Source organism: Myotis myotis, unplaced genomic scaffold (assembly GCF_014108235.1).
Source record: "Myotis myotis isolate mMyoMyo1 unplaced genomic scaffold, mMyoMyo1.p scaffold_m19_p_3, whole genome shotgun sequence".
NCBI lineage: Eukaryota > Metazoa > Chordata > Mammalia > Chiroptera > Vespertilionidae > Myotis > Myotis myotis.
Genome location: NW_023416335.1, coordinates 158,980,194 through 159,052,282, shown reverse-complemented (window position 1 = coordinate 159,052,282; position 72,089 = coordinate 158,980,194). Strand labels below are relative to the sequence as shown.

General features: G+C 38.4%; 2 protein-coding genes and 1 pseudogene across 2 annotated transcripts; 2 read left to right on the top strand and 1 right to left on the bottom strand.

Moving 5' to 3' along the window:
* Nucleotides 1-416: 416 nt before the first annotated feature.
* Nucleotides 417-4,553, bottom strand: LOC118650652 (annotated as a pseudogene).
* Nucleotides 4,554-30,539: 25,986 nt separating this feature from the next.
* LOC118650651 (olfactory receptor 6C2-like) lies at nucleotides 30,540-31,523 on the top strand. The gene has a single exon (XM_036298991.1). It carries the CDS (start codon nucleotides 30,540-30,542, stop codon nucleotides 31,521-31,523), a length of 984 nt encoding a protein of 327 aa, XP_036154884.1.
* A 17,957-nt stretch (nucleotides 31,524-49,480) lies between these two features.
* LOC118650650 (olfactory receptor 6C2-like) lies at nucleotides 49,481-50,416 on the top strand (the record flags this gene model as incomplete). Its single annotated transcript, XM_036298990.1, has 1 exon — nucleotides 49,481-50,416. A coding segment is annotated over exon 1 (936 nt), but the record flags the coding sequence as incomplete, so codon positions are not given.
* Nucleotides 50,417-72,089: the final 21,673 nt, after the last annotated feature.

Here is a 72,089-nt window from a genome sequence, read left to right as displayed (position 1 = left end):
ATCTCTATTCATATTATATAGGACTGACTGAAATGACATCATGATTGAGCAAAAAAAGGGAATAAGACGAGTAACACTCAAACTCAAGAGAGGAACTAAGGCAGTGGAAGAACTCAGAACATGTGAAATTCCTTAAATAAAAGTTTATTAACTTTAAATAGTTGTGCCTATGTTACAAATAATAAAAGCCCTTTATACTTTTTGTAGAAAAAAAATAAAAAGGGGCACACCCAGTGCCGGGCCTGCCCATTCTGTGCCTCCGCACCTCCTACCAGTCTCAAAGTGCTTTCTTCTTTACCTCTCTAGATGTGGTACTTTCACTCAGCCAGCTTTCCCGTGGTTCTGGATGATAGTTATTCTGTATTTTAATTGTAATTTTGAAGTGGTTGTGGGAGGCAGCAAGTACAGGCGTTTACCTATGCCGCCATTTTGGTTCTCTCCTTACCACAGAAATTTGTATTTATGTGTACTAGACTTGTGCTAGCCTCCGGTAATGTAATTACTGTAATCCTACATAATAAAAGGGTAATATGCAAATTGACTGAACGGCAGAACGACCGTTCCCTATGATGCACACTGACCACCAGAAGGCAGATGCTCAATGCAGGAGCTGCCCCCTGGTGGTCAGTGCGCTCCCACAGGGGGAGCACCACTCAGCCAGAAACCAGGCTCAGGGCTGGCGAGCGCAGCAGCGGTGGTGAAAGCCTTTCCCAGCCTTAAGAATGTCTGACTGCTCCTGGTGGGAGCAGGCCTAAAGCGTCATTTGGACACCCCTGAGGGCTCCTGGACTGCAAGAGGGCACAGGCCAGGCTGAGGGACCCTCCTCCAAGTGCACAAATTTCATGCACCAGGCCTCTAGTAGTAATATAAGTTATTTTATACTTTTACATCTCTTTTTTTCTCATTCTTTCCTCCATATAAAGCCCATATACTGTGCCCTGAAGAAACATAGGTTTCAACAGGGTGCCAAAAATTTCTGAAGTAATATGAATGTATTACATGGATTGAAGCATTCATAATGTTAAAACCTTCAAGTACTATTGTATTTAATGGGATAAACTGAACAAGAGGTAAAAAACAAACCTTATCTCTTTAACTTGCCCCTAACACTGACATCATTCTTTGGCACAGCCAGAGAAAGAAATAATGATTTGCAATTTCTGAGCCCATGTTTTTGGTTATTTTCAAACTATCTGCATTGAATTATCTGCTGCCAACTGATCACATATGACTTTCTTAGTTGTTCTCTGAGTGCCGGGGAAACAGGATACCATTTCCCAGCATCCTTTTCCCTGTGTGGTTCAAATGTACAGTTTATCAATGAGAGGACTTTGTGCAAAATTTGAAAATGGAAAAACAGCAGAGGCTGGCTTTTTTTATTTATTTTTATTGTTGACACTATTACAAATGTCCTCATCCGCCCCCCCCTTTGCCCACCTCCACCCAGCCCCTGCCACCCCACCCCTCTCACCATGACCACACTGTTGTCTATGGGTTATGCATATATGTTCTTTGGCTTATCCTTTTATCTTCTTTCATCCATTCCTCCTGTCCACTCCCCTTCTGATAGCTGTCAAGCTGTTCCATGTACCCATGCCTCTATTTCTATTGTGTTCATCAATTTATTTTGTTCATTAGGATTCCACATATAAATGAGATCATATGGTATTTGTCTGTTTCTGATTTACATATTTCACTTAGCATAATAATCTCCAGAGCTGTTTTGTAGTCAGACTGGTGAGCAGACAGGAGATCCATAGTGGTTTTATAGCATTTGAGAACTACCTACCTTACTGTTGAGAATGTTGATAGATGCTTCCTCAGAAATTACTGCCATTTCCCAGCATCTTTCATGAACCAATCTCCAAAGGACTCCAACCTGAGATATATGCTATTGGTTTCCTCAATATTCTATCCGGTGTTCAAACATGATTCCCCTAGCTCAGTGGTCGGCAAACTGCAGCTCATGTGCCACATGCGGCTCTTTGACCCCTTGAGTGTGGCTCTTCCACAAAATACTGACTTCTGCGCATGGGCCACGAAGTTTCAATCGCACTGTAGGTGCGCGCCCGCACGTGGTATTTTATGGAAGAGCCACATTCAAGGGGCCAAAGAGCCGCATGTGGCTCTCAAGCCACAGTTTGCGGACCACTGCCTAGCTCTTCAAAAGCAGGTTGAGTTTTGAGGTCTTTTGCAATGGACACAGATAATAGTGTGGTGTAGGCATGGGGAGGGGGTGGGTACAGAGAGAAAGGGGTCAATTGGGAGGAAAGAGAGGGACATCTGTAACACTTTTAACAGAGTTAAATTTAAATTTTTTTTCAAAAAAAAATAATAGGAGTTAATTTGGAACACAGATGGGCTTCTAAAATAAGCAACAAAAGGGTCATGGTATTCCTCCACATGTATCCTTCTTTTTCTCCTCTGGGGACATTCCCGGTCATCCAACTTCCTTAGAGAATGGAAAGTGAAGAGTAGAGTTAACAAGACATGAAGAAGCACTCCCTTTTATCTATTTCCCTTTAGCAGACAGCTTATTTCAAAGGACATTGTGGGATGATAATAGTTTTCAGTGATTGGAATTTCAGAATATGGTTTATCCTGATTTTCACACTGGCCAATCTCAGGGAGAGATTCCTCAGAGAATAAAACCACCAAGGTGTAAGACTAGGGTAGAGAATGCAAGGTATGACTCAAGGACACCAGAGATTCTACTAAATCACATCAGCAAAAAGAAATGAACTAAGGATGCATGCAATAGTATGGGTACACCTCAAAAACATTATGCTTCTTAAATTTGATTAAACTGATAGAAACAAAATGGGTCAGGCATTTTTAATTTGAAAATAGTTTAAAATATATAGAAAGATTCCCAACCCCATATGTAAATAAATTATACCTAAATTTCTTTCATGGCTATCCTTTGTAGGCCTAATACTGCAATACAATATAAGCAATTTTAATCAAAGCCTGGAGTTCAATTATTTCTACACCAAACAATAACTAATAATGTTACAAACACGATATACTCAATCACTGTAACTCTCCTTTTCACATTTTATATCTCTGATTAAAGAACTTTTGGAATTTTTTATTTCCTTATTCAACCTTCAAGTTTCAGCATAAATAACTTTTTGAAAGGTTACCATGATCCTTAAAATTATTTAATTTTTCTCTCTTTTTCATTACAATAGCAATTATTGCATGTTATAATTATCAAATTTTGAGTTTTCTCTCACAATTTAGCTGAGAAAATACCTAAAAGCAATGCTTAGCAATTAGCACACACATGTTGAAATAATTAACCACATATATCTTGCAAGGTTTAGTTTTTGAAGGCATTCAGTACATGAAAGTATCATTTATGGGGAGATATATTTCTAATCAAAGATGGAATTTAATATTCTGAATTGGAGAAGGCAGTTTACCACTAAAGAGTAAAAAGATCTATTCAGAAAGAACAGAGAGAAGTACAGAGACCAGGAAGACTTAGTAAGCCTAATATGATATAAATCATTGAGGGGAGAAATGGCATAGCTATGAATGAATGAACTGAACATTGTTTTCAATTTTCCCATTCATGTTTCGACAACATATTACTTACACCCCAATTTTGTCTCATTGTTTTCAAAATAACAAAACCTTTGAAGCGTATCCTTGAGAGCTTCTTTCACCTGCTGGTTCCTCAAAGTGTAAATGAAGGGGTTTAGTAAGGGAGCAACAGAGGTATTGAGCACAGCTACGCCTTTAGTTAAAGACACCCGTTCCCTTGCTGAAGGTTTCATGTACGTAAAGATGCAACTCCCATAAGTAATAGAGACAACAACCATGTGTGAGGAACAGGTGGAAAAGGCCTTTTTTCGCTGTTAAACAGAAGGGAATTTTAGAATGGTTTTGATGATGTACACGTAGGAGAGGACCACTAACAACAAAGTGATGACAAGTGTCACCACAGCTAAGACAAAGGCCATCAACTCTATGAAATGCGTATCTGTACAAGAGATCTGCAGTAAGGGAGAAGTGTCACAGAGGAAGTGATCAATCGTTTTGGAGGCACAGAAATCCAGCTTGAGTCCCAAGACCAAAGGGGGAAATATGATTAGGAATCCTGATATCCAAGAGCTGAGTACAAGCTGACAGCACACTTTGCTGTTCATAATGATGGGGTAGTGCAGCGGTTTGCAGATGGCAACATAGCGGTCATAGGACATGGCAGCCAGAAGGAAAAATTCTGTAACTCCTAATGAAATGAAAAAGAACAATTGAGTTACACAACCACTGTAGGAAATTGTTTTGTCTCCACTCAGAATGCTTATTAAGAATCGTGGAATGCAGACGGTTGTGAATGAAATCTCTAAGAAGGAGAAATTTCTGAGGAAGAAATACATTGGAGTCTTGAGACGGGGATCCAGCATGGTGAGGAGGATGATAATTAAGTTCCCCGTCAGGCTCAAGATGTAGTTGAAAAATAAAAACAGGAAAATCACAATTTGCAACAGAGGGTCACCTGTCAGTCCAAGCAAAATGAACTCTATTTCTGTTGACTTGTTCATTTCTTTTTTGTTTTCCTATCAAAGCTAGAAAAAAAATTTAAAGCACAAGTGAGAAAATAGGTTTCTTTATTCTCAGCCATAGAATGTTTCACATTCAGAAACTTGTCAATGTGTAAATATTTTCACAAATCTACTTTGAATTCATCAAAATGAATATGTCCTCTAAAGTCAGTCATATTTATAAAAATGCTGAGTATTTTCCTTTGACAAGATTGAAATAAGTCTGACTGTGGTTTATCAGTCATTAAAACTTTATCCCCACAATTTAACATTGATCTATATCATCTTCCAAAGACTTTACCCTAATAGACTATTTAAATAGTTTAGATATTCTATTTTCTGAAATTAGCAAATATTTTAAGTAATTTTATTCCTTTTACTCATCACTAAGTTCCATTTTATATGTCCTTTCTTTTATTTTTTGTAGCATTTCCTTTACATTTTTTTTTAACTCCATCTGCTTGCCTATTCATACATTTTATCAGTGGCCTTTAGATTCAATACTTAGAAAATTCCCAGTAAATCAGTAACAATTATTCAAATCTGGATGACTTGGGAAATAAACAGAAAAACTGAAATAAGTCTTCTTATATTTTAATCTATTTTTACTTTATTCAATTATAATAGTTTTATATTACCTTCTTTATGGTTGTGCATATTACATTAAGAAGCTGTAGCTTTGCTTGCATATAAAATGATCTTAAGCACAGTCACAGTTCTTGTCACTGACTAGTGTTATAACCATATCCCATAGTTACTGATTACAATTTGTTTTCTGTTAATTATATTATTTGTAGTAGAGCAAGACTGTTTGTCTTAGCCAATTTTCAGAATTGCCAGATGATATTCAAAATTCTTTCTTCTTCCCCCATGTTTTAAAAATATAAACTATAATAGAAAAAAATCAAATGTCACATAAGTACTTTTATTTCTTATCAACTAAGTTTATTCAAATATATTCCTCTACTTTTCTAGATAACCTGATATTATTTTATTCATACATATTCTTTTTAAAGTTACTAAATCCCTAGAATCTTTGTGTTAAACATATCTGAATTCTTGCCACCAGTTTTAATCTGTTTATTGTTTGTGAATAATGTTAGTCCTTGCATTTCCACATAAATATTTCCATTTGATTGTTCCTTAAGTTTTTCTATTAATCACTTTTTTCATTAAAATATAAGTCTACATTTCTTATTCATTGTCTGTGGAATTTTATGACATGGTAGGCAAACTATAAGTAGTAAAGACATTATTTCATCATTTTCTAGTTTTAATAATCTTCTGAGTTTTGTTAAACACACCAATTGTTTTTAAATTTGAACTAGGTGTAAATATTTTGTAGATTTCCTCAAAAAGTGAAAAATAGCTCCTTCTAATTTATCTAATGCAGTTAAAGTTCATAGGGTTAGATAAATAAAATGAATTAGTCATTTATCTATGAAAATAGATGTTACATATATATATATGTGTGTGTGTGTGTGTGTTCATAGCAAAATTTTATAGAAGTTTTTATTTCTTCATCAAAAAGAATGGATCAATAAGACAATTTAAAGACAAGTTCAATTATCTTGTACTTCCAAAATATTTTCCTAAGTTCTGATTTTAAAAAAGACATATTAAAATTTGACTTACCTTACACACGGCACATTGGGATTTCCTTTTTTGTTATGATATATAGTAGAATACATAAACTAACTAAATTAAGAGTGATGATAATAATTTCAGGACTTCATTCAATTATTAAAAGGATATTTTACAAAAATCAATGTTTTCTTCAGAAGGATTCAAATAAAAAGTAAAATGTGTTTTCTTTCTTTTTCAAAATATTTTCCATTATTCACTTAAGTTCACACTCACAGCATATCTCATTATTCAGATACTAAAGAACATGGATGTATCTCTACCATCCCTTCCAGTTTGGTTAAATTTTCACTAAGTTCTTCTTAGTCTTTAACTGGAAGTGTTATGTCACAGGTGATTAAAATCTAAGAAGAAATATGTTTAAGTACAGAAATTTAACATATCCCATGATTCAAACTAAATTTTATCTTTTGGCTCAATAAGGACCCAAGGGAACCAATAGCAAACAATATTCCCCTAAAGACATATTCAGAAAGTACAATTTATGTGCCAATAAAGGAAATTCCACTCAGCTGTTTCTTTTTTTAATCTAGTAAATATGAAACAAAAATATGAATTGTTTCATAGTCTAAAGACAATATAGGAAAACCTTCTGGTCTTTAGTAAGAAAGATTTTTTCACTATTACTAAAATAATAATAGTAGTAGTAGTAGTAGTAATAATAATAATAATAATAGGCCCAATATTAGATTTTAATGTTGCAGAGAAATTCAATTTAAATAAGAGTTTTAACTGTATATTACTAAAATATTTCTGAGGTTTCTCTTTTAATTTTAAGACAGTGTTTTTGTTAGAGTTGTTGCTTAGAAATATGGGAAAAGCAAACCTATGATGGCACATTAATTTTATGGCATGAGGACCTATTCAGGAGAATTAAAATATCTGAAACTTTTGCCCTAAGCAGTTTGGCTCGGTGGATAGAGCATCGGCTTGCAGACTGAAGGGTCCCAGGTTCGACTCCAGTTGGGGACATGTGCCTTGGTTGCGGGCACATCCCCAGTGGTGGGTGTGCAGGAGGCAGCTGATCGATGTTTCTCTCTCATCGATGTTTCTGGCTCTCTATCTCTCTCCCTTCCTCTCTGTAAAAAAAAATCAATAAAATATATTTAAAATATCTGATACTTTTGAACTGTATTGATATAAAAGATTCTGCTAAAGTTAAGTGGATAGGTTACATATATTATATGCAAATTATTATGAAACAAATTCCCTGATAACTTTATCATGATCCAAATAAAAGTTGTGAAAAGGAAGTTTTAAAAGACTTGCTATTGGTATTTAAACATGAAGAAAATTTCTTTTTTTAAATATTCTTAAATTATAAATTTTAAAAAATTTAAGTATAGTTAATATTCAACATTATGTTAGCTATATTAATTTTAGGTGTACAATATAGTGATTTGATATGTTTATACTTTACAATGTGATTGCCCCACTAATTCTAGTTATCATCTGTCAGTGTGCAAACTTATGTCAATATTAAGAAAATTTCTTAAGAAAGCTTCAAGTCAACTATCAGAATTCACAGAGTTGAATGGCAGCCCAAACATTGCTCTTATACAACAAACACAACATCAGATAAATGTCTATAGAAACCTACAGTTTTTCAACTGATTTAAATCTTGTTTAAAAATCAGTTACTCCTAGAAGTGGGATCACTGGGTCAAATGGGAGTTCAGAAATACCAGTCAGAAAGAATATATGCACCCCGATGTTCATAGGAGCACAATTTACTATAGCTAAGATTTGGAAACAGCCCATCAGCAGATTAGTGGATTAAAAAAGCTGTAATACATTTACACAATGGAATGTTATGCAGCTGTAAAAAAGAAAGAACTCCTACCATTTGCAACAGCATGGAGGGACCTGGACAGTATTGTGATAAGCAAAATAAGCCAGTCAGAGAAAGAGAAGTATCACATAATCTCTCTCATATGTGAAATCTAATGAACAAAATAAACTGATGAACAAAATAGATCCAGAGACATAGAAGCATGAAACAGACTGATGAATCTCAGATGGAAGGTGAGGGTGGGGGTGTTGGAAGAGCAATTAACCAAAAACTTTTATGTATATACTAGTATGCATAATCCATGGTCAGAGACAACAGTGTGGTGAAGGCCAGAGCGGAGAGGTATGGGGGGTGAGAGGGCCAGGTGGATAGAGTCAATAGGATAAAAAAGGGGACATATGTAATACTTTCAACAATAAAGATAAATTTAAAAATTGAATGGGGAAACATATTTTGGTATATTCATATATTAGAAAACTACTCAGCTACATACAAAATGGAATAAACTGTTAGAACAAATAAAATAGAAAATTTCAAAAACATTACACTGAGCAAAATATTTGAACACAAAATAGTACATGCTGTATTCCATACATTTATAATTCTACAACAGGAAAATCAAATATATAGTGACAGAAAGCAGGTCAGTAATTGAAGGAGATCAGAGAAGGAATGTTTTGAGATAACAAAGATATTATATACCTAGTGGGGGTGTTGATTACTTGGATGGATATTTTCAAATTTTCTCAAACTTTACTCTTAAAATTGATGCATTTTATTATGTATAAATTATACTCCAATAATTTTTATTTAAAAAGCAAAGAGAATAAGCAAAATAACTTCAGGTACGTCACATAAAGGAATACATTCGCTAACACAGAGTCTAAGTAAGGAATTCTCACACACTGCACAGAAGAGTGTAATTGGTACATCCACTTTGTAAAATATACCATATAACTAACAATTAAAATTTTAGGTATAGATTCTAGCCAGGTACCTCAGTTGGTTGGAGTGTTGTTATGATATTCCAAATTTGTGGGTTCAATCCCGGGTTAGGGTACATACAAGAATCAACCAATGAATGCATAAATAAGTGGAAAAACAAATTGATGTTCTCTCTCTCTCTCTCTCTCTCTCTCTTTCATAAATAAAGTTTTTTTTTTCATTTAGGTATGTTATCACCAGCAATGTCTGCATGTGTAAACAAAAATCATGAATAAGATAGTCTTATCTGTACTATTGAAAATAAGCAGGAGCGGGCAACTTTAATGTACATTAAGAGTAATACAAATAAACTGGCATATAGTTACACTGAGATGTTGTACAATATTGAAAATAAAAAAGCTGCTGCTATATGTCATAAGTTTTTGGGTGTCACAAACAAAGGAAAATATTGTACAAAAGAAGATTTATGCAAATATATAGTGTATTAATTCCTTCACATGAAGTTCAGACACAAGCCAGAGTCTTGTATCTATGCTAATAAAAGGGTAATATGCTAATTTGATGGGTCGACCTGCCATCTTCTGGACATCTGACTTCCTTCCAGACAAAGCCATGGTGGCGGGGGTCGAGGCAGAGGCAGTTAGGGTAAGTTCAGGCTGGCAGGAAATTAGGGGCAATCATGCTGGCAGGGGAGGGCAGTTGCAGACAACCAGGCTGGCAGGGGAGGGCAGTTGCAGACAACCAGGCTGGCAGGGGAGGGCAGTAGGGGGCGAACAGGCTGGTAGGCAGGTGAGTGGTTAGGAACCAGTGGTCCTGGATTGTGAGAAGGATGTCTGACTGTGGGTTCAGGCCTAAACCGGCAGTCGGACATCCCCTGAGTGGTCCTGGATTGGAGAGCATGCAGGCCAGGCTGAGGGACACTCCCCTCCCACCCCCATGCATGAATTTTATGCACCGGGCCTCTAGTATAATAATAAAAGTTAGAACAGTGGCTACTTTTCATTGAATCTTGACTGACAGAGTAAGAGGGAGTTGTCTTAATTGCTGGTAATATTCTATGCCTTGTTCTGTGTAGTGGTTATACGGTTGTATATATTAGTAAAGGTTAATTAATAGGTAGAATTTAATTTGTGCCCTTATTGTAAACGTCTTATACAGCAATATATTATTAAAAGTGAAACAGAAATTTCCAAACACAAAATATAAGTGCATTCATCATCACTATACCTACAAAAGAAGACATAATAAAGTGTTCTTTATAACTAAGAAACATAATGACATGTATTCTTATTTTTCAGCTATTGTTGGAATTCAATCTTATTTTAGTTTCAAATGTACAGCATAGTGGTTAGACATGTATATAATGTATGAATAGATCCTCCCAATAAGTCTAGTACCCACCTGGCCCCATGCATAGGTATTACAATATTATTAACTATTTTCACTGTGCTGTACTTTCCATCCCTGTGACTACTTTGTAACTACCAATTGTACTTATTCGACTTCCTTCACCTTTTTCACCTAACTCCCAACCCCTCTTCCCTCTGGCAACCATCATTTTGTTCTCTGTCTTTATGAGTCTGTTTCTGTATTTTGTTCTTTATACTCTATATATAAGTAAAGTATTGCTATTTGTGTTTCTCTGTCTGACTTATTTTACTTAAAATAATAGCCTATAAGTCCATCCAGCTTGTCACAAATGGTAAAATTTCATTCTTTTTATGGCTGAGTAAAATTCCATTATACATATACATTTTTCATCCAATTGTCTTGGTGGGCACTTTGGCTGTTTTCATGTAATGGCTCTTATAAATAACAAATGCATATATCTTTCCAAATTAGCATTTTGGATAAATGCCCAGAAATGCAATTGCTGGGTCCTAGAGTAGTCATATTTTTTATGGAGCATCCACAATGTTTTCCCAAGTGGCTGCATCAGTTTGAAAACCTACAAACAATGCACTAGAGTTCTCTTTTCTCTTACCCTCTTCCTGCTTTAGTTTTGCCCTATCCTTTATTTTTACCTCCTGTTAAAAATTGATCTTACTTATATATCTAAATTCCTCTCCCCTGCTCTAAGTCCATACACAATTCTCTCTTCTCTTTCTTCACTATCCAAATTTTTTCTCTCTTCCTTTTCTTTTCTTTTTTTGTTTTTCATTTTATTTTGTTTTGTTTTGCCTTTTTCTTTCTCTCTGTCTTGTTGTTGTGTGTTTCTTTGATTGTTGATTAGTTTCATTTTTGTTTGTTTGTTTCTCTTTTTTTCTTCTGTTTTTCCTCAACTAGCTTGTTCTCTTCTTCTACTAATAGCTTAACTAATTCCAATCACCAACTCAGGCATATCTACTCTCTATTCTCCTGTTCCAATAGTTAACAAATACATAGATAGATATATTAAAGAAGGGGAATATATATATATACATATATATATATATCCTTTTCTATATATATTTTATAGAAAATAATATATATATTATATATATATTCTTTTCGATATATATTTTATTTCCTTTTTTATATTTTCTGTTTTTTACTTTTCATCTTATACACTAATTCTCTTTCTACCTCCTCTATACTGAAGTGAGGCTATTTCTCCATTCATTCAATTCCTTGACCATACCTTCTGGAAATAAGCACTCCCTCCTCAGATTCATCTGGGTGTTTGTTGTTTGCATTTTTTTGATAAGTTGTTTTTTTGTAGTTTGTATTCATCTCTGGGTGTTTGTTGTTTGCACTTTTTGGATTAGTTGTTGTTTTATTGGCATCTTCTCCCCATATACATATATTTCCGCTATTCTTTTTTATTCTCTTTCTTTTCTCTCTTACATTTTTTTCCTTTTCCCAATACAATTTTTCCACTCTTTTCTTTTTATCCCCTAATTCTCTTTTCTTTGGTGGCACAACCTTGGGTGTTGTGCCTTGTTGTGTTGTATTTTGTGCCTTTAAGTCAATGCAGGAGAGAAAGAGCTATATAACCAGACACCATGAGAGGAGGGATCATGGGTAGACAAAGAAACATCCTGCATACAAAAGAAAGAAGGGACAGACATCATCCAAACCACAGGAAGGCTGGCTGAGTGGAAATTCTACAACTAGGAGGAAAGAGAATATCATACCCACACTCAGAGGAGGCGCAGTGCTGAAGTGAAATACTCAGGTACGGAGTGCACGCGGAGCAGGCTGGCGGCGGAGGGCGCGGTTGGTGCTTTCAATCCGGAGGGAGTCTCAGATTCTGAGCTCCAGATCCGGGCGAGTCTCTAGGGACCCAGACTCTAACGGGAGAAGCGGGACTGTCTGGCTTCGGTCAGAACTCGAAGGCAGCTTTCTCTCCGAGGTTTGCAGCGGTTGCTGGGACTCTGTGAGGCAGAGCCCCTAGGGACGGAACTGAGAGCAGCCATAACTGCTCTCTCTGGCCCACCCTGTTGATCCCGAGCCCAAGCGACCCACCCGCCCCTCCCAAGCCCTGCGCAGAGCCATTTGCCAGATAGCCTCAGGCAAGGGCTAGATTAGCACCTCCCTAGAGGACAGAAGTTCTCTCACTGCAGACACAGCTGATTCTCACAGCCAGCTGGCCTGGAGTTCAAATGCCCCTAGTAGTAACTACAACAATCAAGGCTTAACTACAGGAGGACTGCACACAAAGACCACTAGGGGGTGCACCAAGAAAGCATAAAAAATGCGGAGACAAAGAAACAGGACAAAACTGTCAATGGAGGATATTCAGTTCAGAACCACACTTTTAAGGTCTCTCAAGAACTGTCTAGAAGCCTCTGATAAACTTAATGAGATCCTCAACAAATCTAATGAGACCCTCGATGTAATGATAAAGAACCAACTAGAAATTAAACATACACGGACTGAAATAACGAATATTATACAGACTCCCAACAGCAGACCAGAGGACCGCAAGAATCAAGGCAAAGATTTGAAATGAGAAGAAGCTAAAAACACCCAACCGGAAAAGCAAAATGAAAAAAGAATCCGAAAATACGAAGATAGTGTAAGGAGCCTCTGGAACAGCTTCAAGCGTACCAACATCAGAATTATAGGGGTGCCAGAAGATGAGAGAGAGCAAGATATTGAAAACCTATTTGAAGAAATAATGACAGAAAACTTCCCCTACCTGGTGAAAGAAATAGACTTACAAGTCCAGGAAGCGCAGAGAACCCCAAACAAAAGGAATCCAAAGAGGATCACACCAAGACACATCATAATTAAAATGCCAGGAGCAAAAGACAAAGAGAGACTCTTAAGAGCAGCAAGAGAAAGAAACTCAGTTACCTACAAGGGAATACCCATACGACTGTCAGCTGATTTCTCAACAGAAATTTTGCAGGCCAGAAGGGAATGGCAAGAAATATTCAAAGTGATGAATACCAAGAACCTACAACCAAGATTACTTTATCCAGCAAAGCTATCATTCAGAACTGAAGGTCAGATAAAGAGCTTCACAGATAAGGAAAAGCTAAAGGAGTTCATCACCACCAAACCAGTATTATATGAAATGCTGAAAGGTATCCTTTAAGAAGAGGAAGAAGAAGAAAAAGGTAAAGATACAAATTATGAACAACAAACATGCATCTATCAACAAGTGAATCTAAGAATCAAGTGAATAAATAATCTGGTGATCATAATAGAATCAGGGACATAGAAAGGGAATGGACTGACTATTCTGGGGTGGGGGGGGGAAAGGGGTGTGGGAGATGCGGGAAGAGACTGGACAAAAATCGTGCACCTATGGATGAGGACAGTGGGTGGGGAGTGAGGGCGGATGGTGGGGCGCGAACTGGGAGGAGGGGAGTAATGGGGGGAAAAAAGAGGAACAAATGTAATAATCTGAACAATAAAGATTTAATTAAGAAGAAGAAAACACACACAAAAAAAGAAAGACAGAAAGAAAGAAAGAAAGAAAGAAAGAAAGAAAGAAAGAAAGAAAGAAAGAAAGAAAGAAGGCATCACCAGAAAAGGAACTAAAAGAAATGGAGGCAATCAATATGTTAGAGAAAGAATTCAGAGCAATGGTCATAAGGTTGCTGAAAAGGATGGAAGAGAAATTCAACAATACGTGTAAGCACCAAGAGGAGATGAAGAAGAACCAAGAAGAAAGGAAAAATGACATCACTGCAAGAAAGAACATAATAGAAAACATCAACAGTAGACTAGAAGAAGCAGAGGATTGCATCAGTGAGCTAGAAGACAAGGTAGGAAAAAATAGTCAAGCAGAGCAGCATCTAGAAAAAAACATAAAAAACAGGAGAGCCTAAGGCAGTGGTTTTCAACCTTCCTAATGCCGCGACCCTTTAATACAGTTCCTCATGGTGTGGTGACCCCCAACCATAAAATTATTTTCGATGCTACTTCATAACTGTAATGTTGCTACTGTTATGAATCATAATGTAAGTATCTGATATGCAGGATGTATTTAGGCGACCCCTGTGAAAGGGTCGTTCAACCCCCAAAGGGGTCGTGACCCACAGGTTGAGAACCGCTGGCCTAAGGGCACTTTGGGACAACATGATACGAAACAAAATCTGCATAATAGAGGTACCTGAAGGAGAGCAAACTGAGCAAGGAAAAGAAACCTGTTTGAAGAAATAATGACAGAAAACTTCCCTAATATAGGGAAGAAAAATCTCACACAAGTCCAAGAAGCTAACAGAGTCCCAAACATGAACACCAAAAGACCAACCCAAGACACATTATAATTCAATTGGCAAATACCAACGACAAAGTAAAAATCTTAAAGGCTGTCAGAGAGAGACAGAAAGTTACCTACAAAGGATCACCCATCAGACTCTCGACTGATTTCTCCACAGAAACACATCAGGCCAGAAGAGAATATAATGAAATATACAAAGTCATGCAAAGCAAGGGTCTGAATCCAAGAATACTGTACCCAGCAAGGCTATCATTCAAAATTGAGGGTGAAATCAGCAAGTTCACAGATAAAAAATTACTAAGGAAGTTTATGATCACCAAACCAGCAATGCAAGAAATGCTAACGGGTCTGCTGTAAAAAGAAGAAATATGAAGGAAAGGAGGACAATCAGCATAAAGAATAAAAACGGAGACAAACATGTACCTATCAATACTCACTTTAAATTTAAATGGATTAAGTGCTCCAATCAAAAGACATAGGACAGCTGAGTGGATAAGAAAACATGACCCATATATCTGCTGTCTATAGGAAACCCACCTCAGAACAAAGGACTCACACAGACTGATGGTGAAGGGATAGAAAAACATTTTCCAGATGAATGGAAATAAAAAATAAGCTGGGGTAGCAATACTTATATATGACAAATTAGACCTCAAAGTGAAGGCCATAAGAAGAGATAAGGAAGGCCACATCATAATACTAAAGGGAGCAATCCAAAAAGAAGATATAACTCTGGTAAACATATATGCATCCAATACAGGAGCAGCTAAATAAATAAGAAACTTCTGGCCAGAACTGGTTTGGCTCAGTGGATAGAGCATCAGCCTGTGGACAGAAGGGTCCTGGGTTCGATTCCGGTCAAGGGCATGTACCTGGGTTGTGGGCACATCCCCAGTAGGAGATGTGCAGGAGGCAGCTGATCGATGTTTCTCTCTCATCGATGTTTCTAACTCTCTATCTCTCTCCCTTCCTCTCTGTAAAAAATCAATAAAATATATTTTTTAAAAAAAAGAAAGAAAGAAAGAAACTTCTGGAGGATATCAAAGGAGATATTGACAGCAATACAGTCATAGTAGGGGACTTTAATACCCCACTAACACCACTTGAAAAATCCTCTAAACAAAAAAAATCAACAAAGAAACATCAATCCTAAATCACTCATTAGAACAGATGGAATTAATTGACATCTTCTGAACAATTCACTCCAAATCCACAGAATATGCATTGCTCTCAAGTGCACATGGGTCATTTTCAATGATAGACCACATATTGGGACACAGGCAAAGTCTCTTCAAATTCAACAAGATATAAATCATATCAAGCATCTTCTCAGATTACAATGGCATAAAACTAGAAATCAGCTACAATAAAAACTATTAAAAAAATCAAAAACCTGGAGGCAAAATAGCATGCAATTAAACAATGACTGGAGTACCAAGGAGATCAAAGAAGAAATAAAAAGCATCATGGCAACAAACGACAATGAAAACACAACTATCCATGATCCATGGGACACAGTGAAAGCAGTCTTGAGAGGGACGTTCACAGCTCTACAGGCCTACCTCAAAAAACAGGAAACAATGGTAACAAATTATCTACCCCTACAACTCCAAGAGTTTGAAAGAGAGCAACAAGAAAAGCCCAGCATAAACAGAAGAAAGGAAATAATAAAGATCATAGCAGAGATAAACGACATAAAGATTAAAAAAATAATACAAAATAAAACCAAGAGCTGGTTCTTTGAAGGGATAAATAAGATTGATGAACCTCTAGCCAGGCTCACCAAGAAGCAAAGAGAGAGGACCCAAATAAACAAAATCAGAAATGAAAAAGGTGAATAACAACCAATCACACTGAAATACAAACGATTATGAAAAAATACTATGAACAACTCTATTCCAACAAAATGGACAACCTAGATGAAATGGAAATATTCTCAGAAAAATACAAGCTCCCAAAACTCAATCAAGAATAAACAAAAAACCTGATTAGGCTGATAACTACCAAAGATATTGAAACAGTAATCAAAAATCTTCCAGCAAACAAAAGCCCTGGTCCAGACAGCTTTACAGGGGAGTTCTACCATGCATTAAAAGAACTAAAACCTATCCTCCTCAGACTATACCATAAATTCAAGGAGAAGGCACACTTCCAAGCTCTTTCTATGAAGCCAGCATTACCCTAATTCCGAAACCAGATAAAGACACCACAAAAAAGGGAACTACAGGCCAAAATTCTTGATGAACATAGATGCTAAAATCCTCTACAAAATTCTAGCAAATATGATTTTGCCACACATTAGAAATATCATACACCATGACCATGTGGGATTTATTCCGGGGATGCAAGGATGGTACAATATCCGCAAATCAATAAATGTGATACACTACATAAACAAACTGAGACAAAAATCACATAATCATACCAATCGATGCAGAAAAAGCATTTGACAAAATCCAACACCCTTTCTTGATTAAAAACTCTCAACAAAGTGGGAATAGAGGGGTCATACCTCAACATAATAAAAGTCCTATATGACAAACCTACAGCCAACATCATACTCAATGGGCAAAAACTAAATTCATTTCTCCTAAGAACAGGAACAAGACAGGGATGCCCACTTTCACCACTCCCGTTTTACATAGTACTGGAAGTGCTGGACATAGCAATCTGACAAGAAGAAGAAATAAAAGGCATCCAAATTGGAAAAGAAGTAAAGCTGTCCTTATTCGCAGATGACATGATACTATACATAGAAAACCCCAAAGACTCCATCAAAAAACTACTAGACGTAATAAATGAATTTGGAAATACAGCAGGATACAAAATTAACACCCAAAAATACGGCTTTTTTACATACCAATAATGAACTCACAGAAAGAGAAATGGCAAAATAAATCCCATTTGCCATTGCACCAAAAAAAATTAAGTTACCTAAGAATAAGCTTAACTAAGGATGTAAAAGACCTGTACTCAGAAAACTACAGGACATTGAAAAAAAGAGATAGAAGACATAAACAAATGGAAGAATATACCGTGTTCATGGATTGGTAGAATCAACATCATTAAAATGTCCATACTACCCAAAGCAATCTACAGATATTCCATGTAATCCATACTAAAATACCAACAGCATATTACATAGATCTAGAACAAACTCTCCAAAAATTCATCTGGAATAAAAAGAGAAACTGAATAGCTGCAGCTATCCTGAGAAAGAATAATAAAGTTGGAGGGATCACAATACTGGATATCAAGCTATATTACCAAGCTACTGTTCTCAAAACTGCATGGTACTGTCACAAAAAGAGACATATAGACCACTAGAACAGAACAGAGAACCCAGAAATCAACCCAAACCATTATGCTCAATTAATATTTGACAAATCAGGCAAGAGCATATAATGGAGTCAAGACAGTCTCTTCAATAAATGGTGCTGGTAAATTTGGTCAGATACATGCAAAAAAAAATGAAACTAGATCACCAACTTACACCATACACAAACACAAACTCAAAATGGATAGAGGACTTGAATGTAAGATGGGAAACCATAAGAATTCTACAAGACTCCATAGGCAGCAAAATAGCAGACATATGTCATAGCAATATCTTTATAGACACAGCTCCTAGGGCAATAAAGACTAAGGGGAAAATAAACAAATGAGACTACATCAAAATTAAAAGCTTCTGCACAGCAAAAGAAACCATCAACAAAACAACAAGAAAACCCACTGCATGAAAGAACATATTTGCCAATGATATTTCTGATAAGGGTTTAATCTCCAAAATTTACAGAGAACTCATACAACTTAACAAAAGGAAGATAAATGATCCAATCAAAAATGGGCAAAGGAACTAAATAGACACTTATTGAAAGAGGACATACAGAAGGCCCAGAGACATAGGAAAACGTGCTCAAAGTCAAATCAAAGATGCAAATCAAAAGAATAATGAGATATCATCTCATGCCTGTCAGAATGGCTATCATCAAAAAATCAACAAACGCCAAGTGCTGGCGAAGATGTGGAGAAAAAGGAACCCTCATGCACTGCAGGTGGAAATGCAGACTGGTGCAGCCGCTGTGGAGAACAGTATGGAGTTTCCTCAAAAAGTTGAGAATGGAACTCCCATTTGACCCAGTGATCCCACTTCTAGGACTATAACCCAAGAAACCAGAAACACCAATCAGAAAGTATATATGCACTCCTATGTTCATAGCAGCACAATTTACAGTAGCTAAGTTTTGGAAACAACTTAAGTGCCCATCAGCAGATGAATGGATTAAAAAAACTGTGGTACATCTACACAATGGAATACTATGCCGTTATATAAAAGAAGGAACTTTTACCATTTGCAAAAGCAAGGATGGAACAGGAGAGAATTATGCTAAGTGAAATAAGCCAGTCAGAGAAAGATAAATATCACATGATCTCACTCATATGTGGGGTATAATGATCAACATAATTTAATGGACAAGAATAGATCCAGAGACAAATGGTAGAGGAAGGGGTTTAGAGAGCAACTAAAGGACTTGTATGCATGCATATTAGAATAACCAATGGACACAGACACTGGGGCTGTTGGGGCTTGCCTGGGGTGGGAATGAGGAGGTGGGGTCAATTGGGGAAAAAGGAGACTTTAGACAATAAAAAAGGAGAAATTTCAACAAGTTAAAAATACATGATTCATACAGTTATTCAATTAACACATGCAAAATATTTTATTCAAGTAATTTGACATTAACCAGTAAAATGGTACCACTCAAAGAAGATTTTGAGGAATAACATTATATAATTAGAAGACTGCTGTTCAGTATCTGATAGATATTGAACTGGCTAATATCCAATAGTGCCATTAAACTGTGACCTTTAGGATATGTTTTCTACTGAACACAAATCTACAGCCACAGTTTTACAATTTCACTTCACAGTGGCTGGAATTTAGGCAAAAGTACATAGCCAAGTCAAATGCCTGTGCATTTTCCTGCATAATTAAATAATTATTGGATGGCCCATCAAATCATGACATGGTAACGATAGTCATTCTGATTTATTTCTAAAATTTGGAGGACTTTTATCAATAATTTATTTGTGCAATCTCCTGGCCACTCACCTACTATCCTGCTCCTGGAGTGGAAAGCAGGCTTACCTGACAGTTGGATTTTGAACTAGTAGTAGTAGTAGTAGTACTAACTATACTATAATAAAACTGGTAATTCTTTTTACCTGAAACTATATAATTTTATTAACCAATGTCACCCCAATAAATCTGATAAAGAATGAATTGAAAAATAGAAAAACATTAAGATTGCCTAAATGTTGTCAAATACTTAAGTCTCTCAAATCATAATATTCTATTTTTTTTCAGTAGAGATCGAGCTTTAATTTGTACATTTTATTTTTGATTTTGATTTTTAAATTTAAATTCTTTATTGTTTAAAGTATTACGTTAAGTTCCCTTTTTCCCCCATTGACCTCTCTCCAGCCACCCCCACCCCCCAGCACATTCCTCACCCCCACCCCCATCTGTGTCCATTGGTTATGCTCATATGCATGCATATACACTGAGTGGCCAGATTATTATGACTGGCCAGATTATTATGATCACCCCATCAGTACTTCATTGACACTTCCAAAAATACTGAATATTGAAAACTTCCTAAGCAAATACTCTCAATGTTTTATTATTATTATTATTATTTGCATAACTAATTCACTTCATTGTACTGATGGGATGGTCATAATAATCTGGCCACTCAGTGTAAGTCCTTTGGTTGATCTCTTACTCCCTCACCCCCTGCCTTCCTTCCCTTATAGGTTTGATAGTCTGTTTGATGCTTCTATGACTCTGGTTCTATTTTTGTTCATCAGTTTATGTTGTTCATTATATCCCACATATGAGTGAGATCATGTGATATTTATCTTTCTCTGACTGGCTTATTTCACTTAGCATAATGCTCTCCTGTTACATCCATGCTGTTGCAAATGGTAAACGTTCCTTCTTTTTTATAGCAGCATAGCATACCATTGTGTAGATGTACCACAGTTTTCTAATCCACTCATCTGCTGATGGGCCCTTAGTCTGTTTCCAAATTTTACCTATAGTAAATTGTGCTGCTATGAACATAGGAGTGCATAAGTCCTTTCTGATTGGTGTTTCTGGTTTCTTGGGATATATTCCTAGAAGTGGGATTACTGGGTCAAATGGGAGTTCCATTCTCAACTTTTTGAGGAAACTCCATACTGTTCTCCACAGCGGCTGCACCAGTCTGCATTCCCACCAGCAGTCCAAGAGGGTACCTTTTTCTCCACATCTTTGCCAGCACTTGTCGTTTGTTGATTTTTTGATGATAGCCATTCTGACAGGCGTGAGATGGTACCTCATCGTTATTTTGATTTGCATCTCTCAGATGATTAGTGACTTTGAGCATGTTTTCATGTCTCATGGCCTTCTGTATGTCTTCTTTTGAAAGGTGTCTATTTAGGTCCTTTGCCCATTTTTTGATTGGATTGTTTATCTTCTTTTTGTTAAGTTGAATGAATTCCCTATAAATGTTGGAGATTAAACCCTTATCGGTGATAACATTGACAAATATGTTCTCCCATGTGGTGGGCTTTCTTGTTGATTTGTTGATGGTTTCTTTTGCTATGCAGAAGCTTTTTATTTTGATGTAGTCCCGTTTGTTTACTTTCTCCTTAGTTTCCATTGCCGTAGGAGCTATATTGGTAAAGATATTGCTATGACAAATGTCTGCTATCTTGCTGCCTATGGCTTCTTCTAGGATTTTTATAGTTTCCTGTCTCATGTTTAAGTCATTTATCCATTTTGAGTTTATTTTTGCATATGGTGTACATTGGTGGTCTAGTTTCATTTTTTTGCATGTATCTGTCCAATTTTCCCAGCACCATTTATTGAAGAGACTGTCTTGACTCCATTATATGCTCTTGCCTCCTTTATCAAATATTAATTGAGCATAATGGCTTGATCTATGAGTTCTCTATTCTGTTCCATGGTTTATATGTCTATTCTTGTGCCAGTACCAGGCAGATAAAACTGATATTTTAATCTCCATTTACTTGCCTACTTTTTACTCTCTTGTTGACACAAACTCAAGTAAGGAATAAGGGTGGGATTCCTTCAGACCCCACAATGCCAATAGTGACACAGAGACCCAAACATGGTGTGCATATAATGCGGTATTACACATTGGAAGCAAAATGTGGCAATAAACTTCAAAATTCTAATATGTAAGAGGGCTTTGCATCAGAAATTGCTCTTGTGATCATTTAAATAGAAAAAAATCAATGATGTTTATTAAAAATGAGATTTTTAATATATAAGTTTTAATAGTGAAATATTGGAAGCTTTATTAGATAATGGCATACACATAAAAAGAGTACAATACAGAAAATTATAATACAAACATATATTTTTACCCTGAGAAAGTATGTACAGTTGTAAGATTGGAAACTGTGTTTATGCTACTTTTAAGGTTTGTTTGGGTTTTTTTTTCATAGAAAACACAAAGCAATTTTGTCTTTTGTGAATACTTTGTTATCTTTCATCATACAATTATTGTTCTGCACTTGGAATGTGTCTCTTAAAATTATTGCATCTTATTGTCTCCAAGGACACTATTCCCACTGCTCCCTCTAGTATTTTGCCAAAATTCAGTGCATATTAACATCATTAGTCATGTTTGAACTTGGTCATGAAGGGCCCTTTACTTATCCACACAGAGGGCCCCTGTACATCCATAAGAGTCTGAGATTATAAAAGTCATCTTAATCTTCCTTCACTGTGTAAAAATCTTTTCCCAGGAAAAATCAGAAATTATCTTTCAAAATCTTCTAGAAAACAGCCTTATATTTCTCAGACATTTAAAATACATGACTTTTTATTTCAGCTTTCAGATATAAGAAATTGTTCCCTAGGTTTAAAGTGAAATAGAACCTTTAGGAAGAGTCTTTTGGCACTTTCTACTAGAAAAATATTATCTGTGAATGTGTATGTCTTCATGAGAGGAGCATTTGGCCACATTAACTGACCCCACTTATACTTTCATTTCACCTTTGGGACTACCAGATTACAGAGTCAACTGAAGCCAGGATTACCTTCCATAAGAGTAAGTATGTATGTTTGGCAATTCAGTTTCCTTCTTCATTCAAAATTTTAGTTCCTTAGTCTCTGGAAAATAAAAGACTAAATCTATTTACAAATCAGAGATGGCAATATCGGGTGTCTCTGAAAAATAAAATAGTTATTTCTAAATGTTAGTTTGTATTATAAAAAAGAAATCTGAAGGGATTATACTCATTTGAAATATTTATTACATGCTTCATTAGAGATGAGTTGGTACCTATTCACTCTTTTTATCCTTAATATCTACAGCACTACCTGTCATATCATAGGTTTTCAATAAATACATTCTGAAGGAATTCATGAATATTCATAGCAAGAGGCTATATATATATATAACTGTAATATCTTCCATTATTATCAGAAATGTTATTAGTGATTAATGAGCTCATTCTAATTGCAAATATTCTTTTAAATATAGAAAATTCACCTGAATGAAAGTGGTCTACCAGAACATTCACTTAAATTATTGTATCACAGAATACCAAAATTGAATTTGGTCATGATGGTCATGAAGGGCCCTTTACTTATCCACACAGAGGGCCCCTGTACATCCATAAGAGACTAAGATAATAAATGTCAACTTAATCTTCCTTCACTGTGTAAAAGTCTTTTCCCAGAAAAATCAGAAATCATCTTTCAAAATCTTCTAAAAAACAACCTTGTATTTAAGTGATTTGGTATCACTTAAACTTTTGGTATTGGTGATTGGAAAGGGAGGAGAGTTTAGGAATGTGGAACAATGCTCTGAGTTAAAATGCCACAGTGGAGTATTGAGAGCTTAAGAATTTTCTCAGTTTGGTTCACAAGGTCAATTCCTATACGACCTTATCTAAAAAGGTACCTGATTAGCAGCTAATTATTTCTCCCCCTCAGCCTAGATTAGTGCTCCTTTTCTGCAGAGATGCCTGTAAACCACAGGTAATTCTCTGTCTCTAGCTCTCTAATGCCATTATATGTTACAGTCTTGATAGTAACAAATAACAGCATTCTATTCACAGACTTCTATTCATCTGACCTTCAGAAAACACAACTGTAGCTTTCTTGTGAGGTAGAGATTGCTAGAAATAAGTGAAGCCATTAATATACCAAACTAATTAAATTTCTCATGGAAAATTCTTTTCTTACGTGGAATGCAGAGACAACAAAAGACATATAGTCTTTATTTACAAAAGGAAATAGCTGCCCATGTAATTGTTAATGGGGTTGAGAAAGAAATGTGAAGTACCTATTGCCTCATGTTCAAAACTGCAGTCTCTAAGCTCTGCCCTTAGAATTTCTTCACAGAACAATGAACAGGTAATCAGAGGCACCAAAATTCATAAGCTTTATAAAGAATGCAGGAAGTGCCTTGGTTGGTGTTGCTAAGTGGTTAGAGCATCAGCCCACACATTGAAGGGTTTCGGGTTTGAATCCTGGTGAAGGGCATGTACCTAGGTTGCAGGTTCACACAGATGTGGCACATGCCAGAGGCAATCAATTGATGTATCCCTCTCTTGTCAATGTCTCTCTCACTCCCACTCTGTCCAAAAATTAATGGAAAAAATTTCATCTGGTGAGAATTAACAATAACAAAAAAAGAATGCAGAAAAAAAAAACCCACAATAGCTGTAGTGATTACCAGATTAGTGCCCTCACACAGTATCATCTATACTAGAGCAGGTTATAGAGAAAAAAAGAGAGGAGGTGAAAGAAGGAGAGAAAGTAGAGGTAATGGCACTTACTTATAATCTAACAGGCACTCTGCATGGACTATCGCAATCAACAGTCACAATAATTTCATGAACTACATATTATGTAGGAAACTGAACCCAAAAAGGAAAAGAGAAATGAGAACTTCACAGTCAGAGACTGTGTAAGAAACACAGGAAGTATACTTTCTCTTACTAGGCATCAGTCCCCATGAAAGCAGTACTCAGTCACACCTACATAATATTAAAGGCAGTCTTTAAAAATGAGTTCATTTTTACCAATCAGCTCAAGTAAAAACTAAGACAAATATTTAAAGTCATTTTAAAGACCTACTAAGTCATGTTAAAGAAAATACCTTTAAAACAAATTTTAAAAAAATAAGGCAAATACGATAGTCCTTTATTTCCACAAACTTTTAAGGAACATCTACTATGCCCCGTGGAGGTAAGCTTGCTGCTTGGAACACAATAATGTCAAAATAAAGTTTATCAGTACAACCTGACAATTTAGTCATAAGAGCAATAATAAAAAATAATCATAGGCTACAATGGGAATAGCAAAGGCAAAGCTACCTCTATCTTAAAAAGTTATAGATATGTGCCTGGTGGAATTAGTACCTAAATCAAAGCTTAAAAGAGGGATAGAAAGGTTAGAGACTACCATTAGAGAGATCATTAACGCCATATGAGAAGCATCTGAGTCTCTACACAGGTAATTTTAAGCATCGCCTTTAATGGAAACCGCTAGTAGATAAGTCTAGGAAAGCAAATTGAATCAAGAGAGATGACACCAGCAGCCTGACTCTATAGGTCGTGCTCTTGATCACTATGGTATCCTATCTCTCGCAGGCAGCCAGTGCAAGTATCTTAGTAGGACAGAACAAGACATGAGGTAAATTGTGTGAACTGACACTGAAAATATTAGAAAGATCTCCATATGCTAACTAAGAAGCTTAAGTTTTATAATGAGGGCAAAAAGGGATGATTGAAAGCATTAAAATTAATGTTTCAGTTACAAAACTCCATTTACACTCTGAAAAGAAAATATTTTTTTTTTTATTAACTTAATATCAGTCCTCCCTAACTCCACCACCTTGCTCTAGTGAATCATCTACATATATCTGTGCTGCCTCTCTCAACCAAGGTTCATGGTAATTCTGGAACACCTACGTTATTCCACTGTGTTAAGAAATAAAGATGTCAGTATCCATCATCTCTTCTGGTCCTCGAACATCTATTCATGTGCCTCACTGTCCTGGATCATTTGTTTCCTTTTCCCATGTTACTCTTAAGTTCCAGTAGTTCTCTGTATAAGTTATAAGACCCATTTAGTATTCCTGTGGCAAATTGCAGTACAGGAAAATTTATCAAGTATCCAATTTTTTTCTTTAGTTTCATGTCACGCTGGACATAAGAAGACCCTTCTAATTCTATACCAATGTTTACAATGAGAAAACTATGTGACTTTCTAAGGGTTTTTTAGCCTATTTTCAACGAGCAACTTAATTATTATTATTGTTCCCCTTACATCTCTACAAGGAAAAGAAACTGCAGAAATCTCTCTTATCTAAATCTAAATGTTTAATGCATTTAAAACTGAAAACTCATGACTGTATTCATTTTTCTCTTCTTCTCAATTCTTACCTAAAGTCAAAATGAATTATATTCAATTTAACTGAGAGATAGAACAAGAGTTTCTAGAAAATACATACCATGGGATGTATGTCAGTTCAAAAATGTTTTCCACAATACATAGGGGAGAGATAACCACATCTGGGCTTTTTAAAAAAATGATTCAGAGTGCACTGATTTTAAAATAATGAATGGGAAAAGCAAAGATATATGTTAATCATATGTTTAAGCTATAAGATAAAGACACCGAGACTAAATGTAGAGTTCTGAGTGAGAGAATAAAAGGAACAAATCAGCACAGCCAGGGTGGCTCAGTGGTTGAGCATTAACTTATGAACCAGGAGGTCACGATTTTGGTTTGGTACAGACTCAGTCCCCAGTAGAGGATGTGCAGGGAGCAGCAGATCAATGATTCTCTCTCACCACTGATGTTTCTATCTCTATTTTCCTCTCCCTTACTCTCTGAAATTAATAAAAATATGTTAAAGAAAAAAAAACAAATTAAAAAGATAACAGAAATGGCAAGACATGGTGATAAAGTGAAAATGGGAGTAAAGAAAAAAGAATGGTAAATAATGTTTTTATATAAGACTTATTATCGACAGGGAAGGAAAAATAGTCATGAGTGTCATATTAAAAATCATGAAATGTGCACATTTGGAGGACTCTTGATAGGAAATAATAAGATAACAAAATAAGAATGCCCAATACTGTGAACAGTAATGAATGTCCACCTCATTTCAGATGTGGCTATACATATTTTATCTATATTATCTAAATTTTTCATTATAACCCTAAGATGTACATATTATTTTATCTGAAGTTTGCATGCATACACATACAAATTAAAAAGAAACACAAGATAAAGAAATTAATCAAATTGCTCAAGGACTCTCAGATAGGAAAAAGGAAATACACATTGACACTAATTCAAACTCTCTAAGTCTGATCTACATGTCCAAGAACAAGTTAATGTTGAAGTCAGAATCCTGCAGATCTAAATTTAGGAATCATCAGCCTATTTGAAGTCACCTTATTTATTAGGACCTCCTAGAGAGAGAGCAGAGTGAAAGAGAATATTGCCTAGAAAAAAGCTTTCAGGTGCACCAACAACCCTAGAAATTAGAAAAGAAAGGGCTGCTAGAAGAGAATGGAAAAATATAGATAAAGTGAGAGAAAGAAACTCAGGATAATGTGAAATGGTAGAAATTAAGCCGCAAAGACTTTCATAAATTCACAATTTATATGCAGAAGAGAACTTGAGTGAAATCAAGTCTGAAGTTTGTTTAGTGATTGGAACAAGAAGGAGGCCAGGGGTGACCTTGGCTAGAGCAGGTTATGATGCAAAGACCACATGCGTTGATGTATAAGTGGCAAAGGAGACAGAGAAGACAATTACCAAGGAGGTGACATTTAAGAGAGAAAGCTGAATATGTTTGAGAAATTGCCAACCCTTGTTAAACCTGATATTGCTAAATGATATTTATAATGGGTTGTAGTGTGCTTTTCAAGCTGAAATAGGTTGACCAAAAACATTAAAAAATCAGGATATTTCTCTTTAAACGTACGCTAAATGTCCCCTTATTTGTCTGTCATAAATTTTGAATGTGATTCCTGCAATACATTCAAGGAGTGAAAATATTGACAAATGCGTTTAGAAGGAAATAATGGAAAAACATAAATAACAATATATTTAATATAAAAATAATCTGGTCTTAACTAGAAGCCTAGTAGGAAAAAAACTTTTAAGATCTAAAGAATATGAAACTATAGCAGAGAGTTAAAGGACATTAGGGTTTTCACTGTCAGAGGAATTTAAAAAGAAATTAATTAACCAGAGTATACAGTTCCAGATTTCTGCTTGTACACTGGGGAAAAAATGTCTTTGAGGCACTAGACTACTCTAAAAAGCATAAAAATGTATAACATTGATATTCTAAGAGTAGAAGTAAAATGTAGCCAAAAATAACATTAATGATATAAAATACAGACAATTGAAAAAAAATTCTGTGAGGAAAACCTCAAAAAGTTTGGACTGTAACACATTTAAAGGAATGTTTAAGATCATGTATTCAATGGATAGTGTCAGCCTGCGGACCAAAGGGTTACGGGTTTGATTCGGGTCAAGCGTACTTCGGTTGCATGCATGCAGGCGGCAACCAATCCATGTGTTTCTCTCACATGGATGTTTCTCTCTGTCTTTCCTTCTCTCTTCCACTTTTTTTAAAATCAATGGAAAAATATCCTTGGGTGAGGATTTCAAAAAATAATAACTAAATAAATAAAAACAATAACTTCTTTAAAAATAAAAGAACATGTATCCAGTAAAAATGTTTTAAACACACCTCAGAGAAACTGCATTAGATAGGATAAAACAGAATAAACTATGTGATAAGCATTTATTGTCAGTTTAATTGCTAATACAATGTAAACTTTAATGCAAGAATTTTCTTAACAAAGACCATTGTTCGTTTTTTGGGGGGGTGCGGAGCAGGGGGGGGACTTTGCTAGAAACATGTCTGAAGTTAGAAAGTAGGAGGAAGAAAGAATAGTAGATCCAAAAGTAACTTTTAGGACTTGTTTTTCAATCTATACTAATAATAGCCTAGGGCCGTCAGGACCTAAATGACTAGACAGACCTGACCGGTCACCAGGAAGTGCATGGAGCACCTCGCGGTCCCTCCCCCACATCCCGCAAGTCTGGCGGCAGGCGGGCAGGCGGGCAGGCGGGCAGGACGAGGTGGGCGCAGCGAAGTCATTAGTCTATGACCCAGGGCCAGCTGGAGGCCTAACGAACTAGCTGCTGCTGCTACGGCTGCGGCTGTGGATCAGGCCCAGAGAGAGGTCTGGAGAGAGAGGCAGGTCCTGATCAGTAGCCGCCATGGCTCCTGGCGAGGCCTGGAGAAAGAGAGGGGCAGGTCCTGATCAGTAGCCGCCATGGCTCCTGGCGAGGCCTGGAGAAAGAGAGAGGCAGGGCCTGATCAGTAGCCGCCATGGCTCCTGGCGAGGCCTGGAGAAAGAGAGAGGCAGGGCCTGGGCAGCAGCAGCTGCAGAGGCTGCAGATCAGGCCCAGAGAAAGGCCCGGAGAGAAAGGCAGGGCCTGATCCGCAGCCACCACGGAGGCTTCAGATCATGCCCAGAGATAGGCCCCAAGAGAGAGCCAGCTCTCAGCGGGCCATTCTGGATTTCCCAGAAGAACCAATGGCTGCCTAGGAGGCAGAGCTTTTGATGCTGACTGGCATAGAAACTGACCAATCAGAACCAAATCTGTGTGAACTGCAAGGAGCCAATGGCTGCCAGGAGGTGCAGTTTTTGACTCTGACTAGCATAGAAACTGACCAATCAGAACCTAATCTGGATGAACTGGGAAGGCAGAACCTAAAGTGGGGGCTGAGGAGGGCTTTTAAGGGCAACAGCTGTTTGGTGTAAGGTGTAAGAAAGTGATTCAATTTTTTAATGACCGGTTTGGCAGTATAGTGCATATGGCTGGCTATCAGTCCAGATATAGGAATTATGTATTTTTGTCTGCAAAGAGCATCTCCTCCTGCTGAAAAAGGCTCACCCCCCCATTTAAGCAATCCTATCCTATATAATCTATAGCAATAAAAGGATAATATGCTAATTAGACTGGGTCAACAGGCCATCTTCCGGTCATCCAACTTCCTTCTGGACAAAGCCATAGTGGTGGGGCTGAGGCAGAGGCAGTTAGTGGCAATCAGGCCTGCAGGGGAGGACACTTGGGGACGAGATCAGGCCAGAAAGGGGTTAGGGGCAATCAAGCTGTCAGAGGAGGGAGGTTGGGGGCGACCATGACAGCAAGGGAGAGCAGTTGGGGGCGAGATCAGGCCAGCAGAGGAGGGCAGTTGGGGACAACCAGGCCTGCCGGGGAGGGCAGTTGGGGGCAACCAGGCCAGAAGGAGAGGGCCATTGGGGGTGACCAGGCTGGTGGGGGGGGGCAACTGGGGGTGACCAGGGAGGTGGGGGAGAGCAGTCAGGGGCAATCAGGACAGCAGGGGAGAGCAGTTGGGGGCAATCAAGCTAGCAGGCAGAGGTGGTTAGGTGCAATCAGGCAGGCAGGCAGAGGCACTTAGGGGTCATCAGGCAGGCAGACAAGAGAGCGGTTAGGAGCCAGCAGTCCCAGATTATGAGAGAGATGTCCAACTGCCAGGTCCCCAATTGAAGAGGGTGCAGGCTGGGCTGAGGGAACCCCCAACCCCATGCACGAATTTCGTGCACCGGGCCTCTAGTAATGTTTATAAGATAATATGTTCAAATGACAACAATTACAGCTAAACTGCAGCAGTGTGAATAAGTGATTTAAATATGAACAGTTTGTATGACACAAAGAGGCATGTATTAGGTGCTTGATTCCCCACAGGTCAATTGTTTTGGGATCACTGTCAGATTTACTTCTCTTGAGGTTAGAGGATAACAAGTTAACTTTATTGTTTCAAGCAGAATGGGCAAAAGGCAATAATCAAGGATGAAAAACCAAACTACACTAACAACCTTCATCTTGCTGGGACTGACCGAAAACACTCCACTGAAAATATTGCTTTCTATCTTTCTATTTCTTTCCTACGTGTTGAGCATATCTGGAAACCTAACCATCATCACCCTCACTCTGATGGATTCCCACCTAAAAACACCAATGTATCTGTTCCTTCAAAATTTCTCCTTCTTAGAAATTTCTTTCACAACCGCCTGTGTTCCCAGATTCCTATATAGCATATTATCTGGGGACAAGTCCATTACCTATAATGCTTGTGCCAGTCAACTCTTGTTTACAGACCTCTTTGGAGTAACGGAATTTTTCCTTCTGGCTGCCATGTCCTATGATCGCTACGTGGCCATCTGCAAACCCCTGCACTACACCACCATCATGAACAGCAGAGTCTGCAAGAACATCATTTTCTCCTGTTGGGTGGCAGCACTGATGATCATTCTACCACCAATCAGTCTGGGTTTGGGCCTGGAATTCTGTGATTCAAATATCATTGATCATTTTTGCTGTGATGCATCTCCTCTCCTGAAGATCTCTTGCTCAGACACCTGGTTGATAGAACAGATGGTTATCGTGTGTGCCGTGTTGACATTCATCATGACTCTCATATGTGTGGTTCTTTCCTACATTTATATCATCAGGACTATTCTAAGGTTTCCCTCTGCCCAGCAAAGGAAAAAGGCCTTTTCCACGTGTTCTTCTCACATGATTGTGGTTTCCATTACTTATGGAAGCTGCATCTTCATTTATGTCAAACCTTCAGCCAAGGATGAGGTAGCTATAAATAAAGGGATTTCACTCCTTATTAGTTCTATTTCACCCATGTTAAACCCCTTTATTTACACACTGAGAAACAAGCAAGTAAAACAAGCTTTCCATGACTCAGTTAAGAAGATTGCATTCCTCTTAAAGACGCAGAGGGAAAAAGGGTCAGTGAATCCAATTAAAAGGAAGGATAACTAAGCAGAAAACCTGAAGTTTCTAATATTATTTTTCTCTGCATGACCTATTCTCCAGTCATATCGACATTCTCACTTTGTTGTTATGTTAGACTTGCTTACTGTGAACCTTGACTATATAATAGTTTACTCCCTATTAAAACTAAATTCTAAGATGTTTACATTTACTATCTGACAGAAATTGCTATTTTTGCCAAATATTTTGGTTGCCATCCCTGGAAACACTGTAGGCCATATTGTTCTGACATATTTCTACCCTGTAAGATGTGACTATGTAGCTTATGTTGTAGCTGACAGAATGAGTTTGGAAGTGATGTGCAACATTTAAAGACCTGCTCTATGCAAATATTCAATAAGTGATCCACCATTCCTTTCTCCCGCCTACTGGCCAGATATGCATGCTTCAATGACTTTGGAAGGTTCATGTTGACAATGATTGAACTTGAACTTCCGTCTCGGGTATAGCCTTCACCCAAAGGACAGGCTATCACAGCTAGTTTGATAAAGCTTCTCCTCTCCTTCACCTCCAGTCAGTTGTCATCTGATTTGAGAAGTAGAGTATCACAGCACTATCCCTGCCACTTGCTAAGGGACCAATATTGAGAGTCACCTCTAATTGTCTACATGGGTGCAATTATGACCCACCCTCAACTTTGAAATACATATTGTTAAATTTAATGGTATAGACATTATGTCTTGCCTATTGGCATACTGCTACTCTGACAGCCATAAAGTCAAACCTGGCCCAGGACAATCAGATGAGGAAAAAATAGTATTAAAAGTAATATACACAAAGTTGTAATACCACCCACCCTTCTTCAAATCTCCTGCTCTAATAAGCCTTTCCAGTGAAGTTCCTCTGTTACATTCTTTTATATTCGCTGCGAGTTAGAAATTAGCTAAATAAAATTTTAGCTATTTAGTATTTTTCAAACACTTGTTTAAAATAACCAAAGTTTACTTTACCCTTTTCACTCTAATGAGTCTATCACATTGAGAACATTGTGGAAAATACATGGCTCTGTAATATTTAGTTTTCTTGACTCTTTATGTGCATTGGTAGCAGTAAAGTTTGTAATTTTAACAGAAGTATATTTAAGATATCCCACAAAGGTTTGTGCAGAAAATGTGAGCCCTCAGTCAATCTCTTTCAGATTCCATAAGCTTAAATGAGGGAGTAAATATAGCCCCGTGTACAAAAATTTACTATTTTATATTGCAGTACCCAATATATCTGAATTCTTACAGGCTAGGAATAATGGAATAAAACTGAAGATGTTTATGTGGAGCTAAGGTAGTTTTCTCACCACCCAACAATTGATATTTCACTATTAATTCTTAGGTGACATCTTAATAAATAATCTGTTTTCACATTATTCTGAAAAAGTGTGTGTCTCAAGAGGTCAGGTACATAACTTCAAATAACTACCTTGCAGCCATTTTAATAAAGAGTTTTTAAAATATGCAAAAACATAGATTGTTTTAAAAAGTAATAGAACATTCATAAATTAAGAACTATATACAGGAATTTTTATGCTAAAACTTTTGTTAATCATTAAAGTGGTATTTAGTTCCCTGTGTTTATAAATCTAAAATATAGAACTTTATGTTTTACTTCTATAAATTGCTCCTATATTTCAAATATGCTTAATAAATATCCACATGGATATGAAAATGTATGAAGGTACATATTCAAAATATCAGAAATATCTATCTCTCTGCCATTGTGATTTTACATGTACTTTCTTTTCTATTAGATTTATTTTTATAATTAAAATGAAGTAAAAAACAATTAGTAACTACGGAAAATTGTTTCCTATTAATTTTTAAAGACCTATGGTGATGTAGTTTGCATATCTCCTTTTTCTGATGCTCATGTCTACTTCTGTCCCCAAGAACACAGTCCCCACTGCTGCCTTTGGAGTGTTTCTTATCCCAAAAGTTGTTTACACACTAGAATTCTTAGTCACTTTTGAATCAGAGTCACCAAGAACATGAGTGTTTATTTATTTTTTTTTATTTTCTTAAATGTGCTAGTGTGCCAAAGGCATCATATCTTCAATTTCTCTAAAAACCAAAAAGAGGTCCTACACACTCTAGCTTTTTTCGCCTTTTCATTTTCATTTTTTAATTAAATTTATTGGGGTGACAGTGGTTAATAAGATTGTATAGTCTTCACGTGTACTCTTCCATAAAACGTGATCTGTATATTGCATTGTGTGCCCACAACTTCTCCAACAAATGTTATTACTTGCCTTGATGATAATAGCCATTTTAACAGATGGTTATTATGTGAGGTATCTCATTGTAGTTTTGATTTGCATTTCCTTGATTGCTAGTAAAGTTGAGCATCTTTTCATAATCTGTTGGCTATTTGTATGTCTTTTTTTAATTTCTATATTGATTAAAGTATTACATATGTGTCCTTAACTCCCCATTGCCCCCACACACACACCTCCACTCATGTCCTCACTCCCATGTTGTCTGTGTCTATTGGTTAGGCTAATATGCATGCATACAAGTCCTTTGGTTGATCTCATCCTCTTACCCCCACCCTCCCCTACCTTCCCTCTAAGGATTGACAGTCTGATTGATGCTTCTCTGTCTCTAGATCTGTTTTTGTTCATCAGTTTATGTTGTTCATTATATTCCATAAATAAGTGAGATCATGTGATATTTATCTTTCTCTGACTGGGTTATTTCACTTAGCACAATGCTCTCCAGTTCCATCCATGCTATTGCAAATGGTAAGAATTCCTTCTTTATTACCACAGTGTAGTATTCCATTGTGTAGATGTACCACTGTTTTCATATAAGACTTTTATAAAAAAATGTATTTCATTATTGATTTCAGGGAGGAAGGGAAAAGGAGAGAGAGATGGAAGCATCAATGATGAGAGAAAATCATTGATCAGCTGCCTCTTGCACACCCCTTACTGGGGATCGAGCCCGCAACCCAGGCATGTGCCCTTGGCCAGAATCGAACCTGGGACCCTTCAGTCCACAGGCTGATTGATGCTCTATCCACTGAGCCAAGCCGGCTAGGGCTAAGGCTTTATTATGTTGAGATATGATCCCTCTATTCCCACTTTGCTGAGAATTTTTATCAAGAAAGGGTGTTGGATTTTGTCAAATGCTTTTTCTGCATCAATTGATATGATTATGTGATTTTTGTCTCTCAGTTTGTTAATGTGATGTATTACATTTATTGAGTTGCGGATATTGTACCATCCTTGCATCCCTGGAATAAACCCCACTTGGTCATGGTGTATGACCTTTCTAATGTAATGCTGGATGCTGTTTGCTAGAATTTTGTTGAGGATTTTAGCATCTATTTTCATCAAGGATATTGGCCTGTAGTTCTCTTTTTTTGTGGTGTCTTTATCTGGTTTTGGAATTAGGGTTATGCTGGCTTCATAGAAAGAGCTTGGAAGTGTGCCTTTCTCTTGAATTTTTTGGAATAGTCTGAGGGGATAGGTTTTAGTTCTTATTTGAATGCTTGGTAGAACTCTCCTATAAAGGCATCCAGACGAGGGCTTTTGTTTGCTGGAAGATTTTTGATCACTGTTTCAATTTCTTCTGTAGTTATTGGGCTATTCAGTTTTTTTTTAATTCTTCTAGGTTGAGTTTTGGGAGCTTGTACTTTTCTAAGAATATGTCTATTTGTCTAGGTTGTCCTTTTTGTTGGAATAGAGTTGTTCATAGTATTTTTTCATAATCATTTGTATTTCTGTGGGATCGGTTGTTATTTCAACTCTTTCATTTCTGATTTTATTTATTTGGGTCCTCTCTCTTTGATTCTCAGTGAGCCTGGCTAGAGGTTCATCAATCTTGTATATCCTTTCAAAGAACCAGCTCTTGGTTTTGTTGATCTTTTGTATTGTTTTTTTGTTCTCTATGTCATTTATTTCTGCTCTTATCTCTATTATTGCCTTCCTTCTACTTATGGTGGGCTTTTCTTGTTGCTCTCTTTCTAACTCTTTGAGTTTTATGGTTAGGTAATTTATTACCATAGTTTCTTGTTTTTTGTGATAGGCTTCTAGAGCTATGAACTTCCCTCTAAAGACTGCTTTCACTGTGTCCCATAGATCATGGATTGTTGTGTTTTCATTGTCGTTTGTTGCCATGATGCTTTTTATTTCTTCTTTGATCTCCTTGGTACCCCAGTCATTGTTTAATAGCATGCTATTTAGCCTCCAGGTTTTTGATATTTTTATTGTTTTTATTGTAGTTGATTTCTAGTTTTAAGCCATTGTAATTTGAGAAGATGCTTGACATGATTTCTCTCTTCTTTAATTTGAAGAGACTTTGCCTGTGACCCAATATATGGTCTATCTTTGAAAATGACCCATGTGCACTTGAGAAGAATGTATATTCTGTGGCTTTGGGGTGAATTGTTCTGAAGATGTCGATTAATTCCATCTGATCTAGTGAGTCATTTAGGATTGATGTTTCTTTGTTGATTTTTTGTTTAGAGGATTTTTAAGTGGTGTTTGTGGGGTATTAAAGTCCCCTACTATGACTGTATTGCTGTCAATCTCTCCTTTGATATCCTTCTGAAGTTTTTTTATGTATTTGGGTGCTCCTGTATTGGCTGAATATATGTTTACCAGAGTTATTTCTTCTTCTTGTATATTACCTTTAGTGTAACGAAGTAGCCTTCTTTATCTCTTGTTATGACCTTCACTTTGAGATCTAATTTGTCAGATATAAGTGTTGCTTTTTTTTCATTTCCATTCACCTGAAAAACCTTTCCCATCCCTTCACCATAAGTTTGTGTGAGTCCTTTGTTCTGAGGTGGGTTTCCTGTAGAAAACCGATATGTGGGTCATGTTTTCTTACCTACTCAGCTACCCTATGTCTTTTTATTGGGGGATTTAATCCATTGACATTTAAAGTTATTATTGATAGGTACTTGTTTGTCTCCATTTTTATTCTTTAAGCCTGTGTTCCTTATTCACTTCCTATTTCTTCTTTTTACAGCAGACCCTTTAGCATTTCTTGCATTGCTGGTTTGGTGATAATAAACTCCCTTAGTCCTTTTTTATCTGTGAAGCTCCTGATTTCACCCTCAATTTTGATTGATAGCCTTGCTGTGTACAGTATTCCTGGATTCAGACCCTTCCTTTGCATGACTTTGTATATTGCATTCCATTCCCTTCTGGCCTGATGGGATTCTGTTGCGAAATCAGTTGAGAGTCTGATGGGTGATCCTTTGTAAGTAACTTTCTGTCTCTCTCTGGCCACTTTTAAGATTCTTACTATGACATTGGTGTTTGCCAATTTAATTACAATGTGCCGTGGCGTTGGTCTTTTGGGGTTCATTTTGTTTGGGACTCTGTAAGCTTCTTGGATTTGTGTGAGTTTTTTCTTTCCTATATCAGGGAATTTTTCTGTCATTATTTCTTCAAACAGGTTTTCTATTCCTTGCTCAGTTTCCTCTCCTTCTGGCACCCCTATTATGCGGATGTTGTTTCTTTAAGTGTTGTCCCAAAGTTCCCTTAGGCTCTCCTCCTATTTTTTAGTTTTGTTTTTTTTTCTAAATGCTGCTCTGCTTAGGTATTTTTTCCTACTTTGTCTTCTAGCTCACTGATGCGGTCCTCTGCTTCTTCTACTCTACTGTTCTTACTTTCTATTGAGTCCCTTATAGCAGCAATGCCATTTTTCATTTCTTCTTGGTTATTATTTCACTTCTTCTTCCTCATTTCCCCTTGATTATTAGACATATTGTTGAATTTGTCTTCCATTCTTTTCAGCGACCTTATGACCATTTCTCTGAATTCTTTCTCTGACATATTACTTGCCTCCATTTCATTTACTGCCTTTTCTGGTGATGCCTGTTTTTCTTTCATATGCGGGCTGTTTCTTTGTCTCCCCAATGATCTCTCTTCTCCAGGTTTCTGGTTTTTTAACTCTCTCTCTCCTGCATTTTTTAAAGGCACAAAATACAACACAACAAGGCACAACATACAAGGCACTGAACACAAATGTACTCACGATACTAATAACCCCAAATAAAGGTGACCACCAGAGAATAGAGAATTAGGGGATATAAAAAAAGGAGTGCAAAAATAATATTGTGAAAAGGAAAAAAAGTAAGAGATTAAAGAAAGATATTTTTAAAAAGGGGGGTAAACTATTTATATGGGGATAATACTCCAATATAACAACCACTAATCCCCAAAAATGCAAACAACAAACACCCAGAGATGAATGCAAACTACAAACAACAACTAATAACAAGCAAGGAGGGGAAAAACAGAAACAAAAAATAAACAGAAACAAAAACAAAAAGGAGAAACAATCTCACAAACAAGCACAAAAAAACCTATCTAATCAACAATCAAGCAAACAGCAATAGGACAGAGAAAAAGCAAGCAAAACAAAACAAAATAAAACACAAAAACCTATAACAAAAAAAAACAGAATAAGAACAGAATAACAACAGCAAAAAAATGGAAGAGGAAAAAAAGAAAAAAGTTTGGATAGTGAAGGAAGAGAAGAGAGAGGTGTGTATGGATGTAGAGCAGGGAATTGGAAATTAGATATATAAGTAGGATGATTTTTTTAACAGGGTAAAAAGAAGGAATAGGTAAAATCTAAAGCAGGAATAGGGTAAGAGAAACAGAACAACAAAATGAGAAAAGTGAGGAAGAGAGTGTTGGCATAAAGGAAAGCTGAGATAGAGTAAAATGATGCTAAAGGAAAAATGAAAATAGAATGTAGAACACTAATTCCAAAATAAAATAAAGAGAAAATAAAATACTTTTTTTAAAAAAAGGGTAAAATAGTAGCAGTAATAATACTGATTAAAAATAAAAATATAATTAAAAAGGTAAAACCAAGTGAGGAAAAAAGAAAAAAATAATCTCTTAAGTAAAAGATGAAAAATAAAAATGCACATAGTGAAAGTCATTCACTTCCTCTACTGTTCTGTTTGTCACGCCTGTTTCCTGTAGGTAGTCAGGACAGTATTGAGGTTCCCTGTGTTCCACTGCTCCTCTGTATTGTAAGCCACAGTCCTGATTTTCAAGCAGGCCATATTTCTTTGTTTCTTAGATTCCTTTATTTGTGTTTACACAAGGGTCAATTTGTGATTCAACCCCTGGCAGCAGTGTTTCTGGATTGACCTCCGGGGCTATACGTCCTCTCTAGCCAGTATTTAGCTTTTGTTTTCCCTGTCACATTTAATACTGGTTTGGGAGAATGAACTGTCCCAGAGCTGGTTCTCCCCACTCTGATCCCCAGGTTCCACAGAAACAACTTTCTCCTGCAGTCTCTTAGAGTGTCCCCAATTGGGTGATCCTATGTACTGGGTTTAGTAATCAAAAGCAAGGATTTAAAGAGAGAGAAAAAAAAAAGCCAGAGTAAGTGCGCAAACTCGTGACTTTTATCCTCTGGCAATGCTTGCTCTTATCCCCTGCCACTAAGCAGCGGGTTTACTGGTAAAATTTCAGGGTGCCTTTTTGTGCCCAGTCCCACTATGGGTTGATTTTCAGAGTTCTCTTCTGCCAGCAGCCCTGTGGATCCCCTTCCACATTCGTGGGTCATGCTAGCCCCAACAGCTGCAGGTTTTGTGGGGCACAGACTTTCCCAAACCTCTAGATCCCGTTCGCGCATTTCTCTCTCCTTCCTGGATCGCAGACCTCACCTTTTCCTAGGCAAAATCTGACTTTTTCGTGAGAAGGTGCAAAGCTCATCCATGTCCACGTATTCATGCTGCTAGAGATCCAGTGTTCCTGGGTTTGCAGCTGGTTGCTGGGTGTTGTGATTGTAGAGACCCAGGCTATATAGGTTTCTGATAACAGCCACTCTCCCCTTCAAGATGGCGCTGTCTCCACGGCAGAGCTGGTTGCTCCGGGAGAGATTTCAGCACCAGTAGAGGCTGCCCAGTCAGGGGAACCCGGTCTGGCAGTCCCCAACAGTCCTTTGGAGTATAGCTGTCCCTCACCCACAAATATACACTTCCCGTACATCCACATGCTCACCTTTTGTTCTCTCCCTCTCACACTCTCTTGCAGTCTACCTTCCCGTTGGCAGCCATCTTCCTCTCTCCTGTCTACCCATTTTTATCTCATTGATGGATCTAGATGTCCAGTCTTGCAGGGGCTGCTCTTTGGGTGGCAGTGGCTTCTTGGGCAGTCACGGCAGCGGCTACTCCTCAGTTGGCAGCAGCTCCTCTGGTGGGTGCAGTTCACAGCCATGGTGGCTCCTCTGGCTGGTGGGGGGATCCTGCTCACATAGCTTTTGCTCATCATATGGGGGCAGGCTGCTTGCAGCTGCTGCTCCTTGGACAGGGGCAGATTCTCATGTGGCTACTGCTCTTTGGATGGGGGCTGACCGCGTGCAGCTGCTACTCCTCAGACAGGGTGGCTGCTTGTGAGGCTGCTTGTGAGTCTGCTGCTTCTTGGACAGTGGCAGGTTGCTCACAGGGCTGCTCCTAGTACAGGGGCAGGCTGCTCGTGCAACTGCTGCTCCTTGGATGGAGGCGGGCTGCTTGCACTTTGCTGCTCCTCAGACAGGAGTGAGCTGCACATGCAGCTGTGCTCCTCAGACAGGGGCGGGCTGCTCACCCGTCTGCTGCTCTTCAGACAGGTGCGGGCTGCGTGTGGCTGCTGGTCCTTGGACCAGTGCGTGCTGTGCCAGGTTGCCACTCCTTGGACGTGGGCGGTCTGCTGCTCCTCTAATGGGTGTGGGCTGCTCATGCGGCTGCTGCTCCTCGGATGGGGGCAGGTTGCTCACACAGCTGCTGATCCTCGGACAGTTACAGGGTGAGGTCTGCACACACACACCACATGACCACACACTCCTCGTTTGCTCCCTCACTCACTCATGCTCTCTCCCTCACTGCCGCCTTCTTCCTGCCTCTGTTGTTGGGTCTGGGGTGTTATTGACCCATTTGTAGATGGAGTTTCCTCTCCAGGTGTCTGGTTATGTGTCTCGCTCTAGCACATTGGCTGGACAGGATAAAATTAACCTCGACAAGACACAACACAAAGGGAACAAAACACAAAAATACAAATATACTCATGACACTAATAACCCCAATATAAGTGACCACCCGAGAAAAGAGAATTAGGGTAGAGAAAAGAAAGCACAAATGATATCGAAGAGAGAAATAAAGATAAGGGTAAAGATAAGGGAGAAAAGAAAAAGGAGAAAATATATATATATATATATATATATATATATATATATAGAGAGAGAGAGAGAGAGAGAGAGAGAGAGAGAGAGAGAGAGAGAGAGAACACCACAGAACAAACAGATAAACCAAAAAATTCAAATACCAAACAGGGTGGGGGCAGAGTCTGTAGAGGCTGAGCATATATACAGAAAATAAGGTTAAGAATTGGATGAATATGGTGAGGACCTCAGTTCAGCATAGAGGAAGTAGAAAGGGGATGAGTGGATAAGAAGAAAGAGAATGGAAAGAAAATAATAATAAATTTACAAAAAATTGATTTTAAAAATGGTATAAAAATAGCAAATAAAATAGAATGATGGAAAAATAATGCAAAAAGAACTAGAAAATAAAGCAACAAACAAAAAAAGTAAAATAAAAAGGAAAAAAGAGATAACAAAATAATAATAAAATGAAATAAAAATGGAAAAGTGAAGTGTAATTCCTTTGGCTGGCTTAAGATCCCAGTCTACTGTATTGTCTGCAGTTTCTCAGTTTCCTGTTGCTGGGACTGAAAGCCTCTTTTTAGGCCAGTCCCTGTGGACTCTCAGGCACTATTCAGATTTCTTTTTAATTTTTTTTAATTTTTAATCCTTTGTACCATCAGGGTGTATTCTGGATGTAGCTGTATTGGTTGCCTGGAGACTGGAGGGAGGAGCTATCTCTTTAGGAGAAAATGGCTGCCCAGGTCCCGGGCTCAGGTATGACTCAGCGCCAGACTCACTGCCACTTCTCCTGGACCCTCTCCTCTCCCCAGCCTCTCCCCAGACTCCACAAGTCTGCACCTTCTCCTCCACCTCAGCCACGGGTGATTGTCCCTATCTGAAAAGTCCCATGAACTTGGTTCAGTGAAGAAAAACACAGGCCACAGAGAGGGGAAAGACTGCACTTCTGCAAGCTCTTCTGCTGGCAATGCGTGGTCTGGTCAGCCCTTCAGGCTGCCCCCTCTGGGCTCAGTCTTTCTTGACTGTGGACCCAGATCTAGATTCCCCTGCCAACAGCAGGCCTGTAGACTCCTTTCCACAGTCAGACACTGTGCTTGTCCCAAGGGACGTGGCCCACTGCTGTGCGGTTTCCCCCTGACCCTCTGGGCACAGAGATCTGGCAGATCACTCCTTCCCAGATCCTTGATTTTACCTTTCTCCAGGGGTCCTCTGCCCTTCCCGACTGCAAATTGTCTCACCAGCTGAGTCTCCTTCACCAATTTGGGGTGGATGTTATTTGTTTCCGTTGCTCATTCTATCTGCTTCAGGACAAGGCTCAGGACACGCCTGTCTATTCCGCCACCATTTGGCCTCTCCCATCCTCTAGTCTCCCAGTCTGTATGTCTTCTTAGAAGAAATGTCTGTCAGGTCCTCTGCCCATTTTGTAATTAGATTGTTTGTTTGCTTATTTGTTTAGCATTTTACTTAAAGGGAGTACAAGAAAATATTGTTTTCATTTAAAGCAAGATCAAAATTATGTTGATAAAAATCTCCAAAATATTTTAAAGCTGGAACACTCTGAGAAATCCTGCCTTTGAGTGTGAGTAAGGGTTCAGAAAAATAAGTGATTGGCAGTGCAACTACCTATCTCCGCTGACACATGTCTGGTCAGCTTTTGTCACTCTGAGGAATTTGGGGATTAAGCGACCGTCTGAGGTTATGATTTTCAGGAGAGTAAGTATTTTCTCTTTCCCATTTATCATCTACATACAATGATGTTTGCTTTTGAAAACTAAGGTGATGTGATATTTTGTTAAAAAATTCCTTAGTAAATCAAGTCAAGTAATTTTTTATTATTTTTCTTTTTTTTTTAATCCTCACCTGAGGACTTTTGTTGTTGTTTGTTCCCACTGTTTATCAGAGAAAATAGAAGGAAGGGAAGGAGAGAAGGGGAGGGAGAGAGAGAGACATCAATGTGTGAGGGACACATCAACTGGTTGCCTTCCACATGTGCCCCCACCGGGGTCAGGGAATGAACCTTTAAACCAATTATGTGCCCTTGACCACGAAGCAAACCCACCACCATAAAGTGCCCAGATGGATCCTCTAACTATTGAGCCATGCTGGCCAGGGCAAGGCAAGTAATTTTTAAGTATGAAATATATATTAAAATTAATAGATGCCTGATTATGCATTTGTTAAATTAAAGATATCTCAATGTAACCAGAAACAGTCTTGTCAACATGTTATTCATACCTGAAATATATATATATATATATATATATATATATATATAGAGAGAGAGAGAGAGAGAGAGAGAGAGAGAGAGAGAGAGAGAGAAATACATATATTATAGATATGTGTGTATATATGTGTGTGTGTGTGTGTGTGTGTGTACACATAGAAATACACTTTCCTCAATAAAATGACATATTTGTTAATGTTCCAATAGTTTTGTCCCCTACTAACTTGTAAATTTAACAGAAATCATCCCTGCAAGATAGACATCAAACCCTTACACTTCACTATCAATTAGTTTGTCAAAATTGTGCTCTGTATATCTAGGCAAGATAACTCACATACATATGTAGAATAGAAATGACTCAAACATAAAATATCTGTGCAACAATATCACTGTTCTGCAAACAGTGTGCACATAGAAGAAAGTGAGTTAAGAAGAGATGAACTGAGAAGAGGTTACCAGGCTTCAGATAAATTTCATTTCTATAACTCAGTATGAGCTACTGTGGTTGGTTTCCCTGTGGTTTTAAAATACTGTCTCTAGGGAATTAACTTAGTTCCATTTCCGTAACATGGTGTTTTAAACAGTAGAGTTTGAACAGTGGAAGCTGAACACCAAGGTGGGCTGATTGGCGCCTTTACTTTAGTAGGATAAATGAAACTAAGTGAAACTATTTATAGAGCCTCCACTAGATGATTTTCCATAAAAAATTTAGGAAAATTACAACCCTTGAGATACCAACTGCAGAGACAAAACATTTGAGTATTCAAGGGTGCATGATAAGTTATATGTTAGCCTCAAATAGGAAACAGCTAGTAATGAAAACAGGATTGCAAATCCTTGGCTTCTGCTTTAATATCTCAATGAGGTGTTTTGAGAAGGTATGTGGCATCTTCAAAAAGAGAAAACTATAAAATTAGAAAGAGGAAGGGAGCTATCTCTTTGGTCATCAGAAGGAGCTCTCAGCATCAATATAGTTGCTAAAGGTTTAGTGATAACTCCTCCACCAAAGCAAAACTATATCAATAGCTGCCATGTGCAGTCAAGGACATGGACAACTTTTGTTAAAGATATTTTAAAAGGGAGTGCCAATTGCATTGAGGGAGAAACCTAGAAGTGTATTTGAAGTCAGTAGGTTAAACAATCAAATCACATATTATAGGGTAAAATTTTTTTTGAGAATTTGATTGTAAGTCTGGAATTCTGCTAATAGTATGATAGAATTTGAATAAATCATAGTCCCAAATCTCAACAAAGTACTTCATACTGCTGAATGCTAAGATAATAATAACCAGTCCTTCAAGATGGCACAAAAGAGAGGCACTTAACCCACACAAGTGACTCAAGAGAATTTTTCAAAGGAAGTGATCCCTAAATCAATGAAGTATATTATCAGTGTTAGCAGTTGGTGACAGTGGTTGGACGTTAGATATTATTATTACTATTCCCTAAATTGGATAATCCTGTGCCAGAGTATTCTCCCATCTAACTCAGAACTGGATTAACTTAGAGCATGTTTCCCTTTCAGGGAATCTCATCTTTAAAGATGATTTATTCTGATGAGGAATCTGTGATCATTCTTATGTTTGTCCCAGTAGTTGCTTTTTGAGTTTTTATCATTTGTTCTTGGGAATTTTATTGTTATGTTCCTTAGTGTGATTTCTTTTGTGTTTATTCTTCTTAATGATTATCAAACTTTTATTATCATCAAATTTGTATCATTTCATGCACTTTTTATTTCTTTGAATATTTTTATGACCCCCCACCTCAGGCCCTGCAGTCTTTCTTTGTTCTCAACTCCAATTACACATGCATTAGATCAGTTAACATTGGCCTACAAGTTTTAAATCCAGTTATATTTTCAGTATTTTACCTTGTCTGTTTCAGTGCATCAAACTTTAATTAGTATAGGTATGTTTTTTAACATATTCCTGGATTTAGTCTCCAATATTGTGTTGAAGATTTTAGCATCTATGTGCATCAAGGATATTCGCCTATAATTTTCTTTCTATGTAGTGTCTTTATCTAGTTTTGGAATTAGGATAATGCTGACCTTGGAAGTGTTCCTTCCTCTTGAATTATTTGGAATAGTCTGAGGTGGATAGATTTTAATTCTTCTTTGAATGTTTGGTAAAACTTGCCTGTTAAAGCCTGGCAGTCCAGGCTTTCACTGGCTTTTTTTTTATTATTACTGCTTCAATTTTAGTAGTTGTTACTGGTCTATTCAGGTTTTCTGAATTGAATTTTGGAATATTATATGTTTGAAGGAATTTCACCCAGGTTGCCCAATTTGTTGGCATATATTTTTTATAGTATTTTCTTACAATCCTTTGTATTTCTGTGAAGTCAATTGTTACTTTGCCTCTTTCATTTCAGATTTTATTTATTTGGGTCCTCTCTCTTTGTTTCTTAATGAGTCTGGCTAAAGGTTCATCAACCTTGTTTATCTTTTCAAAGGACCAGCTCTTGATTTCATTGATCTTTTGTATTGTATGTTTAGTCTCTATGTCACATTGACAACATTATCACTTCAAGATAGTCATGTCGCCCTAGCGGGTTTGGCTCAGTGGATAGAGCGTCAGCCTGTAGACTGAAGAGTCCCAGGTTCAATTCTGGTCAAGGGCATGGACCTTGGTTGCGGGCACATCCCCAGTAGGGGGTGTGCAGGAGGCAGCTGATTGATGTTTCTCTCTCATTGATGTTTCTAACTCTATATCCCTCTCCCTTCTTCTCTGTAAAAAAAAATCAATAAAATATATTTAAAAAAAAAAAAAGATAGTCATGTCAATTTGCTTGGCATTTGTAGCCAGTGTCGAAAGCTCATTCAAGTGTCTGAATTTTTCATGCAAATGGGGAAGGAAAGAGGGATACATAATGAGAAACCACACAATAACAACATTCATCCTGTTGGGACCCACAAATGATCTTTATTCCAATACGTTTTTGATTTATAGTCATCTTTACAAATTATTCAGCCAATTATACCAGCTGTTATGATTCACCTATTTTTAATTGATGCATATAACATTTAAACAAGTTTGTTGATTTATAATCTGAAAGGATATTTACCAAAGTGGTAACATTATTACTGCATTACATCATATATATATTACCTGATTAATTTTGGAAATAATTTTATTAATGAAGTAATAGGTAAATACAAGAAAAAATCAGGGGTTCTTGATCTTCAACGTGATTTCGATGATATAAACTTAAATCATAATTATGTAGAATAGTGCATTATCTCATTCTTGTTGCCTATTTTCTAATCTCTAAGCTGTTTCATCTTCTTTCCTCTGAGAATATTCTTCTCCTCAGAGCTGCATGCATTTGGCTTTTTGCCAAGGTTATGACACAAAGGATTTAATGCTAAATAAACACCAACCTTATTAATGTGCAAACCTTTGCTCAGGGAAATCAGAATATCATGATCTTTAAAACCAGAGAGAGTTATTGCTAATTCTCAACTCTTAGAACAGCTTTATATTTCCAGGTATAGGCAGCATGAGGAAATACTCTTTAGTTTTATAGTGAATAGAATCCTTTGTGATAAAATTTTTCATAATTTTTGTTACTATCAGAAAGATCTATGCATTTCCAAACCACACATAAACATACAGTGAAATAATGAACAATAGAGAACAGATATGCAAAAATAAATTTTAGTCTTATGAACTGATGTTGCTAAACAACAACCTGAAGTTATGATTGACTGAAAAAAAAGTAAGTACAATGAATTTTTCTTTAGTACTCCCTTTGTAAAATGTCATAAATTTCTGTGTAAAAATGCATTGTATCTGTCTTTATCAATCAAAAGCTGTTTGTAATTTTGATATTTTGTAATGGGACCAAATGTTATTTATTATATCACTAGAGGCCTGGTGCACAAAAATTTGTGCACTCGGTGGGGAAGGGGGCCCCTTAGCCCGGCCTGTGCCCTCTCGCAGTCTGGGACCCCTCAGGAGATAACGACCTGCTGGCTTAGGCCTGCTCCCGGGTGGCAGAGGGCAGGCCCAATCCCTAGGTGCAGCCCCTGGTCGGGCACAGAGCAGGGCCGATTGGGGAGTTGGGACGCCGCCCCCTGTCATACACAGAGCAGGGCGATCCGGAGGCTGTGATTCCACCCTCAGTCACGCTCAGGGTAGGGCCGATTGTGGGGTTGGGGCACCATCCCCTGTCACACTCAAGGCAGGATCCATGGGGAGGTTGCGGCGCCACCCCCTGTCATGCACAGAGCAGGGCCAATCAGGGGGTTGGGGCATTTCCCCCTGTCACTCACAGAGCAGGGCCCATCAGGGGGTTGGGGCGCCGCCCTCTATCACCCACAGAGCAGGGCCGATCAGGGGGTTGGGGTGCCGCCACTCTCACACTCAGGGCAGGGCCGATGGGGAGGTTATGGCTCTACCCCGTCACACACAGAGCAGGGCCCGTGGGGGGGTGGGGGGTTGGGGCGCCGCACCCTGTCACACACAGAGCAGGGCCAATCAGGGGGTTGGGACGCCACACCCTGTCACACACAGAGCCTCAGGGCGATCAGGGGGTTTGGGCGCTGCCCCCTGTCACGCTGTCCTGGTGCCGGGAGGCCTCGCGGCTCCACTGATCCCGGTGCTGGGAGGCATATTACCCTTTTACTATATAGGGTAGAGGCCGGATGCATGGGTGGGTGCCAGCTGGTTTGCCCTGAAGGGTGTCCTGGGTCAGGGTGGGGGTCCCCACTGGGGTGCCTGGCCAGCCTGGGTGAGGGGATGATGGCTGTTTGCAGCTGGTCACACCCCCTTCAGGGTGGGGGTCCCCACTGGGGTGCCTGGCCAGCCTGGGTGAGGGGATGATGGCTGTTTGCAGCTGGTCACACCCCCTTCAGGGTGGGGGTCCCCACTGGGGTGCCTGGCCAGCCTGGGTGAGGGGATGATGGCTGTTTGCAGCTGGTCACACACCCTTCAGGGTGGGGGTCCCCACTGGGGTGCCTGGCCAGTCTGGGTGAGGAGCTGAGGGCTGTTTTCAGGCTGTGGGTTACTGAACCTTCCAACCGCTCCTTTTTTTCTTTCTTTTTTTTTTATTCTGGGCCAGCTTTAGCTTTGAGGCTTGGCTCCAGCTCTTAGGCCTCCGCTGCTGAAAGTAGGTTTCTGGCCTTTGCTTACAATGTTGCGATCCTGCTGGCTGAAGCCGGGCAGGTTTCTGGGGTTTTGTTTAGCTTCTGTGTTTGTTACATAGTTGCTTGCAGCTCAGAGGCCTGCAGCGGCAGGCGGGGAATGTTGGAGTCTTCCGTCACTGAAGCAAGCAAGCCTCATGTTAGTTTCAAGCTGCCTGGCTGCTGGCCGCCATCTTGGCTGACAGTTAATTTGCATATTGCCCTGATTAGCCAATGGGAAGGGTAGCGGTCGTACGCCAATTACCATGTTTCTCTTTTATTAGATAGGTTCTTTAAATTTTATTTTACTAGAATAGATAAAAATTATGGCAGGTTGATATTTATACAAAAGTTAATTTAGGATAGTTTGAGACATATCAAGACAATAAAATCCTCCTATCTGCTCAATCATAACAACAACAAAGAACATAGACATACACATTCACTCACTCACAGGTAATATGATCATACTCCCATGTAAAATATAGTAATAATAGTCATGATTTATCTTCTTATTTGACACCGCTCCCTCCATTACAAATGCTGATTCAAATGTATGTTAAATAAACAGAAGTGGATTAATCACATTCGAGGGTCAATTACTTTTTCAATTCCTGATTTGTAGCTTCTAGGATAAACTGAGTTTCATGGATAAACTGCACTGATTGAAAAAGAAACCATGTGTGTTTTAGAACACTGAAACCTGACTGAAATGTGAAAACCTGAGTTCAGTATCACAGTGATACTGTGCCTATATGCCCATGACTTTAGGAGAAGAGGAAGGAAAATAGCTGTAGCAGTGTTCCTAGCAGCCTACCAAATTCATCTACTGTGGTTTTACTGGGAGTAGCCCTTAATTTAGGGGAAGCTTTCAGCCCTCAAGCGAAGATTAAAACCAAAACAATTTCCTTCTCTCTGATAGTGTCTATAAACCTTGAGGTTTAACTGAGGACACTGTAAATTTTTTGTGAAAGTTGATCCTGGTCCCACGTTAGTAGGAAGAGTGTATTTTAAATAAAGACCGTAAAAGTAAAATCACATAAAATAATCAGGTCTGCAGTGGAAGCTCTTAATTGTTCATTGACATAGGGGTTTCCAAGCCCTGGAGACACTTACTGCAGATTGAAGATGAATAAATTTCTTTGTAATTAATTGATGAAAGATTTTAAAATATAACCTTGGAAAAGTTCTCAACATTGCAAAGTATTTGAGCACTAGCTTCCATTACTCATGGGTAGTATACTAAGCTAAAGCTATTGGTAACAAAGATGAAACTATTAGATTGAAGATAAGGTGAAAATGAAAATATAGTTACTGCTCATATCCACAATAAAAATATTACACATAGACAAGATGATCACTTCAACATAGTCAAGTCAGTTTGCTTGGCACTTACAACCAGTATTGAAAGCTCATTTTGGTTTCATTACACTCTATTTAAGTGTCTTTGAATTTTCCATGCAGACTGGGCAGAAAGCAGGAATCCATGATGAGAAACCACACAATAACAACATTCCTCCTGCTGGGACTGACTGATGACCCACAGCTGAAAGTTCTGATTTTCATCTTTCTTTTTTTTACCTACATGTTGAGTGTAGCTGGGAACCTGACCATCATCGCCCTCACTGTCATAGATTGCCATCTCAGAACCGCCATGTACCTTTTTCTACAAAATTTCTCTTTCCTCGAAATCTCATTCACAACTGCTTGTATTCCCAGATTTTTGTACAACCTATCAACTGGTGACAGAATCATTACCTATGAAGCTTGTGCTGTTCAAATATTCTTTACTTATCTCTTTGGGATAACAGAATTTTTTCTTCTAGCCACTATGTCCTTTGACCGCTATGTGGCCATCTGCAAACCCTTGCATTATGTGACCATCATGAATAACAGAGTCTGCAACAGACTTATCATCAGCTGTTGGATGGCTGGTTTGTTAATCATAATCCCGCCACTTAGCCTGGGCCTCAATCTGGAATTCTGTGACTCTAACGTCATTGACCACTTTTTCTGTGATGCCACTCCTCTGCTAAAGATATCATGCTCAGACACCTGGTTCATAGAGCGAATGATTTTAGTCTGTGCTGTGTTGACTTTTATCATGACCCTTGCATGTGTTGCTCTGTCCTACATTTATATCATCATGACAATTCTAAGACTGTCTTCCACTCAACAGAAGACAAAGGCCTTTTCTACCTGTTCTTCCCACATGATTGTGGTTTCTATCACCTATGGCAGCTGCATCTTCATTTATATCAAACCTTCAGCAAAGGAAGAGGTGGCTCTTAACAAAGGAGTTTCCCTGCTCATTTCTTCCATTTCACCTATGTTAAACCCATTTATTTATACCCTAAGAAACAAGCAAGTGAAGAAAGCCTTGAATGACTCAATCAAAAGGCTTGCATTCTTCTTAAAGAAAAGGAAAAAAGTGGTTGATTAACTAAAATAAAAGATGAATATTCCCTCAACTTTTGGGGTAAAATTCTAATCATATTTTGTCTTAATAATTTCTCTTTCAGTTTTATTAACATTTTACAATTTCTTTTACTATACTGATGGGGTAGTCTTACAAATTAATTTCTCTATTTCAAGTCTATCTAAGAATTTCATTCACATGGATATAATTCTTTAATAAAATTTGCTTAAAAGTTACAAATAACGTGTAATGCAGAAATAAAAAGCACAAGGTTTTATACAAATATAATTCCAGAATGAGAAAAATATGGTAGACTAAAAAATGGAAAAGTACTACCAAAGCAAACGCCTGGAAAATTGTCAACACAACTTAATAACTACTTTCAATGCTACTTTATCTTATAGTAAATAGGTGGCACATATAAAGAGGATACTGGAAACAGACAGCCAAAGACTATATATAAACTGTCATATGTAAACTGGCATAGATTACAGAAAAGTAAATAAAGATATGTCAGAATATATCAAGCTGAATGAATTTAAATATGGATGAACATAAAGATGGAATATGAGATTTCAACTGCCACATGATGAAAAACCTTTAGAACTAGCACAACAACATGACACTAAAATTACCATCTTGATGTACATTTAATGAAAGGGAAATTTTTAAAAACCATCTGCCTACTACATATTCACATGCTAAGTTTAAACATTTTTGGCTATCAGCTTAAAAAATGAAAAGAGCAGAAAAAGTTCCCTGATGTAACTTAAAACCCTGATTGTAGAATCACACAAAGAAAGTTTTTAAAATCTATAAATCATATGTAAAATTAAAAAATTAGAAATAAGTTTCCACAGTGACAGATTTAGGTATAAAAATGTTGAATCACTATATTATACACCTGAAACTAATATAACTGATATAAGATTATTTACCAACTATGCTTAATAAAGTAATAATAAAACTGTGTTGCTGAGCTTATAACACATAAAGACATAATTTGTATAACAATAATAGTGCCAAGGTAAAAGGAGGCAGCAGAGCTGTATAAGGAAAACAGCTAAGGAAATAATTCAAAAACATACACTTTAAGAAACAAGAGAATTAAAATGGATACTAGAAAAAATATTTCATTTAATGCAAAAAAAGAAGTAATGAATGAATAAAGGAACAAAAAAGACAGCAAACACACAGAGACATAATAGCAAAATGTTAGACTTACAACCTACCTTATCAGTAATTATATTAAATATGAATGGAATAAAATCTGTAATAAAAAAGCAGAGATTGAAGGAATGCTTTTTTGTTGTTCTTGTTAATCCTCACCTGAGGATATTTTTTCCATTGATTTCTAGAGAGAGTAGAAGGGATGTAAGGGGTGAGAAAGATAGGAAGAAAGAGAGAGAAAGAAACCTCAAAGTGAAAGAGACACATGGATTGGTTGCCTCCCACCCTCAAACCTGCAACCCAGGCACATGACCTAGACCAGGAATCAAACCTTTAACTTTTTAGTGCAGGAGCACAACACTCTAACCACTGAGACACACTGGCCAGAACAACAGAATGCATTTTTAAATGATCTATTCTACACTGTCTACTCTTTACAAATTTTAGATACAAAACTCAAGTAGGTTTTAAATAAAAGTATAAAAATATATATACCACCCAAAAGAGACCTGAAGTGGGTATCTTATTATCAGACCAAAAAAATTATATGACAAAAAACATGTTACTAGAAGCAAAGAGAGACATTTTATAATAATAAAAAAAAGTATCCAAAAGACATAATTAATATACACATATATTCAACTAGGAATAGAGCCCCAAAATCCATAAATCAAAATCTAAAAAAATAAAGCATGAAATAGACAATTCAAAAATAATAGTGGGAAATTTCAATGCTTCACTTTCAATAATGAACAGTGATGCAGAAGATTGTCAGGTAAATAAAAGATATGAGCAATACTATAAACCAAGTAGAGCTAACAGACATCTATTTAACATTCCACCAAACAATATCAAGATACACATTCTTCTCAAAGACACATGTAAAGTTCTAGGACAGATCATATCCTAGGCCATATAACAATCACTATCTTAAAAGTTATTTAAATCACACAAATTATGCCCTCCAAACACAATGTAAGAAAAATATAAATAAACAAATTTGGGAAATTTACAATTATATGAAAAGTAAGCAGCATACTTCTAAATTGCCAATGGATTAAAGAATAAATCACATGAGAAATGAGAAAATACTTTGAGATGAGTGAAAGCAGAAACACAACATATCAAAACTTACATAATGCAGCTCAAGCAGGGCTTACAGAGAAATTTGCAGCACTAAACCTATATTAAAAAAATAAAATCCCAAATCATGAACCTCACCTTTCAGTTTAAGAAACCTGCAAAAGAAAAGTAAGCCAAAGCCAAAGTAGGCAGATGGAAGAAAATAACAATAGGGCAGAAATAAATACAGCCACTCCAGTTTTTTTTATTATTGTTAATATGATATATCTTTCTTCGTCACTTTACTTTTATCTATCCAAGTCAATTTATAAAGTTGATTTGTTATAGAAAACATACAGGAATAAAAAGAGAAGAAAGAAAGAAAGGAACAGAAGAAATCTTTAACATTTCTCACAAGGCTTTTGTTTTTTAATTCACTGTGACAACCTCTGTCTCTTAATTTACATATTAGGCCATTAAAATTTAAAGTGATAAGGCCTGTGAAAGCCACAACCTGCATGGCTAGGGTTCAAGATCTGGAGAAAGGCCATGCACAAATGAATACACTAGACAAGAAATATGAATTTGGAAATCATGGGGGGCCATGCGGAGAACCCTTCTCTCATGGAAAGGCTTCACTGGGGCCCAGGCCCTGTTAGCTTTTATTCAATTTTAGAATACACATCATGCCCTTAGTCAGGCAGGCAATCCAGTAGCAGATGGACTATCTTAAAGGTAAATAAATATTAGTAAAGATTTACTTTGAGACTATTAGGTCAGGAAATTGCTTGAGCCACCATTGTCTCCACAGAACAATCGGTGCATAGCTTTTGGCCCTTGCCAAAACTCAAGGTCCATCAGCCTTCTGGGTTCCCTGTTTGCACTTTCATGATGGTGTAGACAATGGATAACTTCCAACAAAGTCCCACCAAGGATAATTTCCTTATCTTAAAGTCAACTATTTAGTACTTTATTATGTATGCAAAATCCCTTTACAGTAACACTTATATTCTTGTATAATTGAATAACTGTCAGAAATTGTGTACATCACGGAAGTCTTGAGGCCTGAGATAATTAATTTTATGTGTCCACATGTACCTCTGATGGGCACAGTTCAGTAGGGAATGGAGAACAGCTTAGAGGAGGACAGTCCTAGAGTAATAATCTCAAGGACTATTGTTTGGGACCAGGTGGCAGGCAATGTGCTCACAAGAATCTGTTTTGAGCCCAAGCCAGCTGAAACTGCTCATACAGAAAAGGCAATAGGCTGTATCCAATCTGAATCCTCATCAGGCCATTTTAGGGGAAACTAGAATTGAAAGAAATGGTAGAGACTGAGGAGTCAGCTTTGAAGCAAAGATTAATTTCCCCTCATTGAGTGCCTGGTGCTGAAATCTCTAAACTACAGTAGCCTGCATCTGCCCTAAAGACTCTCTTCAGAAGACACCAGCAACCACAGAGGGGAGGTGGAATAGCTGACAAGAAGAGGCAGTCCACAGAGAACCTCAGACAGGCCTGAGATTAGTGAAAGCAGAAACACATTTGCTTACTAGAAGCAAAGAGAGACATTAACAATAATAAAAAGACTGGAGTGGCTATAAAAAGACACTGAGAGCCAAATGTGGACAGCTCCTGCAATTGGCTGATGCAAAAGTACCTCCCAGGAGGCCTGAAATTAGCATACAAAACACTGAGCCTCAGACATCATAAACTGCCCAGATGAACTTCACTTGATTGGTTCCTTTTTTCTTTTTCTTTTCTTTTTTTTTTTTTTGTCTTTATTGTTGTTGATGTTTTGTTTTATGACTTTTTAATTTTTTTCTTTTTTTGTTTTGCTTTGCTTTTTTTTGTTCTATTTTCAGCATTTTCTTCATATTCTCTGTTTTATTGCATTTCTTTACATTTTTCTTCTATATCTCTTATTGCCCTCCTTCTTTACCTTTTTTCTCTTTATTCCCCTTTGTCTTTCTCATGCTTTCTTTTGCTTTACCTTTCTCTCTTTTCTTGATACCATTGCATAATTTTTTCTTTCTTTCTCAGACTTCTTGTCTCTCTCTCTTTTTTTAACATTTTCCTATTCCTACACTATCCTCTTAATTTTTGCTATTTCTTCTTTCTTTTAAGAACCTTTTGCCAGCACCTTTTACCTCCCAGTAGCTTTTTTATTTTATTTTAATTATTTTACAATTAGCAATAATATCTTTTTCTCTCTTAATTTTTTGCCTTAATATTTGTGTTCTCTCTTCTCTTTCTTAATTCTCTTTTTTCTTGGGTTGATTTCACTGTGGTTTTCAGGATATTTTGTATGTTCCAGTTTATTTCCTGTCAGTTACGTTTAGTTTTGACAGGAACTGACAAACCTATACAACAGTTCACACAAAATGGTAGCAACCAAGCCTCACAGTTAGCCAGCCTGAAAACAGATTTCTCCCATGAATGGGACAACAAAAATCTGGACAGAAGTGTCTAAATAACCCACAAAAGGGACATCACTAGAGCATACAGCTGAAAAATACAAGAAAAATACACCTCTAGGTCCCACAGGACATTCACTACAAAATCCCACCCCACAAGACTGGGAATCATAGCAAATATATCTAATACATAGGAACAAACACAAAGAAACAACAAAAATGGGAGACAAAGAAATAACTCCCAAATTAAAGAAAAAGAGGAATCACCAAAGCCCTAGGAGAGATGGAGGGGAAGCAAGTTATCAGACACAGATTTCAGAGTAATGGTTACAAAGATGCTGCAATTAAGTTCCAACTTAATGAGAACTTAGTGAGAATTAAAAGAACTTAGTGAAAGCTACATCAGCATGAAAGAAGATATAGATGTTATGAATAAGAACCAGTCAGAAATGAAGAATACTATATCTGACACAAGAATATGCTGGAAGGAATTAAAAGCAGGTTCAGTGAAGTAGAGGATTGAATAAGTCAATAAGAAGGTAAGTAGGAAAAAAAACAATCAGAGCAGAAAAAAGAAAATGCTTAAAAAACACGAGGACAGTTTAAAGGGACTTTGGAACAACATGAAATGAAACAACAGTCACCTCATAGGGGTGTCAGAGAGAATAAAAGTGAGCAAGGTATAGAGAACCTGTTGGAAGAAATAATGACAAAAACTTCCTTAAGCTTGTGAAGGGAAAATGCCATACAATACCAGGAAGCCAGAGGGTACCAATCAAAAGGAACCCAAAGAGATCCACTCCAAGACACATCATAATTAAAATGGCAAGTGTCGCCCTAATGGGTTTGGCTCGATGGATAGAGCGTCAGCCTGCAGACTGAAAGGTCCCAGGTTCGATTCCGGTCAAGGCATGTACCTTGGTTGCAGGCACATCTGCAGTAGGAGGTGTGCAGGAGGCAGCTGATCAATGTTTCTAACTCTCTATCTCTCTCCCTTCCTCTCTGTAAAAAATCAATAAAAAATATATTTTTTAAAAAATGGCAAGTGTTAAGAACAAAGAGAGAATCTTAAGGGCCCCAAGAGATAGATAGTCAGTGACCTACAAGGGAGCTCCCATAAGGCTATCAGATGATTTCTCAACAGAAACACTACATGCCAGAAGGGAAGGAAATGAAGCATTTAAGTAATAAAAAACAAGGATCTGAAACCAACACTACTCTATTCAGCTAGGCCACCATTCAAAATAGATGGGGAATTAAAAGTTTCCTAGACAAAAAAAAAGGTTAAAGGAGATTATTATCAACAACCCAGCATTGTAAGAAATGTTAGAGGGAATGCTATAAGAAGAAGAAGAAATGTATAGAGAAAAAAAGAGAAACAGGAAAAAAACTAAAACTGACAACAAATAAATATCTAGCAAAAAATAACCTTAAATGTAAATGGATTAAATGTTCCATTCAAAACACATAGGGTAACTGAATAGATAGTAAAGCTTGACCCACATTTATGGAGTCTACAAGAGACCCACCTCAGAACAAAAAACTGACTGAGGATGAGAGGTAAGGTATGAAAAATTTTTTCCATGCAATGGAAACAAAACAAAGCAGGGGTAGCAATACTTATATATGACAAAATAGACTTCAAAGCAAAGGCCATGATAAGAGACCAAAAAAAAGCTATTACATAATACTAAAGGGATCAGTCAAACAAGAATATATAACTGTGGTAAACACTTATGCACCCAATATCAGAACACCTAAATGTATAAAAAACAAAAAAAAACTCTTAAAAGGCATTAAGGTAGAGATCAATAGCAATACAGTCCTAGTGGGGGACTTTACCACCTCACTGACACTACTGGATAAATTTCCAGACAAAAACTCAACAAGGAAACACAGACCTCATATGGCACACTAGATCAGATGGATTTAACTGGCAGTTACAGAACATTCCAACTCCAAAGCTGCAGAATATACATTCTTCTCAAGTGCACATGGGACATTCCAAAAAAGAGACCATGTGTTATGACACAAAATAAGTCTCTATAAGTTCAAGAGTATTGAAATATTATCAAGCATCTTCTCAGGCGACAATGGCATAAAACTAGAAATTAACCAGAATAAAAACATTCAAACACATGGAGGCTAAATAGTATGTTCCTAAACAATAAATGGGTTACCAATGAAATAAAAAAAAATCAAAAACTTTCTGGAAACAAACAAAAATGAACACAAAACAACCCAAAATCTATGGGACACAGCAAAAGCAGTTCCAAAAGGGAAATTCATAGCATCACAGGGCTACCTAATAAACTATCTAACACTACAATGAAAATAAATAGAAAGAGAACAAGAAAAGCTCAGAGTAACAGAGAACCCAGAAATCGACCCAAACCACTATGCTCAATTAATATTTGACAAAAGATGCATGAACATACAATGGAGTCAAGACAGTCTCTTCAATAAATGATGTTGGGAAAATTGGACAGATACATGCAAAAAAATGAAACTAGACCACCAACTTACACCATATGCAAAAATAAACTCAAAATGGGTAAAGGACTTAAACATATGACAGGAAACCATAAAAATACTAGAGGAACCCATAGGCAGCAAAATCTCAGGCATATGCTGAAGCAATTTCTTCACCATTACCACTACTAGAGCAATGGAAACTACAGAGAAAATAAACAAATGGGATTACATCAAAATTAAAAGCTTTTGCACAGCAAAAAAAACCATCAACAAAACAACAAGAAAGCCCACTACATGGGAGAATATATTTGCCAATGTTATCACCGATAAGGGTTTAATCTCCAACATTTACAAGGAAGTCATACACTTAACAAAAGGAAGATAAACAACCCAATCAAAAAATGGGCAACGGACCTCAATAGACATTTATTGAAAGAGGACTGTGGGAAGAGTCAGGAGATTTTATCTCAGTGCAGCGGCAGATGCAATGGCGTGAGCACACTCCGCCTATACAAGCTTCCTCGGCACACCGGGAAGTGGCAGCACCCACCTGAGCAAACCTCCTAGAGCCCCTACATAGTACCCTGATCTTTCCTACTATTGGCTGACCTAAGGATAGTGTAAACTTCTGATTGGTCCAGAATGTTATATATGTTTCTGCACTTACACAATAAACTTAGATCTGCGTCACTGAACCTGGTCTCCAGAGTCGGGCATGCTTCGTTAGGACTCCGTCGGCCTCACCCCTGCGGGACCCCCTGCTTCATTCTGGCGCCGTGAACAGGGACCCTGGGAAGCTTCAGGTGGGGTGAGTGCCCCTCTGTAACTATGGGAAACCTTCCCCCCTCAGCCCGAGTCCCTCAGGCTTGGGCACTCCATGCGTTGTTACAGAGCAGATGAGTAAAGGTAACAGAAAAGGAGCTACAAAAGCTCTGGGATATCCTAATAGCATTTAACCCCTGGCTCTCTGCCACCGGCGGTGTGGGCGGGGGAACAGAAGACCCTTTACCTCCTTATTCCCCCACAGAGCCCTCTGCCCCCGCAGATTCCTGGGCTGTTTTTAACAAGCCAAAAGTAGTTTCTCAAAGCTCAAGAAAGGCTGAAACTGAGACAGAAAAAACTTCAAGCGAGGTGAAAGCAGGGGAGTCTCACCAGGAGGCTTCCTGCAGGAGTCACTCCCTCGCTCACCTCTCAGAGCGAACAAAAAGTTTAACTGCCCAGCGGCCCCCAAGTAACCCTTTCGTGGGGGACACGGGTGATAATCCATGGACGGGGATATATCAATCCTTGTGTAGCCGGAGGGATAGAGCAAAGAAGTCCTTAGGGCTAGAGGACTCTTTCCTGTGAATGTTAACCCCACAGCTGCAGCAAATGCCACCGGATCTGCAACAATATTCCCAATATCCAAATGGTTAATGCAGAGAAAGAAAGAAAGAAAAAAAAAAAAGAGGCCGTTGCCATGGAGAGAGAATTCTTTGTTGGTTTTTGCTTATCTAAGGTATGCGGGTCTCAAGGACAAGCTGCTAGCAAAACAAACTTATTTCTGTCCAGTTTTCTTCTCTTTAACCCTTCCAATACTAAATTAGACTAATACAATATACTTAAGATTACATAAGAAAGAAAGTACTTACTCTTATTAATCTAAAGAAATGCTGAATGTTTAACTTGCCAGCTAAGAGTTTAAAGTTCTAGTTAAATTGAATTGGGAAAAATTATAATTGTGGTAACTAAATGCCTAAAGTATAAAAAGAAAATCTTGTCAGTTTTAATTTAATTGATATCTCTTAATAATTATAAAAATTACTATAACCAAGGAATGACTTTGAGATATTTCATGGGCCCTGAAATGTTTTCAAAAGCTTATTCTCTCTTCTTAAAGGATTTTTTAATAAAGCAAATTTAAAATGCTTGAAATCACATGGAAAGCTTTATCAAATAAAAATTAATAAATATATATGTTGAGTTTTTGCCTCTAAGAAAGGGCAAAACAAGTTATTTTATATAATATTTCTTAAAATACAGCAGTAGAATTTTAAGATATAATTTAAAATAACAGAAGCTCATTAATAATTTTTAATATTTTACAACAGCATATTATACATTTATTCCAAACAAGCTTACAAACTAATTCTTTAAATGTTTGGAAGCGGAGAAACTAAGATGGCGGCATAGGTAAACACCGGGAAATTGTCGCCTCACACAACAATTGAAAATTACGGCAAAGGACTGAGCAAACATCATCCAGAACAACAGAAAGGCTGGCTGAGTGTAAATTCTACAACTAGAAGGAAAGAAAAGCACGCTGAGAGCCAGAGGCGCTGCGGAGGTGAAGTGCAGAGGTACGGCGGATCGCGCGCGCGAGGAAAGGGAGTGGCACCTGAGGACGCGGCTGTCTTTTTGAATCACAAGCTACCGACTGCTCTGAACTCCGGTTCTGGGAAGTCTCTGGGGACCCAGGACTCATACGGGGAGAAGCTGGTCTGTCCGGCAGCGGGCGAACTTGAAGGCGGCTTTCCCTCAGAGGTGCTTGCAGCAATTAGCGGGTCACTGAGACCCGCGACTCCGGGCGGAGAATCAGCCATAGCTCCTTGATCCGCCCTTTGATTCCCTGAGACCCCGCCCCACCCAGGCTGCGGCAGAGGCTTTTGCATGTGAATGTACCTAACTGCAGCCGAGCCAGGCAGACCCGGAACTTCCAAGAGAAGGCCCAAGGCCCCGCAGCGGCTTGCATTGCTTCACAGCTGAGCCTCTTCTTGGCTCCTGTTGTGTGGCCTCAGGCAGAGGCTGAATTAGCACCTCCTTAGATCCAGGAGCCACTGTATCCAGTGGTCAGAGGGGGACCATCCAGACTGCAACTCCTCAGATCCATAAGGGACACACCCAGGGAGCAGACTCAGTGAGCACCAAAGCCCCACTGAAGCAAGTCTTGCCCCAGAAGGGTGTCTTCAGCCCAGAAGTTCTCCCACTTTAGACACAGCTGATTCTCACAGCCAATTGGCCTGGAGGTCAATTCCTCCCAGTGATTCTACAACAACCAAGGCACCAAGAGTGCACCAAGAGTGTCCACCCCAGGTAACTGGGGAGGCTGAGCTACTGGGCCCTACAGGACACCTGGCGCGCAGGGCCATTCTATCAACACAGGGAAGCTGCCAAAATGCGGAGACAAAGAAACAGGTCACAAATGGCAGAAATGGAGGAAAGCAAACGACTGGATATAGAGTTCAAGGCCACGTTTATAAGGTTTTTCAAGAATTTTATGGAAACCGCCGATAAATTTAATGAATCCCTCAATAAGTATAGTGAGACCGTGGAGGACATGAAAAAGGACCAACTAGAAATTAAGCATACACTGACTGAAATAAAGAATAATTTACAGAGATCCAGCAGCAGACAAGAGGATCCCAAGAATCAAGTCAGATTTGAAATACAAAGAAACAAAAAATACCCAACCGAAAAAGAAAAAAGAAAAGAGATTCCAAAAATATGAAGATAGTGTAAGGAACCTCTGGGACAACTTCAAGCGTACCAACATCAGAATTATAGGGGTACCAGAAGGAGAGAGAGGGCAAGATATTGAAAACCTTTTTGAAGAAATAATGACAGAAAACTTCCCCTACCTGGTGAAAGAAATGGACTTACAAGTCCAGGAAGTGCAGAGAACCCCAAACAAAAGGAATCCAAAGAGGACCACACCAAGACACATCATCATTAAAATGCCAAGAGCAAAAGATAAAGAGAGAATCTTAAAAGCAGCAAGAGAAAGACAGTCAGTTACCTACAAGGGAGTACCCATACGACTGTCAGCTGATTTCTCAACAGAAACCATGCAGGCCAGAAGAGAGTGGCAAGAAATATTCAAAGTGATGAATAGCAAGAACCTGCAACCAAGATTACTTTATCCAGCAAAGCTATCATTCAGAATAGAAGGTCAGATAAAGAGCTTCACGGATAAGAAAAAGCTAAAGGAGTTCATCACCACCAAACCAGCATTATATGAAATGCTGAAAGGTATTCTTTAAGAAGAGGAAGAAGAAAAAGGAACTCTTACCATTTGCCACAGCATGGATGGAACTGGAGAGCGGATAAATACCACAGGATCTCACTCATTTGTGGAATATAATGAACAACATAAGCTGATGAACAAGGACTGATCCAGAGATGGAGAGGCATTGATTGGACTGTCGGGACTTGGAGGGAAGGTAGGGGAGGGTGGGGGTAAGGGGGAAAGATCAACCAAAGGACTTATATGCAAGCATATAGGCCTAATCAATGGACATGGACAACGGGTGGGTGAGGGCATGAGCGGGGGGGGGGGGGGGTTGAGGGTAACGTGGTGACAAGGACACATATGTAATATCTTAATCAATAAAAAATATATTAAAAAAATGTTTGGAAGCGATATAATTTAAAAACATGAAAGGATTTAATCCCTTCCACTGTGTGGAAGGCCCCCTGGGAAGGCACTTAAGCATTCTATATTGACCTCTCTTGCCCTTTTTGCCAAGAGGGTCCCTCTTCTTATAATCCAATTGCCCACAGCTGTTGCCTGAGCTCTCTGTTCATGCTGAGGTTGAAGCCTCATAGTGGCTAGTACCTTAAATCTATCCCTCACCCAATGGCATGAGCTGGACCCTCTCTGGAGAAGAAACCTGGGTCCCCCAAGATACGTGATCAATGCCGGGGCCCCGCTAGCAGGCGAGGGGATCCCAAGGCAGTTATTCCCATACCCAGCTCAGATCGGGACCCAGATAACAGAAAGAGACTTGGTCCAGCTGAAATCGATACCCAGATAACAGAGACTTGGCTAACAGCGGCTACCCTATATCTAAATCCAGCCTAACACCAGGAATGCTCAGGGCCTTCTCAAAGGATGCAAAATAATCCTTTCCATTAATATTTACAGTGTAAACTAAGATTATTGTTAGAGTATTAAATTTGACAGTAAAATAGTAGTCAAGTTTTCAGATTAATTAAAATTGGCTCAAGAAGTATTAACAAAAATTTTCATTTCATGGAAAAATTGCTTAACGTGCAATGAACCTAAAGCAGTCATATTTTTATACAAAAAATTAAAATTTAAAGTTATCTAGACTACATTATAAATTTTCCAAAAATTCTCCTAATAATTAAATAAAAAAAGGGGGAGATAGTAGAAAAATACCATGTAAGGAAAAATATCCTGTAACTAATTTACATCTAGAAAAATTTTTCATTTATAATGCTAACAGCAAGACACCCATGAAAAACCTATGTGGTGTCAACTTAAGCCAAAGGAAATTCATTTAAGCAAAAATAAATAGAACTCTAAGTAAAGTTTCCTTTATTAACCTTTGGTCGAGAATACATTTATATATTTTCAGAAAACAACTCCAAGACGATGTGGATTCCTGCAACAGAGAGGATTTATCAGGAATGCTCCAGCCATGAAGACAAGAGGAAAAACAATCCAGAGATAGAGGCAGCTAGCTTGCACAAGCTATTTCCTCATTTAACCCTCTCTAGCTGCAAGCATCTCATACAGGCATGCAAAACCTGCGGCCCCCTATTGCCTTTAGGACCCCTCCAGCCACAAGGAGTCAACCCCTGGGGGCTCCAACCCAATGCCTTATGGCAAGCAGATGTGACCCATATTCCGAGCTTCGGTAGGCTCAAATATGTACATATAATCATTGACACTTGCTCTGGGGCCACGTATGCTCAAGCTCACACAGGTGAAAAGACTCGCCACGCAATAGCAACCCTCAATGGGGCATTTTTAACATTAGGCTTCCCCTGGGAAATTAAAACAGATAATGGTCCCTGCTACACTAGCAAGGCTTTTCAGCAATTCCTCATGAAACATAACATCAAGCACGTTACTGGCATACCATACAACCCACAGGGACAAGCCATAGTAGAATGACAGAACAAAGAACTAAAAACCCAGATTCAAAAAGAAAAAGAAGGGGGAAATACAGGCACGCCCCAACAACTATTACAACAGGCCTTATTAACTCTCAATTATTTTCATTTTTCCCCTGACGGTCTTCCTCCCATTTTCAAACATTGGGGAGGTCTCAGAGACGTACCAACACCTCTCCCCTTGGTCCGGTGGAGAGATCCACTAACCAGGGCTTGGAAGGGCCCCGACCCACTCTTAACCCAAGGGAGAGGGTTTGCTTGTGTTTTTCCAGAAGGTGAGAAAAATCCCGCGTGGATACCTGCCCGTAACATCAAACCCTGCACCACCAGCGATGAGCCGTAGACCACCACCACCATCGCCCCCAGTAGAGGAAATGGAGGACCTGACCATAGAGGACAGCCAGCCCCGGCGGCGGAGATGACCAAGACATCGATGAGCCCACAACATTACCTGGGGAGACATCAAAAATCTACAGGACCAAGCTGCACACATGGCACCAAAAGGCAATCCGTCAGAAGGGACATTATTCCTATTAATGTGTGCCATGATAACAGAGAACTCTCAGGCGCGAGCACAACATGTATGGGCAGCCATACCTCATCCAGGGCTGCTCATGCCTGTCAGCGCTGACAGCCTACAATTCCCCTCTGTCCAAGTGTCTAACTGCTCTGTAGGCTTACCCTATGATGGAGTGGAACCGGTCTCATTGCCATAGAATGGGACGGTATGGGCTGATAGCAGTAGCCCTAACCTCCTTAAGTGGACTCTAGATAATGGGACTGCCCCGGGACAAGGGTGGATATACCTAGCACCTCATGCAATAATACCCGAGTGAAATACCCGTTGAGTTGAGTTTCTTAAGTGATGCCCTCAGCCATCTAACCTCCTGGTTAAACCCAGCCAACCTCCTCATTTGGGGAGTCATGATAGTAGGATTCTTCATAGGAATAGTATTATTTCGCTGTTTATACAACATGTTCCTTAAGCTAAGTGCTCAGAAAGCCATGATCATACACATCCAGCAGGAGCTAATAAGAAAAGAAGGGGGAGATGTTGGAAGAGCTCAGGAGATTTATCTCAGTGCAGTGGCAGACGCAATGGCGTGAGCACACTCCGCCTATACAAGCTTCCTTGGCACACCAAGCAGTGCCCACCTGAGCAAACCTCCTAGAGCCCCTACATAGTACCCTGATCTTTCCTACTATTGGTTGCCCTAAGGATTGTGTAAACTTCTGATTGGTCCAAAATGTTATATATACTGCTGCACTTACACAATAAACTTAGATCTGTGTCACTGATCCTGGTCTCCGGAGTCATGCATGCTTCATTAGGACTCCATCGCCCTCACCCCCGCGGGACACCCTGCTTCAGAGGACGTACAGAAGGCCCAGAGACTTATGAAAACATGCTCAAAGTCACTAATTATCTGAGAGATGCAAATCAAAACAATGCAGTACCATCTCACACCTGCCAGAATGGTCATCATCAACAAATCAACCAAAGACAAGTGCTGGCGAAGATGAGGAGAAAAAGGAACCCTCGTGCACTGCTGGTGGGAATGCAGACTGGTGCAGCCACTTTGAGGACAGTATGGAGTTTCCTTAAAAAACTAAAAATGGAACTCCCATTTGACCCAGTGATCTTACTTCTAGGAATATAGAAACTAGAAACTATATTCCTAGTTTCATGATACTAATTTAGACACTAGAAACACCAATCAGAAAGGATATATATGCACCCCTATGTTCATAGTGGCACATTTCACCATAGCTAAGATTTGGAAACAGCCTCTAAGTGCCCATTAGCAGAAGAGTAGATTAAAAAACTGTGTACATCAACACAATGGAATACCACACTGCTGTAAAAAAGAAGGAATTCTTACCATTTGCAACAGCATGGATGGAACTTAGGAGCATTGTGCTAAGTGAAATAAGCCAGTCATAGAAAGATAAATATCATATGATCTCACTCATTTATGGAATATAATGAACAACATAAACTGATGAACAGCCCTAGCCGGTTTGGCTCAGTGGATGGAGCATCAGCCTGCGGACTGAGGGGTCCCAGGTTCGATTATGGTCTGGGGCATGTACCTGGGTTGCTGGCACATCCCCAGCAGGAGGTGTGCAGGAGGCAGCTGATCGATGTTTCTCTCTCATCAATGTTTCTAGCTCTCTATTCCTCTCCCTTCCTCTCTGTAAAAAATCAATAAAATATATATTAAAAAACAAACAAACTGATGAATAAAAACAGATCCAGAAACAGAGAAGCATCAATCAGACTGTCAAACCTCAGAGGGAAGGTAGGGGAGGGTGGTGGTAAGGGGAGAGATCAATCAAAGGACTTGTGTGCATGTATATAAGCCTAATCAATGGACACAGGCAACAAGGGGGTGAAGGCATGATGGGGAGGGGGGGTATTTGGGGGGGAAATTTTAAATGTAAATTAATTTTCAAATAAAAATATTTTAAGTTGAAAAGAAAAGCTCAGAGTAAGTAGAAGGAAGGAAATAATAAAGATCAGAGTGGAAATAAAGACTGAAAAAATAAATTTAAAAAAAAATACAAAAGATCAATGAAGCCAAGAGCTGGTTCCTTTTAAAGATGAACAAGATTGATGAACCATTAGCTATACTAACCAAGAAACAAAGAGAGAAGACCCAAATAATAAGATAAGGAAAGAAAGAGTGAAGTAACAACTGATACCAAAGAAATACAAGGGATCATAAGAAAATACTATGAACAACTATATGCCAAACTGACAACCTGGACATATCCACAGGAAAAGACAATCTTCCCAAACTGAGACAGAAAGAATCAGAAAACCTAAATAGGCCAATAACAACTCAGGTAAGGATTTTAAAAAAGAAAGAAAGAGAATTATAGGCCAATATCCCTGTTGAACATAGATGCTAAAATGTTCAACAAAATATTGGCCAATCAGATCCACCAATATATTAAAAAAATCATAGTGAAACTTGTTCCAGGGATGCAGGTCAGAGCAATATTCACAAATCAATAAACATGATACATCACATAAACAGGTTGGAAGACAAAAACTGCATTATCATACCATTAGATGCAGGAAAATGATTTGACAAAATCCAACACCCTTTACAGATTAAAAAAATTCTCAGCAAAATGGGAATAGAGAGATCATACCACAACATGATAAAGGCTATATATGACAAACCTACAGCCAACAGCATGCTCAATGAGGAAAAACTAAAAGCATTCCCCCTAAGAACAGGAACAAGACAGGGATGTCCACTTTCACCACTATTATTCAACATCATACTGGAAGTCCTAGCCACAGAGATTAGATAAGAAAAACAAAGAAGGGAGAAACTAAGATGGCGGCATAGGTAAACACCGGGAAATTGTCGCCTCACACAACAATTGAAAATTACCGCAAAGGACTGAGCAAACATCATCCAGAACAACAGAAAGGCTGGCTGAATGTAAATTCTACAACTAGAAGGAAAGAAAAGCACGCTGAGAGCCAGAGGCGCTGCGGAGGTGAAGTGCAGAGGTACGGTGGCTCACGCGCGCGAGGAAAGGGGGTGGCACCTGAGGACGCGGCTGTCTTTTTGAATCACAAGCTCCTGACTGCTCTGAACTCCGGTTCCGGGAAGTCTCTGGGGACCCAGGTCTCATACGGGGAGAAGCTGGTCTGTCCGGCAGCGGGCGAACTTGAAGGTGGCTTTCCCTCAGAGGTGCTTGCAGCAATTAGCGGGTCACTGAGACCCGCGACTCCGGGCGGAGAATCAGCCATAGCTCCCTGATCCGCCCTATGATTCCCTGAGACCCCGCCCCACCCAGGCTGCGGCAGAGGCTTTTGCATGTGAATGTACCTAACTGCAGCCGAGCCAGGCAGACCCGGAACTTCCAAGAGAAGGCCCAAGGCCCCGCAGCGGCTTGCATTTTCGTGGCTCCTGCTGTGTGGCCTCAGGCAGAGGCTGAATTAGCACCTCCTTAGATCCAGGAGCCACTGTACCTAGTGGTCAGAGGGGGACCATCCAGACTGCAACTCCTCAGATCCATAAGGGACACACCCAGGGAGCAGACTCAGTGAGCACCAAAGCCCCACTGAAGCAAGTCTTGCCCCAGAAGGGTGTCTTCAGCACAGAAGTTCTCCCACTTTAGACACAGCTGACTCTCACAGCCAATTGGCCTGGAGGTCAATTCCTCCCAGTGATTCTACAACAACCAAGGCACCAAGAGTGCACCAAGAGTGTCCACCCCAGGTAACTGGGGAGGCTGAGCTACTGGGCCCTACAGGACACCTGGCACGCAGGGCCACTCTATCAACACAGGGAAGCTGCCAAAATGCGGAGACAAAGAAACAGGTCACAAATGGCAGAAATGGAGGAAAGCAAACGATTGAATATAGAGTTCAAGGCCACGTTTATAAGGTTTTTCAAGAATTTTATGGAAACCGCCGATAAATTTAATGAATCCCTCAATAAGTATAGTGAGACCGTGGAGGACATGAAAAAGGACCAACTAGAAATTAAGCATACACTGACTGAAATAAAGAATAATTTACAGAGATCCAGCAGCAGACAAGAGGATCCCAAGAATCAAGTCAGATTTGAAATACAAAGAAACAAAAAATACCCAACCGAAAAAGAAAAAAGAAAAGAGATTCCAAAAATATGAAGATAGTGTAAGGAACCTCTGGGACAACTTCAAGCATACCAACATCAGAATTATAGGGGTACCAGAAGGAGAGAGAGGGCAAGATATTGAAAACCTTTTTGAAGAAATAATGACAGAAAACTTCCCCTACCTGGTGAAAGAAATGGACTTACAAGTCCAGGAAGCGCAGAGAACCCCAAACAAAAGGAATCCAAAGAGGACCACACCAAGACACATCATCATTAAAATGCCAAGAGCAAAAGATAAAGAGAGAATCTTAAAAGCAGCAAGAGAAAGACAGTCAGTTACCTACAAGGGAGTACCCATACGATTGTCAGCTGATTTCTCAACAGAAACCATGCAGGCCAGAAGAGAGTGGCAAGAAATATTCAAAGTGATGAATAGCAAGAACCTGCAACCAAGATTACTTTATCCAGCAAAGCTATCATTCAGAATAGAAGGTCAGATAAAGAGCTTCACGGATAAGAAAAAGCTAAAGGAGTTCATCACCACCAAACCAGCATTATATGAAATGCTGAAAGGTATTCTTTAAGAAGAGGAAGAAGAAAAAGGAACTCTTACCATTTGCCACAGCATGGATGGAACTGGAGAGCGGATAAATACCACAGGATCTCACTCATTTGTGGAATATAATGAACAACATAAGCTGATGAACAAGGACTGATCCAGAGATGGAGAGGCATTGATTGGACTGTCGGGACTTGGAGGGAAGGTAGGGGAGGGTGGGGGTAAGGGGGAAAGATCAACCAAAGGACTTATATGCAAGCATATAGGCCTAATCAATGGACATGGACAACGGGGGGGTGAGGGCATGAGCGGGGGTGGGGGGGCGGGGGGTAGAGGGTAACGTGGGGACAAGGACACATATGTAATATCTTAATCAATAAAAAATATATTAAAAAAAAAAGAAAAACAAAGAAAAGGCAAGAAAATTGTAAAGAAGGAAGAAAAACTGTCTATATTGCAGATGACATGCCATTGTACACAGAAAACCATAAAGATTCCATCAAAAACTACTAAATTTAAAAATGGACTTTGGCAATGTAGCAAGTTAAAAACATAACTACCAGAAATTGGTGGCATTTTAATACATCAATTATGATCTCTCAGAAGAGAAGCTAAAAAAAATGCCATTTTCTGTTGCAAAAAAATAATAATAATAAGATACCTAGTAATAAACTTAACCAAGGAAGTAAAAGACCAGTACTCAGAAAACTATATGATGCTGAAAAAAGATAGAGGAAGACATAAACAAATGGAAAAATATACCATGTTCATGGTTTGGTAGAATCAACATCATTCAAACGCCCATACTACCCAAAGCAATCTATAGATTCAATACAATCCCCATTAAAATACCAATGGCATATTTCAAAGACCTAGAACAAACTCTCCTAAATTCATGTGGAATAAAAAAGACCCGAAATAGCTGTAGCAATCTTGAGAAAGAAGAACAATGTTGAAGGGATCACAATACCAGATATCAAGCTAAAAAACAAAGCCACTGTTCTCAAAACTGCCTGGTACTGGCACAAGAACAAACATACAGATCAGTGGAAGAGAAAAGAGAACCCAGAAATCGACACAAGCCATTATGCTCAATTAATATTTGACAAAGGAGGCAAGAGCATACAATGGAGACAAGACAGTATCTTCAATAAGTGTTGTTGGGAAAGCTGTACAGATACTTGCAAAAAAAAAAAAGAAAGAAAGAAAGAAAGAAACTAGACCACCAACTTACACCATACACAAAAATAAACTCAAAATGGATAAAGGACTTAAACATAAAATAGAAAACCATAAAAATCTTAGAAGAAGCCATAAGCAGCAAAATAGCAGACATATATCATAGCAATATATTTAACAATACAGCTCCTAGGGCAATGGAAACTAAAGAGAAAATAAACAAATGGGATTACTAAAGTAAAAAGCTTCTGCACAGTAAAAGAAACCATCAACAAAACAACAAGAAAACCCACTGCATGGAAGAACATATTTGTCAATGTTATCTCTGATAAGGGTTTAGACTCCAAAATTTACAGGGAACTCATACAACTTAACAGAAGGAATATACACAATCCAATAAAAAAATAGGCAACAGACCTAAAAAAAATAGGCAACAGTTCAAAAGTGGACATACAGAAAGCCAAGAGACATATGAATACATGCTCGAAGTCACTAATCATCCGAGAGATGCAAATCAAAACGACATTGAGGTACCATCTCACAGAATGGCTATCATCAACAAATCAACGAACGACAAGTGCTGATGAGAATGTGGAGAAAAGGAACCTTCATGTGCTGCTGGTGGGAATGCAAACTGCTGCAACCAGTATGGAGTTTCCTCAAAAAATTAAAATGGAACTTCCATTTGACCCACTGATCCCACTTCTAGGAATATATCCCAAGAAATCAGAAACACCAATTAGAAAGGATATATGTACCCCTATGTTCATAGCAGCATAATTCACAATAGCTAAGATTTGGAAGCAGCCTAAGTGCCCATCAGCAGATGAGTGGATTAGAAAACTGTGGTTCATCTACACAATGGAATACCACACTGCTGTAAAAAAGAAGGAACTTTTATCATTGCAAAAGAATGAATGGGCTTGGAGAGCATTGTGCTAAGAGAAATAAGCTAGTCAGAGAAAGATAAATATCACATGATGTCACTCATTTGTGGAATATAATGAACAACATAAACTGATGAACAAAAATAGATCCAGAGACAGAGAAGCATCGAATAGACCATCAAACCTCAGAGGAAGGCAGGCACAGGTGAGGGGGAGAAGTGGGGCAGGTGTTAAGAGGTCAACCAAAGGGCTTGTATGCATGCATATAAGCATAACCAATGGACACGGACACTGGGGTAGTGGGGGTTTGTCCTGGGTAAGTGGTAGTGGCCAGGGAGGGGTCCATGGGAAAAAAGAAAACATATGCAATACTTTAAACATTAAAATTAATTAATTAACTAATTAATTAATTTTAAAAATGGCCATACTACCCAAAGCAATCTATAGATTCAATGCAATTCCCATTAAATTAACAATGGCATATTTCATAGATCTGGAATACTCCAAAAATGTATATGGAACCAAAAAAGACCCCAAATAGCCACAGCCATCTTGAGAGAGAAGAACAAAGTTAGGGAGACCTCAATACTAAATATCATGTTATACCACAAAGATCTGATACTCAAAATAGCCTGGTACTGGCATAAGAACTGGCATATAAATCAATGGAACAGAGCAAGGAACCCAGAAGTTGACACAAGCCATTATGCTCAATTAATATTTGACAAAGGAGGCAAGAGCATACAATGGAGTAAATCTCTTCAATAGATTGTTTTGGATAAATTGGACAGTTACATCCAACTTACACAATAACAAGAATAAAATCAAAATGGATAAAAGGTTTAAATGGAACACATGAAACCATAAAAATCCTGGAAGAAACCATAGCCAGCAAGATCTCAGACGTCTCTTCTAGCGGTATGTTTCCAGATATATCCCCAAAGCAAAGGAAACGGAGGAAAAAATAAAAGGGACTACATCAAAATAAAAAGCTCCCACACAGCAATAGAAACCACTACAAAATGAAAAGAGGACCCACTCCATGGGAGAACATTTTTGCCAATGACATATCTGATAAAGGGTTAATTTCCAAAATATATAAGGAACTCATACAACTTAACAACAGAAGGCAAATATTCCAATTTAAAAATGGGCAAAGGACATAAATAGACACTTCCCCAAAGTGGACATACAGATGGCCAAGAAACATATGAAAAAATGCTCAATCACTAATCATCAGATAGATGCAAATTAAAACAACAATGGGGTATCACCTCACACTTAGAATGGTTACCATCAACAAATCAACAAACAACAAGTGCTGACAATATTATGGGGAAAGCAAACCTAGTACACTGCTGGTGGGAATGCAGACTGGTGTAGCCATTATGGAAAACAGTATGGAGTTTCCTCAAAAAA

What these genes read in the sequence shown, in the direction of transcription:
- LOC118650651 (XM_036298991.1), top strand. Translation starts at nt 30,540, where the DNA reads ATGAAAAACCAAACTACACTAACAACCTTCATCTTGCTGGGACTGACC.